The sequence below is a fragment of the Terrapene carolina genome, unplaced genomic scaffold, assembly GCF_002925995.2.
Source record: "Terrapene carolina triunguis isolate 2854851 unplaced genomic scaffold, T_m_triunguis-2.0 Scaffold68, whole genome shotgun sequence".
NCBI lineage: Eukaryota > Metazoa > Chordata > Testudines > Emydidae > Terrapene > Terrapene triunguis.
The window spans coordinates 64,226,525-64,290,513 of record NW_020664419.1 but is presented as its reverse complement, the minus strand read 5'-3'; the positions used below and the strand labels follow the sequence as shown (position 1 = coordinate 64,290,513).

General features: G+C 44.1%; 1 protein-coding gene across 1 annotated transcript; it reads left to right on the top strand.

Moving 5' to 3' along the window:
* Positions 1–33,205: 33,205 nt before the first annotated feature.
* On the top strand, positions 33,206–59,051 carry E2F7 (E2F transcription factor 7). The gene is made up of 13 exons (XM_024203610.2): positions 33,206–33,329; positions 33,994–34,086; positions 38,178–38,456; positions 41,959–42,127; positions 45,190–45,477; positions 46,335–46,493; positions 47,392–47,529; positions 49,222–49,416; positions 49,908–49,992; positions 51,952–52,492; positions 53,503–53,776; positions 56,335–56,759; positions 58,829–59,051. Exons 2-13 carry the CDS (start codon positions 33,994–33,996, stop codon positions 59,003–59,005), a joined length of 2,823 nt encoding a protein of 940 aa, XP_024059378.1. The 5' UTR covers positions 33,206–33,329; the 3' UTR covers positions 59,006–59,051.
* Positions 59,052–63,989: the final 4,938 nt, after the last annotated feature.

Sequence of the window (63,989 nt, the reverse complement as noted above, 5' to 3'; positions counted from 1 at the left end):
AAAAAAAAAAAAAAAAAGACTGCACTGCTCACAAGCCCTCTGTTCCCTCGCAGGATAACAGGTGGAAGTACAACTGAATATTTTCACACCTCAGACTCAAAGTATGAGCAATCGGCATCCCTCACAGTACTGCCTTGGCCATTTCTGTTTTCTAGTGGATGCCTTGCTGGCTGCCCAAACTGCTGAGCAAGTCTTCGTGCCTCAGCCTCACACCCATTGTTAAGGATTTCTCCATTATGCTCACAAATATTGGGCAGAATACAACATGTAGCTATAGCCTTAGGCAAGTTCCCCCCTCCCCCAGTAACTTCCAACCTATTCCATAGACAGCACCATCTTCATTTCAGATGGCCAAATGCGCACTCCACTGTCATTCTACCGCTACTGAGGTGATAGTTACATAATTCCTTCCTGCTGTGCAAGTGGCCTGTGAATGGCTTCCTTAACCAGAGAAGCCAAGGACAAGCTGGGTCTCCCAGGCTAACTGGACGAGTCTCTGCATATAACAAGGTCAGGATTTACCACTGCTGGTGCCTCCTGCTGGTTGCTCCAGGAATTAGCTCAGTCCAGCCCCCAAGCGCCCTCTCTGGGTGGTGTCTTGCCCCTTGTCTGCTCTACTCCGCTGTTTCAGACCCATGTTACTCCCCCGCTCAGCGGTGCCCACTACTTCTTTCTCACCCCCCCCCCCCCCGTCAGGGGGTCACGGCAGTCCTTTGGTCCCTGTGGCGGGTGCAAGCCAACCACAACCCAGAGTCTAGCCCCTCACTTCAGGAGCAAGTTGCAGTTGGTATTGGTCATGCTCCTCTGCAGCCAGGTGCGGTGCAACGAGGATGGGGGGGGAGGGACCCAGGCCTGCCTGCTACTCTAGGTCCTGACCCAGAGACCCTCTAACAGCAGCCTCTCTGCCCTCCTTGGGCCTATCTTCCTTGGGCCACTTCCCCTTTGGCCCCTTGCACCTTCTCAGCCCTTCTAGTCAGGGGCTGCAGCCTGGCAGGTCACAGGCAAGAGCCCTCTCCCTGCTCCCGAGCCTGCCCAGCACTGCTCTGGACAAGGTGTTACCTCCTTGCCTCAGGAGCCAGTCCTTCTCCCTGGCTAGCCAGTGAAAGACTATCCTCTGCTCTGCAGCTCCTTATATATGGCCTGACCCAGTAACTGCCTCCTGTCTGGCTCCTAACAAGCCTCGCCCTACTTAGGTGCAGGTTTCCACAGTCTCCCTGGCTGCTTCTGCCCCACCCCCTGCTGGAGTGGGCCACCTGCATCACTACACTGCATGAATTTCCATAGTGATCCTGGTGGCAAACTGCCCTTTATTCATTAAGACATATAGACCTGAGTTCCAAAAGATCCTAGCATTATGGACCTTTCCAGATCACCCTGCATTTATGTTTCTAAACCTGACATGGTGGTCAGCTGGCCCTTGGAGCACTGTGGAGAAATATTCCTTTCAATTTATAAACTCTGAGCTGTGGGGTAGGGGCAAATGATAGGCACATGGATTCCATCCGTTGCCCCATACAGTTAGGGAACCCCATGCATATAAAGCCATCAATAGTCTCTGAGATTTACCACATCTCATGCTTGAATGATAATGGGCCCAACTGTCAATCTCCCTAGGCCAAATTGGTTGGCTGGGGACCAGGAACATTCTGGGGAGGCCAGTTTCCATATGGCAATAGCAATCTGCTTCTCAATGGGTATGGTGCAGTGCTGGTGGAGGTAGTTCAGCACAGATCTTAAAAAATAAAAAAAAATAAAAGAAGGCTGCCTTTACCATACTGAAATTCTCTCACCACTGCTGGTCACCCCAGGTCTGCAGAATGATCCTTTCCCACCAGCTGACACCGGTTTCCCAAGACCAGAAATGGTGCTGCACCATGTAAAGCTGTTCCGGGAACAACTGCAATAGCAGCTGTTTTTCAGTGTCCTCCTCATCAGAAGCTGCTGCTGGCTAGAGGAGCCTCAGTCATAGTTTTGTAACACTTTTCTAACACCAATACACCAGGCTATTTGAAGCAGGAGTGTTTTATCTGTAGCGTGAAGAGCCTAGAACCACGCACACTTTGGAAATCTAGAGCATCTAATTAGTGACAAGATGCAGACTCTAGGTGAAACTACTGGATTCATATTTCCTGTAATGGTCCTAAAGCAACATGATGAACAAATGCAAATATTTCTCAAGACAATTCAGTCCGAACAATGTTCCCCTTATACATAAACACTCAGCCTGATGGGGCAGGGTCACAACCTGAGGGGAGGTTGCAAGGGGTCACAAACACTCCTTTTTTGTGGCTAGAAATAGCAGGAATGGTCCTGAAGCTTTTTTCTTCTGTAGCATGGGATCATGACATGGAAAAGGTGGAGAACTACTACCCTAACATTAATAGAGGGCTCCTAGGAAACTCCACAACATTGACCTTACACATAGCCCAGTATTGCTAATCCCATGCATTTTAAAAAAAATCAAGAGTCAGACCTTCAAGTCATGAGTATGGCTTACAAATATGTAGCTTCCGTTTCTTTTTATTTGCCTTCTGGTGTTGGTACTTTTTAGATTCATGATTTCAGAGAAAAGCCTGAAATAATGAAGGCTAGAAATTTACTAAAAAAAAAAAAAAAAACCCCAACCTGAAAGCAGACACACTCAGTCACGTGACTACAGAAAATGGGTCTTTAAATAAAGACACCAAATATTAATGAGACTCCCAATCACATTTTCTGGAGATGGCAACATTGGAGCCACCTCCTGGAGCACCCTAATGTCCAAGAATGGTAGAGCACATGTATGCCTCTCTCCAAAGGGGCTCTATGATCCCACCTTAGGACCAGCAAGCCCAGGGTCCTTGTGTTTATTTCCTCCTTCCATCAGAGCAACAGGGATGCTGCATCTCTTCCTCCTCCAAGTGCAAGGTATCTTGAGCCTGTAGCTGGTTGGCCTTGCATGTGAGCCAGATTCTTGGACCAGCAACAGCTCCTTCTCCTCCATGGCCCAACCTCCTCAGGCTCCATGTTTCAGATCACCCAGGTGAAGCAGGCCTTTGGGGTCCTTGTCCTTTCTGTAGCCTCCTGCTGGACTCTCTGCTTAGTGGCAGCAAGCAAACATTTTGTTTTGTCCTTTATTCTTCACAGCTGTCACCTCTGAGCTGGTGACTGTGCAAGCTGCTTCTCACAACATGAAGTAGCAGGGAGGCTACACATTTGCCTTGAAAAACTTTCTTCTCAGGGGATTCATTGCCAGGAGTGAAGACTACACCAATGTAATATTCTTTGAGGGGGAAGTTGTTCCTTTTCCACAGAAGTTGAACAAAGAACAAAATGGCAAATGAAATTTAAGGTGGATAAATGTAAAGTAACGCACATTAGAAAAAATAACTCCAACTATACATACAATATGATGGGGGCTAATTTAGCTACAACTAATCAGGAAAGAGATCTTGGAGTCATTGTGGATAGTTCTCTGAAGACATCCACGCAGTGTGCAGCGGCAGTCAAAAAAGCAAACAGGATGTTAGGAATCATTCAAAAAGGGATAGAGAATAAGACGGAGAGTATCTTATTGCCCTTATATAAATCCATGGTACGTCCACATCTTGAATACTGCATACAGATGTGGTCTCCTCATCTCAAAAAAGATATACTGGCATTGGAAAAGGTTCAGAGAAGGGCAACTAAAATGATTAGGGGTTTGGAACGGGTCCCATATGAGGAGATATTAAAGAGACTAGGACTTTTCAGCTTGGAAAAGAGGAGACTAAGTGGGGAATATGACAGAGGTATATAAAATCATGAGTGGTGTGGAGAAAGTGAATAAGGAAAAGTTATTTACTTGTTCCCAGAATATAAGAACTAGGGGCCACCAAATGAAATTAATGGGCAGCAGGTTTAAAACAAATAAAAGGAAGTTTTTCTTCACACAGTGCACAGTCAACCTGTGGAACTCCTTGCCTGAGGAGGTTGTGAAGGACTATAGCAGGGTTTAAAAGAGAACTGGATAAATTCATGGAGGTTAAGTCCATTAATGGCTATTAGCCAGGATGGGTAAGAAATGGTGTCCCTAACCTCTGTTTGTCAGAGGGTGGAGATGGATGGCAGGAGAGAGATCACTTGATCATTACCTGTTAGGTTCACTCCCTCTGGGGCACCTGGCATTGGCCACTGTCGGCAGACAGGATACTGGGCTGGATGGACCTTTGGTCTGACCCAGTACGGCCATTCTTATGTTCTTAAGTTTGGTACTGGTAATATGGCTCCTGGCAGCCACTGATTAGACAGCTCAAACCCTTTGGAGGAGTGCCAGACAGGATGCCTACTAATGATGCTTCAAGCAGCATTAAGTTACTCGTAGCTGAGCAGACAGATGCCTAGGGAGGAGAAAATGCCATGAAGATTCTCTTTTGCCCCTGGTCCCAAAATCTTGTGGAGAGCCTGAGGTGGAAAAGAGAAAGACATGTCAGAGGCCTCCCTTTCGCTTGCTTATTTGCAGGATCCCTCTGGACTATGAACCCAAGCAACAACCCCTTAGCACAGGGAAGCAGAAAGATCAGCTGGCCTGAGAGCTGGTCCAATTAAATGGTTATTACTCAGGGGTAAAACTGGATTTAAGTTACTGGGCTGATTTTCATTTACACTCTAAGGTGCTTTACCCCACTCTGGCACTGTAAGAGGTCCTTACATGCAATTTACACCCTCTCTAAGGCCTCTTTACACTGCCAGAGTGGTGTAAAGTGAGAATCGATCCCACTGTGTCATGACAATATCTTGGTCAAGATTTTCAAAGTCAGTAATGATGTGAACCCAGATTTTTAAAGGTAATTAGGCACTTGGGATCCTAAATCCCTCTTGAAAACAATAGTTCGGCTCCTAAATCAGTTCAGCAATGCAACGCTGAATTCAGCAATGCCTCATGACCTTTCAATATCTGGACCTGAGTATCTCAATTTTTGAGACTCCAACCTGAGATACCTTAAAAGTGGCCTCATTTTCCAGAAGTGCTGAGCATCCACCCTTGGATACATAGTCCCTTTTAAAAGGGGTTTCACATGGGACACCCAAAAATTGAGGTACTCAAAGTCACTAGTCACCTAAGAAAATCTCAGCCAAGAGGTTTTAATTTTAGCTCTCTTATTCTTTCCTAATAGCCTCATGCACCTTACCCTCATTATAGCCAATAGTTCCTTGTTAGCTAAATTACGTTGCTAAGAAATAAGCTAGAAGGAAAAAAAAGTTCCATTTAATGAACTTGGAGACTGGCCTCTAGTTGTTTGAAGAAAGCTGCATTTTCTCTCTTTGAAGTACTCTTAAGTGCCTTGGTATATTGATCCCCACAGATAACAATAGCAAAAACTGGAGGTTGATATTTTGAAATTAACACTTTTCCTTCCACCTTTACATCACTGTGCAGCAGACTAGGTGCATTATTTAGTTCTGAAATCTAGGGCTTTCTGTGAAACAGCAGATATGGGCAGTCACAGAAGGCAGGAAAAGAGATTAGATACAGACCAATGCTCTGATCATATATAGCAACTGCTATGAGTAAAGGGTGAATTTTAAGCACCAGAGAAAAATGGTTCACAACCTTTTTAAACGAATCCTTCCTGGGGACAGATCAGGAAGGGTTCCCCTTTGTGTCCCTCTGCATCATACCCTCCTATGCTTGCCATTAAGTATAAGCTCTTTGGAGGCACGGTAGGACTGCGTTCGTGTCATGTACAACACAGAGAACTTGGTGTTGACAAACTTGCTCCTGTCTTTTCTGGATCCCTTGGTTTTTCTTTCCTTCCTGTTTCTTTTTTTCTGCCCCCTTTTAATACTTTCTATTTTGCTGTGTTCATTGTTTATTCCTCCTTCCCCTCCCCCCGCAGTTTAGCAGACTGCTACATACTGTTCATGCTGGGGGGGGCCGCTACTAGCGCCACTCCCTGAGCGAGAAGGCAAGTTTGGGCTTGCAGGCTGCTGGCTGAACTTACAGCTGCTCTGTCACACGTGGCTGCACCACAAGCCCTAAAGGAACTTTAAGGAAGCACAGAAGAAAGTCAAGCAGGTTTCACATTGGTAAACTGACACACACCTAAGGAACAGCATATTTGCTACAGGAGGCAGGATGTGTCTGTGGTCAAGCTGTTCCTCCTGCCCCACAGCTCTTCTGCACTGACCCTCCCCTGAATTAGTCTCCTCCTGCCCCTGCGCTGGAAACACTGCACTGCGTTAGAATCTCTGAGGCGATATCCACTCTTGGAGCTAGGGGTGTGAGCCCCGGCTTGTGCAGACACACTCGCACTAGCTCTCCTCACGCCAGCACGCTAAAGGTAGTGGCCTTATAGTAGCATGGGCAGCAGTTGACGGTGATACAGGCTAGCTGCCCGGAGTACAAACCCGCCCAGACCCCATGGGTACATACTTGGGGCAGCTAGTCCATGCAGCCACTTGTTGCTGCCCATGCTACTGCAGCTACACTACTAGGTTTAGCACACTAGCTTGATGAGAGCTAGTGCGAATATGTCTGCTTGAACTGGAAATCACAGTCCCAGCTCCAAGTGTCGATTTCAGGCTATGTCTACAAGGACATGTAGTAAAAATAGGGCATTGTATACAAAAATAAAAGTAATAATACCTAGCTGTTTTGATCAGCAGATCTCAAAGCCCTTTACAATGGATTTCAGTGTCATTATCCCTGTTTTACAGATGGGGAAACTCACGCAGAGAGGGGAAGTGACTTGCCCAGCATCACACAGTGAACCAATAACCAGGAAATAGAACTCAGGGCTCCTGCGTCCCGGTCTAGTGCTCTGTCCATTTGCCCATAGTGCTTCCCTACGATTCATATACTGAATTTGTTTTCAAACCTTATTGTACAATGGCACTCTCCAGCTAGTGCAGTTAACTAGATATTACATTAACATAACAAAAGATGGAGTGAACACAATGGTCACTCCACCCGTCGGTAAATAGTCATATTACATTCTCATTTGAAAGCTGTCAGGCCTGATGCTTATGACTTCCCGTTTATTTGGTGTTCTTTTGTTGTTGGGATAATTAAAATCAAAGTGCGTTGGTTCTTTACAAAAAGAAAAGGCTACAGCAATGACTTCAAATGCATTGGCAAGATGTGAATTTCATTGCAGCTACCATTAATAAGTGCTGTTTCGACATACCTGACTAAAATGATTACATGTGTTTATTTTTAAATAGCTATCCAGGGAATCTGGAGAACTTATTCTATTAGCACTCTGATTGATTAGAATTTTTTATAGGCAATAAAACTGCCAACACTTTAGAGAGATATTTTTTGGCTTGAAAATATATGCATATAATTATTTGTTGGTCCAATAAGTGGTGTAATATTATTTACCTTGTCTAAATTTATGTTAATATGGAATTGCTTAAAGTGCTGCATTAATTTGTAAGTTGGGAGGCAGCTAACAATTAACAGGAAAACACAAGAGTACATGAGACACACACACAATTCCCCTTTTTAATGAAGTGAGCAATTGCATACTTTAGCCTTCCAACTACAACGCTGAGCGTGAACAAGACTGAGTACTTCATAGATTCAGAGGCCAGCCAGAAGGGACCATTATGATCATCTAATCTGGCCTCCCGCATAAAACAGGCCATAGATTTCCACCCAGTAATTTCTAAATCAAACCCACAACTGTCACAAGAGACCCATACTAGTGTCAAAGTAAAAATAATAGGCACTGCCAAGTTTCACCAATCATATAGAGTTCATTTGGGGGCTTTAAAAAAAAAAATCTGTCTACATACATAGGCACTGACTTCTGCTCCTGCCGGTGGGTGCTCATCCCCTCTGTGTCCCCGGCCCCACCCCGACTCCACCCCTTCCATGAGGCCCCACCCCACCCCCATTCGAACCCCTTCCCCAAAGTCCCCGTCCCAACTCTGGCCCCTCCCTGCCCCTATTCCAACTCCTTGCCCAAATCCCCACCCTGGCCCCGCCTCTTCCCCACTTCCTCCCCTGAGCACGCCATGTTCCTGGTCCTCCCCCTCCCTCCCAGCGCTTGCTATGCTGCCAAACAGCTGTTTGGTGGCGGCCTGGCGGGAAGTGCTGGGAGGTAGGTGGAGGAGTGGGGACGTGGCATGCTCAGGAGGAGGCAGCTAGGGTGACCAGATGTCCCGATTTTATAGGGACAGTCCCGATTTTTGGGTCTTTTTCTTATATAGGATCCTATTACCCCCCACCCCCCATCCTGATTTTTCACACTTGTTGTCTGGTCACCCTAGAGGCAGCAGAGGAGGTGGGGCAAAGGGGAGCTTGGCTGCCGGTGAGTGCAAAGCACCCACTAATTTTTCCTTGTGTGTGCTCCAGCCCCAGAGCACCCACAGAGTCAGTGCCTATGTCTACACAATGCCTACCACTCTGTCAGCCAAAGGATCACAAAAGCACAAAGTCTTCTAGCCCTGTCCCCTTCCACATTTACCATGGCTTATCTTCCTGCCCTGACACGCAGGGGAGAGCAGTGGATAAGGGGCAAGTATATCAGCTTTACACCACCCAGCTATTCCCTTCATGGGAATCCCCAGTGTTACACTAGAGGGCTGCTTTGTACGGTCTGTGCAGTGCAAGAAGCTGCATGAAGAGGCAAGGATCTGATCCAAACTCATTTGGAATCATAAAGCCCTTGGATATGCCAAGACCTCCACTACAATGGCAATAAAGATTTCCCTTAATAAAGGCAAGTGACAGTTAAAAGCTGCTTGCTGAAGGAGGAAATTCAGGCCTATGCATAACAGCTGCACCATAACAGAGAGGTTAGAGGATGGTCTTGTATACATCAGGAAAACTCAGACTTTAATTCACTGCTAGTGCTACCACCAGTGGAGCTGCCGTGGTGAAAGTTCTAGTCTAGATTCGTCTCAGCTGTGTTTACCACCACATGGTCTACCACCACCCAAAGTAGGGTTAGATATAGGGTGACCAGATGTCCCGATTTTATAGGGACAGCCCCGATATTTGAGGCTTTTTCTTATATAGGTGCCAATTGCCCCCCACCCCCTGTCCCAATTTTTCACACTTGCTATCTGGTCACTCTAGTTAGACAACACAATTGTAAGAGTACCCGAGTCCTGTCTACATTGCCACATATGCTGTAAAGACTGGTGAAAAGCTATTAGTCCCAATTTTGTCATTGGAGATGAAGTCAGTTTGAGAAGGATGTCCTTCAGCAAAATGGGTGAAAGCAAGGAACCTGGGTACATCAACACTGTATACTTAGCCTGGGCTCTGCCTCAGGTTTGAACTCCAGCCCTTCTTCCATCCACACAAATCAGTCTGACTCAGGTTAGCAAGCACTGAGGACCAAGCTCCTAGAACCCTGCCAGGGGGTTGAGTCAGAGTCCAAGCTCTGCAATAATTTGAGGCCAAGCCCTGCCATTTTGCAGCATAGACTCTGGTCAGGCTGCAGACCTGAATCAGAAGGTCTGAGTAATGCAGTATACATGTGCTAGCATGGCTGAAAGACCCAAATCCAGCAACTGTAAACCTGGGTTTACAATGCAGTTTGGATGCTCAAGTACAGGCTTGACATCACCAAGTCCACAAGCCCTGGTCCCACAGATCTGGGTTTACAACACAGTGTAGACATACCCATTAAGACCAGGAGGAATTTCCTCTCCAGCATCAGTTTGGGAGAGATGATCTAAGGGATGTGTTCATGCTGCTGAGTGACAGGACTTCTCAGCCACCCTGACTGACTGCTATCCGACTTACTGAGTGGGATTCAAGGCAACTAATGTTTCAAAATTCAAAGCACCAGGTTTATGCAGCTGTTTTCAGGGCAGAAGGGGAGAGAGAAATTTCCCCCTCTTTGTGTGGTCACCATATTATATTGGCTATAAAATGAAAGGAGGTCATTCCAGAATATGGTTGCCAGGCCTCCTTCATACTAATACCCCCACTTCCCCATCCCATGATAATTATACTTCACATTCAAAAATTACTCCAGATCCCTTGGATTCTCCCACTTCGTTTCTTGTAAAACGAAAGAATTAGCCAAAAAAAAAAAAAATCTTTGAAGACTTTACATCTGTGGTTATTAAATATTTTTAAACCAAGTCCAATTTCTCATACAATTTGATAATACTCATTTTATTCTGACTAGACAGTCTAGAAACATCTCTCTACAACTACTCTACTCAAGCTTATTTTGTACCTGCTCTTTCATAAAGTACAAGATACCTTCTTTCAATTAAAAACGATGTAAAAGTTACTCCCCCCAGTAACTGACTTGAGGGTTGAAGGGACATGAACAGCAGAATGGTTTCAGGGCACAAATCTTCATTCTAGATGATGTATGAGTTACATCAGGCTAAATCCATAGAGAGACTTGAGTATTGCAATGCCCAGTGTTTAGCCCCCCCATGGAACCCTCAGCCTCAAGTTAAGCACCCAGGCTCCCTATACAATGCATGGGGAGAGTTAGGTGCTTAAGAGTAGGATCCACAGAAACCAGCAAGATGAGCAGGGAGCCACCTAGGCCAACCAATAGTAAACGCCAAGAAGTGGTGCAAGGCCAAAACCCTGCCCCTCAGAGGTAGTTAGGCACCTCCCTCTGGCCTGAGGCACCTATCTCCATTTAGATTTCTCAGCCATGAACCCTTTCCTGGAATTGGGCACCTAAGCCATGTCATCCCTCACATGAAAAAATGAGACACCCCCTATTACAGCCAATAGCCCCCTAGTTAGATGTTCTGTGTGCAAGGTGAGTGCCCTAGTCACTGGGCTACAGCCTGCCCCTCTGGCCCAATACACATCCATGGTTTGTATGAAGTGGAACAGTTTTAAGAGGAGCTTTAGAGAGCCCCACCCTGCAATGGCCTGGGGAGTACAGCACTCCCCTAGGAAGTGGGAGACCTGGGCTCAAGTCTATGCTCTAAATCAGGCAGAGTGGGGAGTCATCTCTCGGTCTCCCACCTCTTGGGTGAGTGCTTTAACCACTAGGCCACAGGTTCTCAAACTGCAGTCAACAGACCACCAGTGCTCTGTTGGCAGGTGGCTAAGTCCCTTTGTGGATCTCACCCTTAGTTCTGCCCAGCTTCCATTCTGCTGTTACTTATCCTCTGCCTTCTTGGACTCCATGAAGTTCGTTGTGGAGGCAATGTTATTCCTATCAGCTGAAGCTATTAGTGTAATCTTGTTGAAATTACTTAGAATACAGAAGGTTACTTACTATACTTTCTCTTCCACATCTCATGCATGTATCATTTCTGAACTATAGCATCATGGTTTGTCATTTGAGATGCCAACATGGACAGATACCATACTTGTTAAAAAAAAGTCTATAAGGACCAACAAGTAGTGAGTGACAGACCCATTTAAATTTTATCCTATCAAATTTTCTAGCACTAGTTGCTTTCCAGAATCAATATCTGCTGACAGACAGCCATTTCATATATTAGCACATTCATGAATCAAGTCAAATTCTACTCAAAATTTGACACTACCTACACGATCTTGAACACTTCAATTCAACACATCCATGATTGATATGGCTCAATGCATTTTTCTATGTATATATTTGCACTTATTGTGCTTTACAATTTTCAAAGCACTGTATAAACAGTGATCTACCTACCTACATGTATGAGATGCAACAAACCTCTTTACCTACAAAGCAGCGTTCCTCCTCCCCAGTGAAAGGAATTGTCAATAGAAGTAGGTGGCATTTTTTCAGCTAATAGTAAATTTGCCAAAAATGCATTTCTGAAATGATTTAAGTCAACACTGAAAATGTTTTGTTCAACCCAAACAAGATCCCCCCCCCCCCCCCCCCCGTTGTTTGATTTGATGAGAAAAACCTGGAAAAAAAATTCAGTTGCAGTTCAAAACAAACTGAATGTTGGGAGTTTGGCCATCAACCTTGGGGGTGGGGGGGGAGAGGAGATCTATTACTCATTCAGCTCTAGTTATCAACAAAGATCCCACAAGGGAAAAACACTGGGTGCCTGCAGAGACACTTGGGGCTAATACCAAGTGTAGTACCAGAGTGACATCGTTCTTCAACTATGAGAAAGGGACCAAGAGACCTTCTCCGTTGGATCATATGAACTGGAACCAGAAACTCCCTGAACATTAAATCTCACCAAATGAGGGTCAATCCATCCTCATCATCATATCCACTCATTATACTCCACACCCGAACATAGCCACTCTATGAACTTTATACCCTCATATCTCAATGCCTGTACTTTGACCCATCAACCTTTTACCCCCAATCCGGGATATTGCAGATTATGCCACCCCATTTTAAACCAAACTTTGCACCCTCGATAATCTGTACGTTTTTCCTGATAACCAGAAACTTCTATGCTCAAACTCTGTTCACTTTTTTTTTATATCATCTTAATAAAAATTTTAAACAAGGCCATTGCCATTGGGGGGGAGGAGAGAGGCAGGTCAGCATTCAGGGTAGATGGACCAGTGCCAACCTCAAGTGAAGGTAAGGAAAGGAGTGATTTGCACCAGCTGAACTCCTGTAAATTGCAGCTTTCTTTGTCTCTGTTAGCATAGTTGCACCAGTGCAAATTTCTATCTGTAAAACTGGGTAATCCTCAGTGCAAACAAGACCTGAGTGTACCTGTTAAGTTAGAATTTTTGTTATTGCCATTTGCTTACATCTTTGATGTCCCTATATCGCTAAGCTACAATCTTTAAAAAAAAAAAAAAAAAAAGTGTGTGAAATACCACTTGCAAATTTCTCCTTTTTGTGCACATTTATTTTGGGCCTTAACAGGCTTAAAGATTGGATTCACTGCAAAACAAGTTTTGAATTTTGCTGGTGGAGATCTGCTTGAAGGAAATTAGAAGAGAAGAAAGTTTGGCTGGGGGGAGTCTGCATGTGAGGATTAGGGATGAGAGGTTAAAATTAGTGAAGAATTTTTTGGTGAGAAATGCTGATTTTTCAAAACAAATGTTTCATGGGAACATACCCATTTCATTGAAACTTTGGCCCGGAAAGGTCTCTCAAGCCCAGGATGGAATTGCTAATCAAAACCAGTGCAAATCCCACCTCTGTGTGTAACTTCAAAAGGTCTCACCTGGGGGGGGGGGGGGGGGGAGTGTAATTTAAAAAGGTCTCAGGTTTCACACCAGGACAAAACTGAACATTTGAGATCAGGAAAAGTTTCACAAGATGGGAAAACCATTTCCCACCCTACACTAATAAGGGTTGGGTTGATGAGGGGAAAGTCTTGTCTAGAATGGGGGGGGGGGGGGCAGCTTTACCTGGGCACCAGGGAGCTTCAGTTCCAACTCACTCTTGTTTCAAGGCTTCACGTTCCCCATTCCCACTAAGCCAGGAAGCTCTGCAGTCCCTAGCCTTTCTAGAGTCCTTCACTCAGGACTCCTCCTACCCTGGTTCTTTGATTCAACTCCTTCCTGTAGAATCTCTTTTCCAACTTCCTTCCTTGGACTTGTGCCACAATTTGAGTAGTAGGCTTCCACAGTGCACTCTATCCAGGTACCAGCCCCATTCCACGTAGCCTCCCTTTGTCAGGAATGAGGGCTCACAGCTGCCCCTGCCCACTCTAAAGGCAGTCTAGAAGCACAGTTGAGCTATAGCAGGTTAGGCCACTTGCTTGACAACTCCACCTGACTGCTTAACAGCAAGATTTAATATCTGACTATCCAATACACATGTCCACAGCTATGATCTCTCTTGTGCTAGCCTTGTTCCCAGCTGTGCTCCAGTCCTGATTCCAGCTCCAACCCCTATGCCTGACCACCCCTGCTGCAACCAGTAGGCCTGACCATCCATATTCCAGTTCATGACAACCTTAATCCTTAGATGCTCACACTTCAACACCTTGGTTCAGGCCCCCCCTCCCCTCAACCCTCCTTCTTGAGGATGTGCTGTGATTCAGTCAGGCTTTTACAGTCCCCAATCTCTTCAGATTCTGGTGCCTAGTCCAGAGAGCCTCTCTCCTGACCCAATACTTCCCTGTAATTCTTCTCTAGGATATCTGCCTTCTTTCCTTACATCAGTCACCTTGCAGCTGGGTTTTATCATGTTAAGAAGGAAGCTGAGTAACACCTGGCCCCATTACCCAGCTAGTTTGCTGCTCATTTGAATACTTACTTCCTTAAAGGGGCTATTTCAAGGAACAGAGATTGGCTGGTCCCAGGCTCCATGCCTTCTTAAAGGGGACAAATCACATTGTTACAGTGTATTGCAGGGGTCGGCAACGTTTGGCACGCGACTCGCCAGGGTAAGCACCCTGGCGGGCCAGGCCAGTTTATTTACCTGCTGACGCGGCAGGTTCGGCCGATCGCGGCTCCCACTGGCCGCGGATGGCCGTCCCGGGCCAATGGGGGCGGCGAGAAGCGGCGTGGGATGTGCTGGCCGCGGCTTCCTGCCAAACGTTGCCGACCCCTGGTGTATTGCTTCCATCAAGCTCACACACCACATCTGAGGAATCTCTAGCCTACATGAGTGGTTCTCAACCATGGGTATGCAGAGGTCTTCCAGGGGGTACATCAACTCATCTAGATATTTTCCTAGTTTTACAACAGGCTACATAAAAAGCATCAGCAAAGTCAGTACAAACTAAAATTTCATACAGACAATAACTTGTTTATACTGCTCTGTATACTATACACTGAAATGTAAGTCCAATATTTATACTCCATTTATTTTATAATATGGTAAAATGAAAGTAAACAATTTTTCAGTAATCGTGTGCTGTGACATTTGTATTTTTATGTCTGATTCTGTAAGCAAGTCGTTTTTAAGTGAGGTGAAACTTGGGGGTACACAAATCTGACTCCTGGTACAGAAATAGTTTGTTCTTGCTTGTCTGTATATAATTTATTTAAAAAAAAATCAAAGTGTTGACTTGTTATTAACAACTGCTCTGTACAACTACTTTGAGAGTGAGAAGAGTTAAAGGTAGACCATAGTCCTCATAAAAAGCAAAGGAAGAGGAAATGAAGTCATTCTTAACCATACTAGCCCCAGTTAAACATGACATGTGTTCAGTTCAGTTGTAACTTGCTAGGTTACAGGCAGCATTTTAAAAGGATCATGCACTGAGAACATGAGGGGCTTTTTAAAGTTGTGTGATTGACTAGCTGGCCTTTGCAGCCATTCAAGAAGAAAATGGTCCTGCCCTTTATTTTAAACACTGTCATTTCAGTGAATTACAAGCTATGCTAGAGACCTATGGCACAGGCATATTCAGAGGTTTCATACAACTATCAGCAGCCACGGAGCTTTGATAATTCTTTTCACTTTTCACCTGCTCTACCAAAGCAGCTATAAGAGATTAATTTCATGCCAAGACTGAATTCCCCAAGGTAGCGGAAGCAGCTGATAGCACACCCTGCAGCTCATTCACACAATCTAGAAGACTGTAGAAAAATCGCACACTGCTGCAGCATAATTATGCAGTTTATAGCTGCAATGGCAATGGTAGTAATAGATAAGATCCTGTATTCCAAAATACAAGCCCTTCCTTTTTACATTTTACTTTAAAAAAATTAAAATCTGATTGAGATGATCATAGCAACAGTGACAGGGTGACACCTGATGATTCTGGGTTGTTGCAAGATTCAGCTGAAGCTGTACTCCCATGATTTACGGTGCACCTGGCTATACGTCCGTTATGAAAATTGTAAGTAAATTTAAGTGCCTTTATAAATGGCAGAGTAAACTGCGGGCCTTGGTTTAGACCAAGATAAATGATTTCCATTTCTGCTTTTCTCCCCCAATCAGAGAGTACTCTAGGGTTGGATGGAATTGCTGATGGAAAAAGGTCTTATCTGAAGCAGAGTTAAGTCCAGCATGTGAAATTAAAACCAATACTTTTATCAAGTAATATGACTAAGAAATTATTTTTAATGGCTTTCTAAACCATCCATTTTTTGAGAAATATAATGGAACATGGTACTGGTCTTACCAGCTTCAGTCAGAAGGAACTCAATCATCACCTCTACTGGGCAACTGACCCAGATGTAAATCCTCCAGCAGCAATTATTGAGGGAAGGGTCTTTACTCTTCTCCTGAAATAAAGAGTCCAATGGTTAGAACAGACAAGACTCCTGTTGCCTATTCCTATTGCTGTCACCAGCAGATTCTGGGCATGTCACTTCGCTTCTTTGTGTCTCAGTTAAACCATCTGTAAAATAGGTGTAAATACTTCACAGGGATGTTCTTCATGAAACTCACTGCACTGTATCATGCTTACATGAAGTACTACTTTACTCATTAACACTTAGCATAATTTGCAAATTTTTGCTCCATAAGGTACAATAAACTGTCAGGAATTATTTTATATTCTTTTCACTACATCCTCTTATTGGCATCTCTGAACATCTGAGTGAAGCGTTATACTGCCCTTAAGGGCACCTGAGTTGCATCTAAAAGACAGACAACGTTAGGCAAGTGTATCCGCCTTTCAAAACACTTGGGCATTAGGATTATACCAGGGAGTTTTATTTCCTAAGGTGTAAATATTGGTTGCCCCTTTTCAACTTGAATGGCTAATCAAAATTTGGGTCCAGGGGGATGTTCTAGTTGAAAAGTAGAAATGGATAGTGTCCTATTTTCTTTGATGCAATCCTGTTTATTTACAGGAGATGGACAAAGTCCTGTTTCTCTGAACACAGGCAGTACCAAAACCAAAAGGAACAGTTTCTTAGCTTTCAGCCCCAAGCTTTTGTAGCCCACATCAGACCCAAAAGCTCTAGAGCTTTTTCCAGGGCCACCCCTATTTACAGGCTGCTGCCTGGCTTTCTTGTTTTTTGCCTCTACCTTTCTCTCTATTCTTGTCTGTTCTCAGGCCATGTCTACACTACAAAACTACGTAGACCTAAGTTATGTCAGCATACAGCTGTTGCAGTTATTACATCGCTTGTACATGTGCATGCTACACTCCTTGTGTTGGCAGTGCATATACTCATCAAGATTGCTTGTATCAATGTGCAGTGCAGTGAACTGTGCAACTCACCACCGTTCAACACAGGGTGTTTTGGAAAACTTTTGCAATGCTGAGTGGGGCCAAAACAAGTCGCATGGGGCATAATGCAGTGTTCTCCATCCAATAATTTCATCTTGCACCCCATAATATTTCATGCCTCTTTTAAAAAACCCACAAACTTGTGTGTCCCTCCCTGCTGTCCACCATCTCTGACAGAAGCATAGATCCTGCACAGCTCTGCACTATGGTCATGAACATTGCGAGCATAGGGTGCCTGATCCTGCAATATTTGCAGAGCCGCAAGAGGAGCTGCAGGGAACATGAGCTGCAGATGGTAGAACACCAATTCTGGGCCCGAGAAACAATCACTGATTGCTGGGATTGCATCAGAATGCAAGTTTGGGATGATGAGCAGTGACTGCAGAACTCTTTGATGTGCAAGGCCACATTCATAGAATATGAGGGTTGGAAGGGACCTCATGAGGTCATCTAGTCCAACCCCTGCTCAAAGCAGGACCTAATCCCAACTAAATCATCCCAGCCAGGGCTTTGTCAAGCTTGACCTTAAGAACCTCTAAGGAAGGAGATTCCACAACCTCCCTAGGTAACCCATTCCAGTGCTTCACCACCCTCCTAGTGAAAACGTTTTTCCTAATATCCAACCTAAACCTCCCCCACTGCAACTTGAGACCATTACTCCTTGTTCTGTCATCTGGTACCACTAAGAACAGTCTAGATCCATCCTCTTTGGAACCCCCCTTTCAGGTAGTTGAAAGCAGCTATCAAATCCCCCCTCATTCTTCTCTTCTGCAGACTAAATAATCCCAGTTCCCTCATCCTCTCCTCATAACTCATGTGCTCCAGCCCCCTAATCATTTTTGTTGCCCTCCGCTGGACTCTTTCCAATTTTTCCACATCCTTCTTGTAGTGTGGGTCCCAAAACCGGACACAGTACTCCAGAGGAGGCCTCACCAATGTCGACTAGAGGGGGAACGATCACGTCCCTCGATCTGCTGGCTTCCTGGATCTGTGTACCAAACTCACCCTCAGCCCTCCGGCAACACCAAAATGAGAGCCGTGCTGACACTGTGGAAACTTGCAACACCAGATTGCTACTGGTCAGTCGGGAATCAGTTTGGAGCTGGGAAATCCACCAAAGGGGCTGTTGTGATGCCAAGCCATTAATCACCTCCTGCTACGCAGGACTGTGATTCTGGCCAATGTGCAGGACATAGTGGATGGTTTTGAAGCAATCGACTCTGAACTGCGGTGGGGCGATAGATGGCACACGTAGCCCAATTTTAGCATCAGGCCACAGAGCCCTTTCTGTTGATGTACTCACTGGCAACTTTTCTATGGTAATGCAAGCACTGCTGGATCACCAACATCGGTGTGGGCTGGTCAGGGAAGGTGCATGATGAGGTGCATCTTTAAGAACCCAGCGCTATTCAGAAAGCTGCAAGCTTTCCCACACCGGCAGATTAGCACTGGAAATATTGAAATGCCAGTAGTGATCCTGGGAGAGTGAGCCTATCCCTGGTTCCCATGGCTCATGAAGCTGTACACCAGCCACCTCAATAGCACCAAGAAGCGCTCCAACGACAGGCTCACTAGGTGCAGAATGACAGTTGAATGTGTCTTTGGTTGTTTAAAGGCTCACTGGTGTTTAGGGTTGCCAACTGTCTAATCACACAAACCCAAACACCCTTGCCCTGCCCCAAGGCCATACCCCTTCTCTGAGACCCCACCTCACTCCATTCTCCCTCCCTCCATCGCTCAATCTCCCCCACCTTCACTCACTTTCACCAGGCTGGGGCAGGGGGTTGGGGTGTGGGAGGGGCTCCAAGCTGAGCCTGGGCAGGTGGTTGTAGGGGGTGCAGGGTGCAAGCTCTGGGAGGGAGTTTGGGTGCTGGAGGGGGCTCAGGGCTGGGGCAGGGGGTTGGGGCACAGGAGGGGGTGCAGACATCTTCCTGTTGGTGGTGCAATGGGGCTAAGGCAGGCTCCCTGCCTGCCCTGGCCCTGAGCCACTCCCGGAAGCAGCTGCCCAGCATGTCCCTGTTGGGGGAAGGGGCAGGGGCCTCCGGACGCTGCCTGTGCCCACAAGCACCGTCCCCTTAGCTCCCATTGGCTGCAGTTCCCAGCCAATGGGAGCTGTGGAGGTAGAGCTTAGGGCGGGGGCAGCACCCAGAGCCCCCTACCTCCACCCCCAGGGGCCTCAGGGATGCCAGCCACTTCCAGGATTGGCATGGGGTGAGGGCAGGCAGGGAGCTTGCCATAGCCCTGCTGTGCTGTCAGACTTTTATCGCCTAAGATTTCCCAGTTTGGCTTCAGTAGCCTCCGGGAGATAGGGCCTGATTCAGGGTGACTCCCAGCAAAACTGGGACGGTTGGCAACCCTACTGGTGTTGTCTACTCACGAGACTGGACAGGATCTCAGTGGAAAAAAATATCCCAATGGTTGTAGCTGCCTGCTGGGTTCTGCATAATATCTGTGAAGGAAAGGGAGAAAGTTTGTACCGGGGTGGAGAGGCTGTCTGCTGAATTTGAACAGCCACCTACAAGAGCGATAAAAAGAGCTCAGTGCTGAGCTATGCAGCTCTGGAAGGCTTTGAAAGACCATTTTAATAGTGAGCCAGAGTAGTGTGTGTTGCTGCAGTGTGCTCTATTTGGCCTTGCTCTTTTGCAGCCTAGTATGAACCTTGCAGTGAGTGCTGTGTGTGTAGGAATATAACATTGCCAATGCACCTATTAATATTGTTTGTGAATGATGTTAAGGGTTCTGTGACAAAATGAAACAACAGGAAATTGGTGCGTGTCAGGTCTGCTCAGCACATATTGTGAGCTAATAAAGATTAATTATGTTCCCAAAAAAATAGAATTTTATTCTGTAACCCAGCAAATAAATAAACATTTAGAATTTAATAAAACTTCATAAATTAAGGGAACAGAACTTATGGAGGGGAAAGAATGGTTATTCCCATTTCAGATACACATACACCCACCGTGTCTTTCACCGGTCAGTGTATGTGCAGTTGTGATTGTCATTAATGTCCCCTAGCGTGGATTGGTAGAGCAGTGACCCCTGATGCAACATGGAATGTTAAGAGGGAGTGTAGGGAGGTCCTGACATTAAGGCTATTGGCAAACATGAGATTCTTGAACCTGCAGATCTACCAGAATCCATGGCATTTCTGTTTGCTGCATGAGAAGCCCCACTGTGTCCTGGTGCAGCTCCCTCTCCTTTTCCTGCTTGGACTTCCAGACCTCTCCCCTCTTTCCTTCTCCATGCTGTCTGCAAGGGTCATCCTCCAGGCTCTGGTCTCATTCTCTGATGCAGCACAGGCTTGCAGCATCTCCTGGGACATGTCATCCCAAATCCACTTCTTTCACACCTCCCAGCTGCTGTGTAGACATACTGTTTTAGGTGTGGCCTTTTAAGTGTTTCTTACAACTGTCTTAAGTGAAGGGTGCACTCACACCCAATCTCAAAGAGGTTTGTGATCTAAGCAGGCACCAGTATCTCTCAGCATAACTATTTAAAGCCTCTAAGCTCAGACACAACCGGGTGAACATACACCTGCTATAATTTATTCTCTCAGAATTAAAATGAATGAGAACATACACTCAATATTTGAAGTATTTTACCAGCCAAATACTGCTCAGAAAACCTCTATCTAAGGCCATGTGTATACATACAGCGCTGCAGTGGCACAGCTGTACCAGTACGGCTGCAGTGCGGGTGGTGAAGATGCTCAATGCCAATGGGAGAGAGCTCTCCTGTCGGCATAAAAAATCCCACCTCCACAAGCGGCATAACTTATGTTGGCAGGAGAGCTTCTGTAGTGTAGACAGGGCGGGTGCAAGGATGTTTCGCACCCTAGGCGAAACTTCCACCTTGCGCCCCCCCACCCCCGAGCCCTGTGGTAGCTCTCCACCCCTCCCGCCCTAAGGTGCCCCCCCACAGCAGCTTCCCACCCCCCGTGAAAGCTCCCCCTGGCCCGGGGAGCCATGCAGCAGCTCCCCACCCCAGCTCACCTCTGCTCCGCCTCCTCCCCAAGCACGCCGTCACCGCTTCACTTCTCCCACCTCCCAGGCTTGCGGCACCAATCAGCTGTTTGGCGCCGCAAGCCTGGGAGGGAAAGAAGCAGAGCGGGGCGGCGTGCTCAGGGGAGGAGGTGGAGCAGAGGCTAGCTGGGGCGGGGAGTTCCTCTGCGTGCCACACCCTCCCCGCGTCCCCCTGCCCCAGCTCCCTCCGCCTAAATGCCGACGACGACCTGGGCGGCCGAAGATCCGGCCGCCACGGTCGCCGCCGAAGGACCCGAAATGCCGCCCCCAGAATGCTAGTGCTCTAGGCAACCGCCTAGGTCGCCTAATGGGTTGCACCGGCCCTGAGTGTAGACATAGAAGTTATGGGACTTTACTACCAGTTCTTTTAGTTTGCTAAAGTCTGCTTTTTTTAAGTCCATTGTGTCCTTGTTCTGCTGCTCTCACTCCTTCCTTTCTGTAGAATAATGACATCTGTCATTGCATCATCACTTTCACCCAAATTGCCTTCCACCTTCAGATTCACTACCAATTCCTCTCTGTTAGTCAGAATAAAGTTTAAAATGGCTGTTTCCCGGTTACTTCCTTCACCTTCTGAAACAAAAAAGTTGTCCCCAGTACATTCCAAAAATGTGTGTGATATTGTTTTGCGCTGTATTACTTTTCCAACCGACTTCTCGGTGGTCATTAAAGTTCCCCCTTACTACCACCAGGTCTTGTGTTTTTAATATTTCTGTTCTTAAATCTCACTAAAACCAATAAATTAAGGGTCTGCTATTGCAATGTGCCGAACACCTTCCTATTGTAGGTTTCGGCCCAAAGAAAGGAACTGCTCTTCACATAGGAAATGTATAAGGTATTGCTCTTTCAATACCATTGCTTAACAGCTTTGTTTAAAAGGCTAATTGCAATTGTTTTTTGGCTATAGGTCCATTTTTATCCAGGTACCTCAAATTTAGTGGGGAAGAGGGAGTGTTAAGTTCAGATAGCTGGTTGTAGACCTTTTAATTCAAGGTACGACTGACAAAAATATACTTCAATGTGCAGCATAACCATAACATACTTGTTCTAGAAAGTGGAATTCATAAAACATCAGAGCTACCAGAATCCTACAGGTAAGCTGGATTCAATTGTGGCATTTTTGCAGATGGAGAACTTATTCAACTCATTTTGTTGTGTTTTGTCCCTGTACACAACAAAGAACTAATCAGTACCCCTCCCCTTAAGAGCTTACAGTAATCCTGCATAGGCCTTCAAGTAGGCATAGTAGTGTGCCCGTGTGGATTGGACTGCAGGATCAGAGCCTAAAGAGACAAAGAAAAAGCACAGGAGACCATCTTGGAACTGCTTTCACCATTTTATTTTAAATAGATGGGTAGGCAGTGTCCGTTCTATTGGTGTGGGCTAGTTTGTGGAAGCAGTGAGTTTTGGGGACAGATTTCAAATAAGTGGTGGGCACCTGGTATTTTGGGACACAGTGGATGTTCTGCAAGTAAATAAAATCATTGCTGATAAAATTTGCAGATGGCAAAGATTGGTGGAGTGGTAAATAATGAGGAGGACAGGACAGAGTAAAATTTATTTTGAGATTAAAAAGATCAAAATCAAAACAAAATGTTTCCATTGATCCAACCCAAAATTTTCAGTTTTTGAAAATTTAAGATTGCATTTTCACCGCAATTTTTTGAAAGTTCAAAATTTTTCAGGATGGTAAAACCATTTCCCACCCTACCTCTACAGGGGAGTAGTAAGTAGGAGTAGGTAGGTGATTTTACCTCTGTATATGGCACTGGTGAGACTGATAATGGAACACCTTGTACAGTTCTGGTGTCTGTGTTTTTAAAAACTGGTGTTGCAAATTGGTGATGGTACAAGAAAGAGCCACAAAAATGATGTGAGGACTGGAAAAAATGCCTTACAATGAGAGACTTAAAGAGCTCAATCTCTTTAGCTATCAAAAGAGCCTGAGGGCAAGTCTTCACTACGGTGTTACATTGGTGCAGCTGCCCCAGTGCAGCTGTGCCACTGTAGCACATCAGCATAATTACTCCACCTCCACAAAAGGCAGAAGCGTCAGTGTGGACAGTGATTAAGTCACTGTAACTTGTGTCGCTCAGGGGTGTGGGGGTTTTTTCACACCACTGAGCATCGTAAATTACATTGACTTAAGCTGTAGTGTAGACCAGCTCTGAGAAGTTATTGAATTAGTGTAATAAGTACCTTCATAGGGAGAAAATACCTGGTATCAAAAGGCTCTTCCTCCACTAGATCTAAGATGTAACCAAGATCTAATGGCTGGAAGCTGAAGCCAGACAAATTTAAATTAGAAATAAGGCACAACTTTTTAACAGTGAGGGTGATTAACCATTGGAACAAACAACCAAGGAAAGTGGTGAATTCTCTCTCTTGCCATCTTCAAATCATGACAGAATGCCTGTCTGAAAGTTGCATTCAATTAAAGCATAAATTACTGGGCTCAATACAGGGGTAACAGAGTGAAATATAATGCCTGTATAATACAGGAGGTCAGACTATGATCCAATGACTTCTGGCCTGAAAATCTAGGAACTTTTCCAAGAATAGAGGGCAGAAAGGCAAAACTACAATGCAGTGGTATTCGTTGTCAGAGCGAAATAGAAATGGGCCAGAGACAAAGGTGGTACAAAACTGAGGGGTACCTGTAAGTACCCATAGCTCTGTTTTCATTCTTGCCCAGATTTATCTTGATTGAGGAATACAAATAGGATATTTGTGGTTATTGAAGAGTTAGATGGTTTCACTATAGCTATTTTGTTGTGTGATCCTTATAGATTTCTCTTGATAGCACATGCTTTCTTTAGGGTTACATTGGGACTAACGGTATAACCTCTTTTTATGCTTCTAACTTTCAGGAAAAAATCCTCCTTTTCAGATGAAGTTTTCTACACTTGGTCTCAAAGGATTGAAAATGTGGGGGGAAATACTCTGCTGTAAAAAAAAAGTTGTTTTTTTTCCTGAACCCACAATTAAAAAGCTGAACTTTCCAAGTGGCTGGGCCATAGAGAACTAGCCTCCAGGCCATTTTGCACAATGAAAAATGTAGCACTTAAGCAACAAAGAGCAGTTTTGAATATTTGTAGTACAAAATGTTCACTACATTTAGAGTTATTAAACTATTAATGTTATACAGGAATGTATGCATTTTTTTTAAGTGGAGTTTCATAGCTGAGTATGCAAAACTTACAACCCTTGAATTAAAGTCAAAGCAGCGGAGACTGTATGCCCTTTGGGACAGAGATGATCTTATGTTATGTCTCAGCAGCAATTAGTATAATGGGGTACCAACTGTTATTGGGATGTAGAGATCTAATCAGGGGTGAAAATAACTTCAGGGACTTACCGGTACGCAGGGCCGGGGTCCTGAGCAGGCTGGGGAAGGGGGTCCCTTGGGCGGAAGGGGCGGGGCCTTTAAATCCCTGGGTCCTTTAAATCACTGCCGCTACCCCAGGGCTCCGGCTTTGGTAGCCACAGCCAGGAGACCCGGGCCCTTTAAATCACTGCCGGAGCCCCATGGTAGCAGTAGCTGCGGCAGCGGCGGCCGGGAGCCCCAGGGCTCCAGTGGCAATTTAAAGGGCCCAGGGCTCCCGGCTGCTGCCGCTACCCCGGGGCTCTGGCAGTGGGGCTCCAGCGGTGATTTAAAGGGCCTGGGGCTCTGGCTGTGGTAGCAGCGGCCAGGAGCCCTGTGACCTTTAAATCGCCGCCAGAGCCCCATGGTAGCTGTAGTCGCGGCAGCTGCCGGGAGCCCTGGGTCTCTGGCAGAGATTTAAATGGCCTGGGGCTCCGGCTGCAGCAGTGGCTGCTGGGAGCCCCAGGCCCTTTAAATCGCTGCCAGAGCCTCGGGGCTCCCAGCCGCTGCCACTACCCCAGGGCTCCAGCAGCAGGGCTCTGGCGGCGATTTAAAGGGCATGGGCCCTTTTAAATTGCCCATCTAGGGAAGCTGCCCCCTGCTGGTATGGTCGGCTGTGTACCGGCTCTTGCCAGTATGCTGTACCGTACCGGCTTACTTTCACCTCTGGATCTAATGCAATATGAAACAAAAGAAATAAATTAAAATAAGTGTCTCTTTTCCATAACAGGAACCTGTAATGGAAGGGGGCGGGGGTTGTGTTCCCCTGTGTCTTTATGATTTATAAAAGGAACTCTGAAAGGCTTCCCAAAAAAATTTTGGATTGTAAACTGTCCAGGGCAGAGCTTGTCTCCATAGTTCTACAGTATCCAGTACAGTAAGGCTTCAGTCCTGATTGAATCCTTTAGATGCCATAATATAAATAATCATTTTGATTTACTTTATATTAGATCTGAGTCTTTGTCCTTCCCTTATTCATGAAAGAGCATAACCAGATGAAGAACTAGTACAGTCGGTTTATGACTGACACCAAGCAAGTGAAATCTGAATCAGAGGGAAGAGATTTTTATTCAGAGAGCTTAGAAATATTTATTTTGTTAATACATTTAACACAAATGAATGAGAAACAATTGTGTAAGATTGTCATTGTTAAAGATTCAAGACCCTGTGAAAGCAGCAAGTTCGAAGAGTCTCATGATGAAGTACAAGTCTGATTCTGGATATTAGAGTTCTATTTCAGCCAAAGACTTCCTGTGTATCCTGGCAAGTCACTTGATCTACGTCTCAGTTTCAATCTTTAACAAAAACAATAACGCTTACCTCCCTCAAAATAATCTTATGAGATTTAAATGCATTAATGTTTACAAAGTTATTTGTACTCTTCAGATGGAAGGCACTATAGAAATATTAATAAATTAATATAAAATTGTGTATTTAAGTTTTTCACTTGTAACAGAATGCTTTCTGTCGCCTCTGCCAGAGTACAGCATTTGTATTGTGCTACCTATATATTGTATAGCACTGGCATATTTAGCCCTATCCTGCATAAAAGAGAATATATTTTCAGGGTCTGCAACAGGAAAGATAAAATTGAATTGCATTAAATTAACATATTTTGGTTTTATTTTTCAGTAATCTACATGGCACAGCTCTAAAGAGCGAGTGTAATATAGGTTACATAGTAAAAATAGAAAAATTACATATGCTCTGTGTGCTTTCCAGTCACCAAGAAATTTAAATAATCTTACAGAATGTTGCTTCTTTACGAGAGACTCAATACAGTGGAGGAGTCAGAAATGAGTCAGTGTTGCTTAAATTTAGCATTTGACTTTTATAAGCCTATCCTGTGTGATGTACTGGAATATTTGACATACATTGTAGATATGTATGGCGACGCATATCAAAAAATGCTTCTCCTAATTATTTACATGTTCACAGATACAATAGTTAATCTCTTGAGAGCAGCAAGATCGATTCAGTTGGAATATCTAGAAAACAAAATGTCGTTCCACCCGGTCCTTGCTCTTGTTAATTTACATGTTAAGCAATAGTGCAAAACATGACTTCCTGGAGATGATCTGAGTTACTTTCAGTAAAGTAATAACTATCCCAAGTAATTAGTTCGTTAAGAAATTACTACAATAGTGCATATTAGCCAATACAAACCTTTTCTATAGGCAAACAAACTTAGAAGCAAACTTACTACAACTTGAAAATTACTTGAGGCCTTCTGATCTTGGAAGCTAGCTTGTTTTGAGATTTTTAATTTCTGTATACCAGAAGAGAGAGTTACATGATACTGCTGCCACCAATATTTCCTGCTTAGGTTAGGGACTCCATCCAGACAAAATGGACACTTTTATGGGACTGGAATAGCAGCCATTGTTCCTCCATAAGCACTACCATTCCCAGTAATTGAAACACATAATTGCATATCAAAGGCCATGCCACCGTTCTTCCTCCCTCTCCAGCCAACATACACACAACACTCTCCCATGCTCCCCACTGCATGCACCAGCCTATCCAAGACCTATGGAGACCACTTCCACAGAACACAGGATTGCAGAGTGTGGCTACTTTGACTGCACCTCTTCCCAATGTAGGGCTTCTGTGACAGAGGGCCTTTCACTGACCACCCACAACCACAAGGGGCTGAATTTCACCCTGAAAGTAGGTTCCATTCTTTGGGTCCAATTCCACACTGGCTAATGGTTCATAAAAATCCAGTCCAGAGAGCTTATGTCAGCGGATATTTGCTCACGTACCTCATTTCTGAATCACGCCATCTTCACTCAAGAGTTTTCCTTAGCTTACCAGAACACATTTAAGGATGGTCAGACTAAATAAAACTGTTTACTTGCACTAGATGTTATCCACCAGAAAGCATTCTTGAGATTATTTTTAAAAATGCTTTTTGTGAATCAAGGAAGACACGGATGAGTTCTCTAGTCTGTATTTGTGGAACACTACAGGTATCTTGATATTCTGTCCTACTACCAGCACAAGAGATTTCATCTAGGGGTTAGTCAGTAGCATTGTACCTGTCCAGTGCATGAAGTTCAGTTGCCAAGGTTAGTATGAGTGTAAAATGTTAAATAAAAATAAGTGATGGTACCAACTCTGATTTGAATTAGCCCTCCAAAAAATATTCCCAGTGAGCTTTAATATTAAGCAATTTATATTCAGAGACATCTTTAACTTAGAGCAGGGGTCGGCAACCTATGGCACGCGTGCCAAAGACGGCACACGAGCTGATTTTTAATGGCACGCTGCTGCCTGCTGGGGTCCCGCTCAGCCCACTGCCAAACCCCGGCAGCGGGCTGAGCCGGACCCCGGTAGGCAGCAGCATGCCATTAAAAATCCTGCCCGACCCAGCCTGCTCTTCTCCGCCCCCCCCCTCACCTACTGCTCTCTCTGGCGGGGGCAGGAGGCAGAAACAAGCTTGGTCCTGCCGGCTGCTGCTGTACGGCAGGCTCCGCCGGCAGCCAAGCTTCCCCCTCCCCCGCCTCTTCCCCCAGCATGCTGTGTCGAGCCCAGCCTCTTCTCCCTCTCTGTCGCCGATGGCCCTTGCGAGGGAGGGGAGAAGAGCAGCCCCAGCGCCCTCGCTGCTCAGACCGGTAAGGAGGCAGAGAAGAGGCAGCGGGAAGGGGGGTAGGAACAGGGCGTATCCCTCCAGCCCCCTGCCGTGAGCCACTCAGGGGGCAGGGAGCACCCCCCTGATCCCAGCCCACCACCCCCCAGCCCTCTGCCCTGACCCCTGCACCCCCCTTGCACCCCGGCCCCCTGTATGCCCCCCCGACTCCATCCCTGATTCCTGCACCCTCCACACATACCCAGCCCCCCCCACACACACACCCTGCCCTGACTCCTGCACTCCCCACACATGCCAACCTGGTGCTCAGGGTGGGTGCTGGGTAGCGGGCTGAGCGGGGCCAGCGGCTGGGACCCCAGCTGGCAAGGGGCCGGCAGCCAGAACCCCAGACCAGCAGCGGGCTGAGCGGGGCCGGCAGCTGGGACCCTGGCTGGCAGGAGCCAGCGGACAGAACCCCAGACCGGCAGTGGGCTGAGCCGCTCGGCCCGTTGCTGGTCTGGGGTGCCGGCCCTGCTCAGCCCGCCGCCAGTCTGGGGTCCCGGCTGCCGGCCCCTTGCCAGGTGGGGTTCCGGCCACAGGCCCCGCTCAGCCTGCTGCCGGCCTAGGTGGACGGAACCCCAGGCTGGCAGCGGACTGAGCAGGGCCGGTGGCTTAAGATCAGCATTTTAATTTAATTTTAAATGAAGCTTCTTAAACATTTTGAAAACCTTGTTTACTTTACATACAACAGTAGTTTAGTTATATTATAGAGAGACTTATAGAGAGAGACCTTCTAAAAAAACATTAAAATGTATTACCGGCACGCGAAACCTTAAATTAAAGTGAATAAATGAAGACTCAGCACACCACTTCTGAAAGGTTGCCGATCCCTGACTTAGAGCAAGAAGAGACAATGACCCAAGCGTCTATTAAAGACCCTGGTTCCATTGAAGATGTTAGAAAACAGAGTAGCATTTTAAATGAGATACACAGGGTAGCCTATCTGGCTCTGACTCCCTGGTCTCACACCAGCCTATAAATGCCGATGCCTCTGTTTAATCACTTATAGATTTTAAGGCCAGAAAGGACCATTATGATCTTCTAGTGTGACCTCCAGAATAACATAGGGCATAGAATTTCACCAAGCCATTCCTGCATCAAGCCCATAAACATCAACAAGCCCTTAAGCAACCAGAAGGTCATTGTTCTGGAACTATAGCCAATGCAGTTACACGCCAATTAGAAAGCCATTAATCTCAGTAAATTCACAGACTTTTGCCAGATTAGTAATTAATGTGCAGCTGTTTATGACTGATCAATAAAATCTATAGTTTGATATCTTATCTCTGTTCTTAATCAAGGTGAAAATTTACTATATCAGGGTAAATAATGGGTTTGTTAAATAGCACATTCATTTTTATCAGCCTTATAGGTAGGGTCCTACCAAATTCATAGCCAAGAAAAACACATCATGGACCATGAAATCTGGTCTTGTGTGCTTTTACCCTATACAATACAGATTTCATGGGGCGACCAGCATTTCTCAAACTGGGGGACCTGATCCAAAAGGGATTTGCAGGGAGGGTGCAAGGGGATCATGGTATTGTCACCCTTACTTCTGCACTGCCTTCAGAGTTGGGCAGCCAGAGAGAGGCGGCTGTTGGCCAGGCCCCCAGCTCTGAAGGCAGTGTCCCGCCAGCAGCAGCAGCAGCACAGAAGTAAGGGTAGCAGTACTGCAACCACCTCTACAATAACCTTGCGATATCCACCCACCCACCTCCTTTTTGGGTCAGGACCCCTACGGTTACAACACCATGAAATTTACGATTTTTAAAATCCTATGACTATGAAATTGACCAAAATGGACCCTGAATTTGGTAGGGCCCTACTTATAGGGGAGTGCAGCTCACTGCAAAGGGTCCTCAGATCTTGAGCTTGCTTTCCCCAACAGCCTGTCAGAACCAGCATCTGACTACAGTAAAGTGTGGTGCAAGATTCTTGTTTGGCCTGATTGTGGGTTCTTTCAGTTGGGTATGCTCTATGAGTCACTGCATAGACAGTGGCTCAGAGCTGTATTAGTTTACCTATTGGGTAGAATAAAGTTTTTCTTTTTTAAGTATTTAATTGCTGATATGAATGCAGAATTACTAATAATTTATCATTTTAATAAGATACTACCTTAGGTTGTGAATCACAAATTAGCATTCATTTTCCCATAAGGCACACAAAGAGCAATTAAAGAATTCCACGGTCTTTTTAAAGAAAGGAGTTTGTGTTTCATTCAGTTCAACAAACAATAGTGACCTGGGAACTCTCTCAGTAAGTAACCTTGAAAGGAGAATAGAATAGAGCAGGGTACCATTCTTGATAAGAATAAGTAAATTAAGGTACAATTCAATGCCACTCATAATCCTGTTTCCTAGTGATTAGACTTGTGAAATAAAGTTAAATTCAAAGCTCACTTCTGAGCAACAAATGCCATGTAATGACAAAAAAATAATATTTTACAAGTTATCAGAATTAGTGATTTTAATCAGATGTGAGAACTCCCACAAGAGAGTCACAAGTAACTCAAGAAGGGAATCCTTCTGGAAAAGAACCAAAAAAACCCAAAACAAACAAAACAAAAACCACAGGACAAGTGCATCATTATGCTTGTAGCTAAGGAAGCAAAAAGGCTAATTATCTTACATACAAACTAAACATAGAAAACAAAATCACTAACAAACTTGCATGCTGGAGACTTCTTCATGAATGCTCTAAATGATCTCAAGTTTAGGAGAAGTTTAGATTGAACATTTTAAAGTTTACTGTACATCAGACATCAGTTACGGTACTTTGTCATTTTCCCATCCTCTTTGAACTTGTAGTTGACACTGAGCCTCTACACTCTAGAAAAATAGGAACCACCCCATCATTAGTTACTGCAGCTCTCCCTAGTTTAATCTTTATGCATTTGGAGTGCCATCAGACTGAATTTTGGGCAATATACTGCCCTTGCCTTCTACTTATGTTAGAGACAAAGTTCTCATCTGTGCTTACTACTATATATAAACCATTGATTAAAATTTGCTGTTATCCCAGTTTCTTTCAATGCTCATAGTACACTCATGGAGGCATACTAACTGTTTGAAGTTGTGCTCTGGGAACAATCACATGCAAAGTGCAACATCTTGTTAGGGTGAATTTTTCCAGGGCAAATAATTCTTCTGGTCTTTGAGAGGACAATTGGACATTTACTTCTGTGTCTCTTGAATGGGGATGGTGGGAATCACTCCAGAGGGAATGACCCATTCTATGAAGAATTTATGTCAAGACCTTTGCCTTCATAGAAGCATACGCTTATTTTAGCATTTAACATTTCAAACAGACTGGGTGAGATTGTGAGGAATTACCTCATGTTTAAAGTTCTAAGTACTGTGTTGTAGATTCCCCTCTTCACTCACATGTATCTGTTGATTGGACTGCATGAGGGTTAGACTGGATGATCCTTGCGGTCTCTTCTAACCCTATGGTTCTATGACTATGTCAATCAGCTAACATTGATCCTGTTCATAAACACACAGTTATCACACGCAATAACCTGGCCTGTTTTTAGAGACTGGAGGCCGCTACACAATCTCGATCCTGACCCACATCCCCTCCAAGTTTGGGGGCGTTTGAATCCAGGCAGCTTTGGGTCCACCCCCCCCAACCCCAAGACTGCGCTCTCTTAGAATCATAAGGTTAGAAGGGACCACAAGGGTCTAGTCTAGCCCCCTGCCAAGATGCAGGATTTGTTGTGACTAACCATCCAATACAGATGCCTATCCAGCCTCCTTTTGAAAACCTCGGGTGAAGGAGCTACTATGACTTCCCCAGCCAGTTTGTTCCATTGTCCTAATGTTCTTACAGTTATGTTTTTCCTCTAATTTAATCTAAATCTGCTATACTGTAGTTTGAACCTACTGCCTCCTGTCCTGTTCTCTGTTGCAGGACAAAACAACGTTTCTCCATCTTTTTATGGCAGCCTTTCAAGTATCCTATCCTGTCCCCCCGCCCCCGTAATCTCCTCTTTTTCCCAACTAAACATATCCAGTTCCTTCAGCCTTTGCTTGTATGGCTTGCATTCCATCCCTTTGATCATCTTTGCTGCTCACTTCTGGATCCTTTCTAGTTTCTCTACATCCTTTCTATACATTGGCGACTAAAATAGGACACAGTCCTCCCGCCAAGGCCTAACCAGCGCGGAGTAGAGCAGTACTGTGTCACCTCCCATGACTTGCACACAATGCCTCTGATAATACAACCAAAATTGCATTTGCTTTTTTTTTTGCAACAGCATCGCATTGCTGACTCATGTTGAGGTTGTGATCCACCTCAACTCCCAGATCCTTCTCAGCAGCGCTGCTGCCAAGCCAGTTATCCCCCATTCTGTATTTGTGCATTTGGTTTTTCTTCCCCAAGTATAGCACCTTACATGTTGAATTTCATTTTGTTGTCTATAGCCCCGTTCTCCAATTTATCACCATACCTCTGCCTTTTAGCTCTATCCTCCAAAGTGTTTGCAACCCTCCCGCCAGCTTTGTCTCATCTGCAAGCCTGATCTTATCAAACTCCGCTATACAGTTGTACAGTAAACTTTTGATAAGATCAACTCCTAACAGTGAAGCGTCCAGTTTTGTTTCGGAAAGTAGGCGGATTTGAACGGCCTCCCAGCTCAGAAATGCAGAGGTGCCCCGACGGGTCAGGCGGATGGCAGCAGGGAGCGCGTCCCTAGTGACTTGAATTCCAGTGGCCGGGGAAGCGGCTGAACAATCCTCCACAGCAGGCAGCTGGGCAGGAGGAAAGCGAAGTGGCTCCGCGCCCCCCACCCCACCCCACCCCCGTGATCTCCGCGGCGGCTCCATCTGTTCCCCGCCTGGGCTCCCACAAGCAGCGCTCGAGCGGCCCATTCATGCCTAACAAAGGGCCGCCTCCCCCCACGGCCCAGCCCTCTGCGCCGCCCCGCAGCATCCCAGGTACCAAGGTGGGCGGGGGAGGCGCAGGGGAGGAGGCGGGGAAGGGAGCGAAAAGCGGCCGCCGCCGGAGAGAGAACGCGCCGACTCTAGCGCCAACTCTCCGACTGCCGGGCGGCGCCGCTGATTGGCGGGGCCCGCCGCGGGAGCTCCCCGGCCGGCCGCCCCTGATTGGCCGGATTGTAAAAGTGTGTCTCAGGGCGCCAGAATAGAAGCTTTAGCGCCGAGTGGCATCTCCGGGCAGCAGCGGCGGCACGTTGGGGGGGCGGCAGCGGCTGGGCACAGGGCGCTCTCCTCTCCCGTCGCTGCCCCCATGCACCCCCCGCCTCCCGGCTGCTCCGGAGTGCGTGGCGCTGCTGCGGGGGAGGCCGCGAGCGAGAGCCGGGAAGGGCTGTATCCCCGAGGTAAGTGCTGACGAGCCGCGGGGGAGGGGGCTCGGCCCCCCACTCCAGCCACTTCTTGAGGCTTGCCCCGCACTCCCCCTGTCGCTCCAGGCTGCCGGACTTGGGGGGCTGCTCTGAATGGCGCATCCAACTGCATCAGCAGGTACGAGCCTCCCCTCCTCTCATGCCTGAGGACTTGGGGGTTCAGTGCCAGGGGCAGCCAGGCAACCCCCCTTCCTCCCGCCCGCTGCACTGGGGGAGCGGGGCTCCGCCGAGTTCTCCCCGCCGGGCCGGGGGCTGGCCGGCCGCTCTTCTGTCCCATTCATTCAAAGCCGCGATTCCTCCAGGTTCTTTGCGCCAAAACTAACTGCCCCGCAGGAGACCCTTGAGCGCTGCTGACTCAGTCGCCGCCCGCTCCCACCGAGCTGGGGTAGCTCGCTCAGCCGCCTTCCCTCCCCACCCGCTGCAGCCGTGTCCCACGGGGTGGATTTTACAGCATATCTGACGGAAAGGCTGATTCCCCGGGGCTAACGCTGAGAGTTTGTGACGGTCACAGGAGGGCAGCTGCAGGCTGCCAAGGTCACCTTTTGGGGATGGGAGGGAAACTATAGAAATCGCGGTGAGGTTTGTTTGTTTTTTAATGAAGTAATATCAAACTTAACCTGTGCAACTTTATAACTTACAGATGGAGGTAAGTTGCTTAACACTAAAAGACTTGATCAGCCCAAGACATACAAGCATCGATCTGGCAGATGAAGATGGGGAAAATGCACAAAAGGTGAGTAAATGGACACAGATAACACTTAACAGTGTTCTTGACTAAGATTTATGGCAAATACTGCAACACCAACACCTGAGGACTTCGAATTTTGTTGCAAAATGTGTTGTACCTTGAACTACCTTTGCTTTCCCCCCCCCCGGTGAATGGACTGTGGTAGGTTCTGAAAATGGTTTTAGCACATTACAGAAGTGTACTAGTACTTGTTAGAGATGAATATAACCTACTGGTCTGTGGCTATTTAAGAATACAAAACTATTCTTTACAGGACTATTTATGTCTAGTTCCCACTGACCTTTGAGATAAGGCCCAAGGTAGTAAGTTTGCCCTCTTAAAGACTAAAATATAACATCGTAATATTCTTCCCACTCTCTGCCATTTTAGTTTCCTTCCTTCCCAGCTCAGTTGCCCCAGCCAACATGTCAAGTTGATAATTTTGGGGTGGGAAATAGGAGACATCTTGGCTTTTAAATTTAATGAAAGGCCCATTTCCCCTCCACCCCCTTCCCCTTTCAAGGAAGTAGTCAAGAATTTAGTCAGGATTAATTAAAGAGGACATTAACAATACCTCCACCATCTGGGGAAAGGATTACAGAAAATCCTATGTATGAAGCCATATTGGGTAACTGTGTATGGAGCACACTGAGACACAGTCACATATGGTTGTGAAAGGATGCAGAAAGCATAGGCTTAGGCCCAGCCAAAATAGTTTTGAAACAGGTCTAAGGTGAGTAATGAGGCAGATGCATCTGAAGATGTGCTTCCCATTTAGTCAGGAGTACACATTTAAATATCCCCTCCTGAGGGCATTTCTGTAAGCTTCCTGCTGGCTTACTATAGAGCATAGAATACACATATGTGCACTGGGAACTGGTTGTGTGCATTAAGGTTAAAATCTTACAGGTCTGCATGTTTATAAAAAGCTTTCAGGATTGGCAAACAACAATATTGCCAATCCAGACTCAACAGCAGCATCACAGCTCTAGCTAGCCTTTAAATAGATTGTCAGCTAAGACACTGCATCAATGTGACCATTTCACCTTGGCACTCTACTCCTGATGGAACATTATATTATATGCACAAAGCTAGCAGACGTCCCACGTTTCAACAGAGATTTAATAACGGACAGTGTAGTGAGGTCTCCTACTACTGAGACTTAATTTTACAAAGGATACTCCAGTAAAACAAGTATAAAACTATGCTACAGTTGTCAAAATAAATGACCAAAACAGGAATAATGCCTCAGTATAACCACTTCATTTTACTTGCTAAAATGCAAAATTCAAAAATCTTCAGTGGATCCCCAGTTGGTGCAATTTAGTGAGGGTCTACCCAAATAAAGATTTTTTCATCTCCACATCAAAAAATGAATAATAACTATATGCTACAGTCTTCTTATGAACCTATACATTAACAACACACCCAGCACTGTGAGACTTGCCCATTTCCCATTCCTCTAAAGATTTTTTTATTCCTGTCTACATAACCAAAATTGTGTCTACCTGTGCTACATTCCCCTTGTGCTTTCAACCTACCTTCTCTCCTTGGAGCAAGAGGCACTCCAGAATCTCTTCTTTTCATCTCTTCTGTTCACCTCTTTACACATACTATGAATCCATATGGGTAACAGAAAATTTGGGATCTAAAGATCTCCCAAGGAGCATATGGGACTGGGAAAAAGAAACTGGGACAGGTGAGTCAGTGAGGAGGATAAAGATTTCAAGGGTAGGTAGTAGTATGTTTTGCACCCATTTACAGCTTCAGCCATTACTTATCGCTGCTCAGTGTAATGTTTGTACACCTGGGTGAATTAATGGGAGCTCAGTGGGATAACTTTCAAGTAACTTGATTGCTAGTTCTAGGTATCTGCTTTTGTTAGAACTACATTAGCACCAAGCATAATGAAAAACAGCTTTATATAAAGGTGGGGGGGGTTTCCATTTTAGATTAAGTGTCGAATCCTTGCCACATTTGAAACTGCGAGAATATATTAAGTGGATTAACTATACTGAACATGTATACCAGGAAGCACCATGGCCCCTACCTTGAACCCTTTTTGTCAGTGTATTAAGTGACAACACTTATCTGAAATAAAAATATCTCTCTTTATATTCTTGTGGATAATCCAATTGGGCATTAAATATTTTATGTAATCATTCTGAACATTCAGAGCACAGTGCCTTTTCCTACTCTTTGGATGTCTGTCCTCATCCCCAGATGGCAAACTATGGAAGGCTAACAGGAACATCTGGCTAATTTTTGAACTTTAAAATCCAGTTTCTGCATTCCAATTAAATTGAATAAACTAGTGCAGTAGTTTAAACAAAATTCCATGGTGTCTCCTTATCAATTAGCTATAATTCTCAAGCCACTGAGAATTGAACAGAGCAATAGTTTTAGCCGAAATTCATATAAAAACTTATGCCTTTTAGCTAGCTATTTCATCTTGTACACTTTTCTGTAAACTTAATGCCTTGCAGCACCAACAATGAAAAGGAGACTATTATTGTAACAATATATATCCCAAAAGTTCTATTGTGTATACTTGGTTATGTTTTTAAAATACATTTTGCAAATATTTTAAAACACCACTAGTCGGAGGTGCAGGAATTTATGATCAGTTCAGGACAAACACCAAGAACACTGCTTGACTGAGGGACCAGTAACTGTTTCAGGGTCTCATTTCTAGTCCTTATAGTTTAAGAACACTTTCCAGTGGTACAAAGGCTTGGCTTCTAAGAACAGCAAGTTGTGAAATCTGATATAAATTTCTGGTTATCATTTTACTTTCTTCATCTCTTACCTCTCACTTCATCTGAGATTTCTGCAACCAGTATTTCAAACTGCTGGATTGAGAAACTGAGTCATAGCATTTGAAAGCCAGAAACTGCCTTTTTTAATCCATGTAAAGCATCAGAGAGAAGTTATTAAATGGTAATCAGAATGATTTAATGTCTGATGTCTTGTGATCTCTCAGGGCTAGAAAAGTTTTGGTAGGGCTTTAGTACCAATGGCTTTCTCTAGGTACTGGTCAGTCCAGAATCAGTGATCAGAACAGTAACAAAGAAAAATCCAGTGGTAGCTGGCAGGTTCAGTAAACAGATTAGATCCATCAACTTTAGGTTAACTGTGTTTGATCTGTTGCCCACTGATAATACTCTGTTGCAGAAAAGGAAACCCAAGTAATATTGTCATTTTTCTCATGCTCTCCATCCTGTTAGTGCAGGGTGACAAACCTGTTCAACTAGTGGAGTGGGGAAGTACCTATTGCTCAAAAGCAGCTTTTCCCACTAATTAAGGAATGACATTGATGCCTACTTGAGTCAATCCATCTAAGTAAGTTGAAAGTTGGTCTGTAACACAACTTTTGTGGTAGGGGGAACGGACAAAAGGGTAGTCACAGCCTCATTCCTGTATACGAAAAATGAGCATCAGATCATGTAGCTGGGGGCAAGGAGAGAATTCTTGTTCTCAAAGTAAGGTAAGAACAAGTCATATGTAGATTTCACCTTCCCAGCAGCTTGCTTGACTATAGTTAACACTTCTTTAGTGATATATTTTCATTGTTTTGAGCAGCAGATACTTTATCAATTTGCTTCAATTAGGGAAGTGTTCCATCTGGGCTGAGTAAAGTGAAATCCCAAAAAAGAGCTTTCCATTATGGAGATTCCAAAATAGAATGCTATGTTTTTTCTAAGTGCAGTGTAACTAGTGAACTATTTAAGCTTCAGTCCAAATTCAGCCGGAAGACATATGGCTCCAGGGGATAAACTGGGTTCATAATTTGGACCAGTAGGTTTACAATTGTGGCACAGTTAGACTTCTATGTTCTGCCTTTTCATATAAGCCGACGGACAACAGGTTTGACTGATTGACTTCATCTTAAGCAATTCATGGTGGTATCTTATCTGCATTGTACACTGATGTATGGTATACACTATGCTGCATCTGATGCTAATAAGAGCTGTGCTAAATATAACCTTGGGACTGTCAGAGCATGATGGCACTCATTACCTTCATACGAACAATGGCATTGACTGGTGGATTGTGTTGCTTCTCTTCAACCCTAAACAATCCTCTCTTTTTAATAGGAAAACATATTTGATCAATCCAGAATGACCCCAAAGACTCCCATGAAAAATGAACCAATTGATTTATCAAAACAAAAAGTTTGCACCCCAGAAAGAAATCCAATTACACCTGTTAAGCTTGTCGACAGACCTTTGGCAGATCCATGGACCCCCACAGCTAACCTGAAGATGCTGATTAGTGCTGCTAGCCCTGACATGAGGGACAGGGAAAAGAAGAAAGAGCTCTTTAGACCAATTGAGAACAGTGAGCAGAACGATGCTTTTTCTGATTCTGTACAGGTAAGAGACTTGACCTAATAAGCTTGGACATAACTGACACACAATGCTCTCTGCTTGCTGCAGGCTGACTAGTTAATTGATATTTTATTACTTGATTAAAAAAAAAAAACACTATTATTTCCTCAGTCTTTCTGCCACTCTCCTTTACTAGGAGTAGAGAGCAGCACTATTTGAAAGCATCCTCAAAGATGACCATTTATATAGCAACACCAGTGTGCAAGCCATTTTAGACAAAGATCACCATCTTTGTCTAAGTATTTCTTCAGATATTCAGAGACTGAATATGGTTACTTCCCCTCCCTCGCTAATTATATCATTTTCAAACTAAGGCCTAGCCACAATGAGAGGAAAACTGCCAAGTCAGTTAAACAGATTCAGCATAATAGCTCATTTGGCTACTGTACAAGTGTTTTAAAGACAGGCTAACCAAGTCTTGGGCATTTTTATAAATATGGTTTTAGAAGCTGTATACCTTAGCCACACTGGATTGGCAAACCATATTTATACCTCATTCAGCAAAACACAGCTCCACATCTAACAGTCAGGATGAGGGTAGTCAAAAATTACACCTGAATGGTTTCCTGATTAAGCAGGATTTTACATTGTGTTGTTTTTTTGCTAGGGGATTCTGCTCCCCATCCTTCCTGTTTTTTTTAAAAAAAAAAACCCTCTAAGCATCTTAGAGCAGGAGGAGAGCAATTTCAGCTTTTATCCAACAGCAGTGAGCGCCTTCCTCTCCTGCTTTTGTTTCTTGCTCCAGGAACCACGAGCACCCCATTCCAAGTTATTGCTCATAAGATGCCCCTTTTGCCAGTGGTTCCAACATCAGCAACATGAAACTAGAATCTAATCACTAGGCCCTCGTTCTAAGGAAATGCTATTTTATAGGCATAAAGGCTCACATAATTCTTAGGATAGAGTATGGCACTGAACCTGTTTGAACAGTGGTGGGGGAAAGACAGAGCTGGGGTAAGCAGACTAACAAAAAGTTATTTGAAAGATCACTCAGAACTTAGCTTTCAACAAGCAGTGTGTACAGAAATACGCTGCATTAAATTTTAGTTGTTTCCTTCTCCAAAAGGAGAACTGAAATAATTGCTAGGTTTGGTGAAGCAGTGTGGCCTAGTGGATAGAGCACTGGACTGGGACTGAGGATCTTAGGTTCAATTCTAAACTCTACCATTGCCTGCTGGGTGATCTGGGCAAATCACTTCACCTCTGCCTCAGTCTGCCCGTCTGTAAAATGGGGATAATAATATTGACCATCTTTATAAATAGGGCCCTACCAATTTCACATCCATAAAAAAAAACATGTCACAGACCGTGAAATCAGCCTTTCCCCACGAAATCTGATCTCCCCTGCTGCTGGTAGCCTGGGGCTCCTAGCTGCTAGTCTGGCCATGCTGGAGAGGGGCAGGAGTTGTCCTTCCCGTGCCTGGCTGCTCTTAGTGGGGAGATCAGACCTACCTCCAGAGGCAGCACAGAAATGAGGGTGGTACATCCTCACTTCTGCACTGCAGCAGTCCAGGAGCTGGGCTGGGGGCTTCTCCCCACTCCCCCCCCCCCGCCCACCCCCCCCCCCCCCCAGTGGCTCCTGCTATGGCTCCAGGCTTCCTCCCCCAGCAGCTCTGGCCAGGGCTGGAGGCATCCGCTCCTGCCAACTGCAGCTAGGGCAGCCTGGGTTTGGGGCTTCCACACCCTTCCCCTCCCCAGGCTTCTGCCCCCCTGCTGCTCCAGCCAGGGCTTGGGGCAGCCCGGGCTCGGGGCTTCCTCACCACCACCCCAGCCGCGGTAATCCAGGCTTGGGGCTTCCGCCCCCTCCCAAGCTCGGGGCAGTCAGGACTCGAGGCTTCTTCCCCCAGGGCTCCTACTGGGGCTCAGAGTGAACCAGTCAGGGTTTCCACCCTTGGGCTTCTTCTGGGGCTGGGGCATCCATTTTTCCAGGAGGCCCCCAAATTGGCCAGGGGCCCCTGCATTAATCTGTCACTGGCCTGGACTAGCACCTAGGAGCCACAGCTGGGGCACTCCTAGCAGCATGGGGGAGATCCTACCTACCACCACCTCCTGGAACCTCCTCTAACTGCAGGAAGCTCAGAGGCTGCTGCCTAGGCAGCACAGAAGTGAGGGTGGTAATCTTGGGATGCCCCCCACCCCCACAACAACTTTGCAACCCCCCCATAGTCACATTTTGGGTCAGGACCCCCACAGTTACAACACAGTAAAATTTCAGATGTAAACATGTGAAATCATGAAATTGACCAATTTAAAAACCCTCTGGCCATGAAATTGACCAGTATGGACCCTGAATGTGGTAGGGCCTTATTTATAAAGCACTTTGACAGCTACTGCTGAAAAGCCATATAAATATTATTATTACGCATTTTAAAATGTAGTTATTGACTAAATAGTAAAGTTGGTTTAAAATGGAGTTTAATTCAGCTATTGTGCACATGACTGCTTCAAGTATTCTGAACTTCTTCAGTATGTTACTTGGAGCAAGTTGATAGACCATATGTCAGCTTTTGTTAAATTTATCCTCATGAACAAAACCTTGTCTGTGGAAAATAGATTACAAAAACATTAGGTGAAAACTGCAGTTTTCAAACCATTTAAAAACCAAGGACATTTATTCCCAAGCATAGTATGTTGCAAGGGGATTCATTACTCATGTTGCAGTAAGAGGTAGTTGAGATACTGCAAGTCTTAAGAGTAAAAAAGTTCACAGGCAATTGACATACACAACTTCACTCCAACAAGAGAATCAATACTTCAGAATTACTAGTCCAAATAAAAATTACAGTCAGTTCATTGTTTAGGGGCTATTGTAACAAACATACCTTCTTAGATATACCTGAAGTCTCCAGCTTTCAGGAATACTACAAGGGCCTACTCATTCTTTTCCATAGGATTTTATTCAGTTAACAGCCTGCCAAAATGTTAAACAGCCCAAAATGCTGAGACAGCTGAATTTTATCCCCCAGAACTAGGGTCACATGCCTCTGAGCTCTTAAAGTGATATACCCACAAATAGAGGGATGGTGGAATTTCTGTGCAGAGGTTTTTCAGGAGCCCTCTGGTGGTTGGTAGACATCTCTGGTGAGTGACACTCCAAGGTATTTGCAGAAATCCTCCTTTTTATGGTCTCAAAAGGGAATGTTACTTCCAAATAGGGTCTTATCATCTACGGGTGGTGGGAACATAGTTACACCTTTTGTGTACTCCAACGCCTGGCCACCATGGGATGTCCTTGTAAATGCTTTCATAATGATCTCCACTGTATCTGGATTTTGGATAAAACAAGTTCATGAGTCAAAACATGTGACCCAGGTGCTTAGAGAGACAATCACATTCTAAGCCTGTATGAAGGCCCTTGGGCATGTGTATTTTATCTTTTGTAACAGTAGTCTGAGTTTGAATGTTAGAATCTGAAATGTTCCCTGTTTTGCTATTGTCATGCCTGTTGAAGCTCTACAATAAAGGAATAACATTTATTTTTCAACAGTATGATATGGTAGATGATGGCACAGTGGATGAATTTGAAAAGCAGAGACCCAGCAGAAAACAGAAGAGCTTAGGACTCTTATGCCAAAAGTTTCTAGCTCGCTACCCAAGTTACCCTTTGTCAGCAGAAAAATCTACCATTTCTTTGGATGAAGTGGCTTCTAGTCTTGGTATGTATGCCTGAAATAAATGCTGCAAGAACTGGACAACTTCAGTCTTTTAAGATATGTCTACCACATAAAGGCACTTAAAGTAAAATAGATCCCATTTAAAAGAACTGACCAATTCACAGAATACATTTAAGGTCTGATTTTTCTTATCATTATTTATTTATTTATTTATTTATTTTGGGAGGTGCTGGATGTGCCCTTCTAGTTAAATTAAGCAAGAGCTGCAGATGCCTAATACTTAAGAAGATCTCTACCACTATATTATTATATAACCCTATCATTTAAAAAAAAATTGCAAATCACTCTGAGTGCTCTCATGGTGAACTAATCCTGCTGCTAAATATGTATGCCTAGATTTTTATTTTCCAGCTAATTGATGTCTGAGGAATAAGCAGCAGGGTTTATAAAGAACAAATCATACAAAAGAACTGTGGCGAATTTTTGGATAGAACTACAAATTGGTGGATGAGGGAAATCAGTAGGTTTTATATCTTGATTTCAATAAATCATCCAATACAGTAGCTTCCAGAATCTAAATAGCCAAATTGTCTTGGACATGAACAATGTCTTGCACACTGAAAACTGGCAGAAGGATTGCAAAAAGGGGAATGATAAAAAGCAATGTGTTGAACTGGGGGGAGGCATCTAGTGGTGTGGTTCAGGGACCACACCAATGTTAGCTTTGGTCGTCTTTAACATCCTCTTTAGTTATCTGCAAGTAGTAAACTGCATGTTAACTAAACTTACAAGTCAGACTTAATTGGGAGCTGTTGTGAACCTCATCCAGGACAAAAAAATAATACAAAGGGACCCAGAGAGACTATAGATAATAGAGATAGCAAAAATAACTCAGCCTGAATAAATGCAAAGTATTGCATCTGAGAAAAATAATTCAGATTTATTTCATAGGAAAGAGATAGCAAATTAGATAAGAACTTGCAGAAAATTCAGTGCAGTTTTTTATATTTTGAAAAGGAGGATGGAGAGGGAACAGAGATGGGATTTCCTCCCTATGTGGCTCTGGTGAGACAGCTCCTAAAGTACTTTCTGAGGTGCCCAAAATTGACTTAGCAAAACAGAAAAGAATGCAGAAAAGAATAAATAATAGATAAGGACTGATTTCTATGGTAATGATTTTTTAAGAATTTTTTTTAAATGAATTGTTGTTTTAAGTATTAGAGTTATCCCCATTTAATATGAAATCCCAGTGCTCTGCCCTCATGAAGCTGAACACATTTAGTCCTTCATTGCTAACTGGAAATGAAATTACTTGGTTTTTTTTTCCTTTTGAGGAATATTTCATTGGTGACTTAAAAGAAAGGAGTTTGTTCAAATGTACTAGTAGAGTTTGTGTCTTATTTAAAAATAGTGGTTTGTTTTCCCCTTTGGTTTTCATTTCCTATACCACTGCTGATCTTTGTGTAGCAAATAATAGCTTGAATGTAGATTTTGCCATCAATAGATAAGGCTGTATTCACACAGCTCCTGGCTAGGAAAAATCCATTTACGAGTCACAGCAGTACACAGTGCTTCCCAGGCTCTGCTCAGGGCCTATGGTACCTGGGCAGCCTTCATTAATAGGGTTCCCAATAGTTCTCTGGCCACAGATTAAAGCTGCACTTCTCTGGTTGCACCCATGAGAGAAGACAGAGGTTTTAGCTTAGATGTCTGTCCCCTCCCTTCTTGTTCATCTACAAATTCTTCCGCTAATATCTAATATCACTGCAACTCTCCTGCTAAATAAATCTTATTATGGGGGATCTGATCCTGCATTCCTTGTTCACCCAAAATTCCCACTGAAGTCCATAGGAATTTTAAGAAATGCAGGATCAGACTGCAGATGGAGACTAAAATTATCTCAATACATTACAGGGTACATAGATTCTCACTGACTCTAGCAACTTAATCTTGTTTCTTCTGAACAGCTTCTTAACCTATTGGCAGAATACTGAGGATTGGGATGGGAGGGAGGGTGACAATGGTGCACTTTGCTAAAAATATATATCTTGATCTTATTTGTTTTTGGGCTCCAGTGCCTGTGTTTGGGGGCAATGTGGGGCTGGGAATAATTGTACAAATATCTTGACAATGTGCCATCATCTCCTTTCCCATCAACATACCACCAGTATGCTGGCAAGCACTGGAGTTTTATGCAGCGAATCTTGTAGGAGAGGGTTTATGATGCTGGTGCTCAAAGGAACTAGTCTTGTAAAATATGTCTATGTATGTATAGCACTCAGTACTTTAGTAGCACATTTCACTCAAAAAATCTCCATGCACTTTAAAACACTAACAAATTGGAAAGTCCCAGTACCCACATTATTATCTATATTTTACAGATGGGTAAACATTAGAGAAATCTTTCAAAACTTCTCACCATACTAGTGCTTGTATGTGCTCCACTGCTGGTAGCAATACTGTGAGCCCTAAGGCAGACAGCTGTTGCCAGCACTTTGTCATTTAGACCAGTTCTTAGTGGGGTTAGATGACTGTTTAAAATGGTGACTGCAGGCATTGGCCTGGTTGTGTTCAGGCTCCAAACATTGCTAACACTAGTAGAGCTGAACTAGAGTTGGTACCTATGGGGAATTTTTGAAAATTTTCCTTTGTGTAGATAGGGTGACCAGATAGCAAATGTGAAAAATCAGGACATGGGGTGGGGAGTAATAGGAGCCTATATAAGAAAAAGACCCAAAAATCGGGACTGTCCCTATAAAATCAGGACATCTGGTCACCCTATGTGTAGATGAGGTCAGAGATTAAAGTCCAGCTCTTGCTCCCATTGAAGACTGTAGGTCCAGTTCTCCATTGCTGTACACATTGTGATGTATTTGTTGGTGCCTGTAATTTACACAGTACTACACAAGTGCAAGGCAATGGAAAATCAGGCCCAGTGGCTATACTCCCATTGATTTTAGTAGGAGCAAACTCTGTGACTTACCCAGGGAAATGATGAAAGAGGGAACTTGCTTGTTCAGTGCGTGATTATACAAAAAGGAGGAGAGAGTAGAAGCATGTTTTAAAATGGGCATGCTTTTAAGTCTCTTTCTTCCTTAAAACAGGAGTTGAGCGTAGGCGCATCTATGACATAGTGAATGTTCTGGAATCGTTGCACCTCGTTAGCCGTGTGGCCAAGAATCAGTACTGTTGGCACGGACGACACAGCCTGAGTCAAACTCTGAAAAATCTTCAGGAAATAGGAGAGCTCCAGAAGTACGAAGAACAGATGGCTTACTTCCAGCATAAAGAGCAGGACCTTGAGTATAAATTTGGAGACTGTAAAAAGGAGACCTTTCCGGATTCCCAAGAGAGACAGTTACTTGACTTTTCGGAGGCAGATTGCCCCTCTGGTAAGCTGACTAATGGTCGAAGTGTACAGATGCAGTCATAGTGTTCAACATACAGTGTGGCTTTTTTCTTATTTAATTGATTTATTTTTTTAAAATGTAAAATGCACGATATTGCTTGTGAAAGGTGCTGAATTCACCACTTTAGAGATAAGGCTCTTCTTTTTATTCACAGTGCAGGTACAGCACAGATGGCAGCAATTCCAGTCTTTTCCCTCTCACTCAGTGGCCTGTCCATGACAGGTCCCTTGAAACACGTATTAACTAGTTATGCTAAACAATCTGTTCCACCTTGTTTGTAGCCGTGACGCTCTGAGTAAGTTTCCAAGACCTGAAGAAGAGTTCTGTGTAAGCTTGAAAGCTTGTTTCTCTCACCAACAGAAGTTGGTCCAATAAAAGATATTACCTCACCCACCTTGTCTCTCTAGTTTCCATAACAGCCTTTTGTGAAGGACTTTGTCAAACATTTTGTTTCTCTCTTTCCCCCCCTCCCCTTCTGATTGGTAAATGGTGCTTTGTCCTCACCTATAACAGAGGGCCAGAACTTCCACTCTGTTACACTGGTCAAATGTTGGTATAAACTCCATGGCACTCAACAGTTATACTGTAATGGAGCAGGGAATCAGGCCCAGACTCCGTAACATTTAAAACCAATTTTTTACACTTTAATTTTTATTACCTTTTGAAGACGACTAAAATGCTGTTGTCCATCTGCCTTACATAATTATTTGCTACCTATAAAAAGATTTATGTTTTCCAACAAGGAAACACTTTACCCTTGTGCATGAGAAACCTTCTTCATGCTTTCTTGTCTTTGATAGATGACATGCTAAAAGACTCTCATTTTGTTTGTAATGCAGCATCTGCAAACAGCAGAAAGGACAAGTCATTACGGATTATGAGCCAAAAGTTCGTCATGCTGTTCCTTGTCTCCAAAACCAAGATAGTCACTCTTGACATAGCAGCAAAAATACTGATAGAAGAAAGCCAGGATGCAGCAGATCACAGCAAGTTTAAAAGTGAGTATCATTGTTAAGAAATGGATTAATCATCCAGTCAGCAGGGAAAATGGAGGCACATTCAGATTGACATCTGAGATTTTTTTCAATCTCAGACAGCATGGATAGAATCATCTGTGATTAAGGGTTTTTTAACTATAATCATAAAAAATACCCCTGCCCTAAATATTCAGATATACTAGTGGGGGGGAGAAGAAGCATTCAGCTGCACAACTTGTATTTTATGGGTGTTGTCATCCAGCTACATCATCATTCAATTCATCGGAGTTGTAGGGATTATAAAAACAAAAAATGGATTGATATGAGTTTTCTCCTATGCTGCTGCTGAGTTCAGGATGGGATGAAATATTTTTATCAAGCAATTCTGCTCCTGCTGGGGAATGCATTCATTGGACAGAAGGAAGAGAGGATGCTTTTCCAAAGTGACTTGTGCATAAACTGACATACTTCCTTTTAACCTATTCCCAAAAGTTACTGTGGCATTATGGCAGAAATTCATTAGCTTGTACAGCAGCAGTCCCCAAACTTTTTCTGTTGTGCCCCCTCCTTACCCATAATTGAACCTACCTGCCCCTCTCCCCCCGGGAGCGAGGGGCCAGAGGCCATGGCCGGGAATGGAGCTGTGGCCGGGAGCGGATCCGTGGAGAGGGCTGGGGCTGGAAGCCACGGCCGGGAGAGGAGCCTGGGAGCTGGGGGCCAGAGCTGTGGCTGAGGACAGAGTGGGGCTGGGTGACGTTCCCTCCCTGCCTCCCGTGGGGGCTGACTTGGGCCCCACTCGTCCCCCCCCCAAAAAATGTTCCTCCAGGCCCCCCTAGGGGCATGTGCCCCGCAGTTTTGGAACCACTGTTGTACAGGCATAATTACAGTATATTTCTTTACACTTTTGTTTACCTTTCAGCAAAGGTACGAAGACTGTATGATATCGCCAACGTTCTGACCAGCTTAGGGCTCATAAAGAAAGTGCATGTCACAGAAGAAAGGGGTCGCAAACCAGCCTTCAAATGGATTGGGCCTGTGGAATTCAGTGGAAATAGTGGTAATTTGTGGTGTTTGGCGGTTGGGAGGGTTGTCTGTTTGTGTATTTTACTGGAACTTTCTTCCAGGGTGGATTGATTTAAACTGAGGCTTTCCACTTAGTGATTTAAATCATCAGTTTTAATAACTCTTCCTTTGTACTTCAGCTATTTTCTAAAGAAAGGTACATTCTCACTGGTTAATATAACCATTAAAATATGTTGATTTACAACTAAATAGAGCCTTTACATTCGATTTTGAACTTTTTTTTTTTTTTTTTTCTACCTAGGAGGGTACACAATAACTATATACATTTATATAAACAATTATATAGCTTAATGTTGTCAGATTCTTATTAATTAATTGTACATTTTTAGTATGTTAGAAAATGGTGAATGATATATTGCTTATTTACTACATAATTAACTTTGTGCTCATGATTTGTGTCAAGCTGCATTATGATGGTAACTGGAATTTAATTAAACACACAACCGCATATAACATTTATTTTTATTAAACAAAATAAGCCCTTAATACAGTACATGACTTAGTGTGCCAAATTTATAAAGCCAGACCTCAAAAGTTAATCAGGGAAAAACAAGTTATTTCTTTATATAGAAAAGCCGCCTTTCATGGGGTTTTTTTGATAGAGGCTCATGGATTCAGCATATTTTATTTTTTTATTTAAGAGATTATAAGTTTAGGCCTTAACATATTTTGTATTAATAGCAGATTTCTTTTTAAACTGGTTTTCTTTTTAAAAATAAAACTTATAATTTAAATAACAAAATCCAATTTAAATAAAAAATTGTATTTTTTTTATTTAAATCCATCTTTTTTTCTTCAAAACGATCACAAAAAAAATTTTTTTTTAAACTACCCTGCTCTTTCCCAAATTTTCAACTAGAAAACAACCATGTAAGAGTAAGTCAGAATTCATTACCTTCTGTACCCATAAACGTGTAGTGTCTGAATTTCCTAATGTAGGTCACCTATCTAGACAGCCTTTAAAATCGCTGCCAGAATGTAAGGGAAAGGGGAGAGATTGGAAATATTTATGGATACGTTTGGGTTTTTTGTTTGTTTGTTTTGTTTTTGCATGTTACACTAGTTTAAGGTGCAAGGCAATGGAAAATCAGTTCCTTGGGGCCACATTCTGGCCCATCCAGTGGCCTCCTTTGTGCTGCAAAGGGTCAATAAATCTGCCTGAAACAGGCAGCTGACTATTCCCCCTACATGGGGAATCCCCTGGGTGGTGCAGAGCTGCTCCTCTGCCTCCTGTCCCCCGACATGGGGAATTTGTTTCAGGAGATAAAGGGCATGGCCATGGTGTGCCTACATCCTGGCGATCCTTGGCTCCCAAAGTAGAGCCCTTATGCTGCTTTATTTTAGGACTGGCCAATCCTAGGATAAAGGAGAAGTAAGGGTTAATGTTAATGATACTTTGCCCCATCTTCCCATTTTTCTCCCCACAGCTGCTCTAAGTGGAGCTTAGATGTAGCCCAGGATCTTGAGCTATATACAGTCCTGGAGTGGGTAGGGGGGACCTTATCTTGTCCACTAGTTCTGACATAGTTTTGTGGTGTTAGAATAGTGTAGGGTTTAAAGGGGTTTTCTTCTGCTGTGTCCGTAGCAAAGCTCCACGACGTGGCAGAAGCTACCATGACAACAGGTGTCCTTCAGGTGATAACTTTACAAAAACCAATTCCTTTAGATGATCCAAGAACTGATGTTCCAACATCTGCTGCTTTACCAGAACTGAAACGAGGGGCGTGTGTCCAACATCAAACCTGTGCTAATGGAAAACAGAGGCTCGCACGGCATGCTTCATTTAACACTGTTCATCCTTCTGAAGGGATCAAAAGGAAGGTCAGCTCTGAACCCAACAGCCCACATAGGGAGAGGCAAGGTAACTACCAAGAATTGTTGCTCTTTCCTAACCCATTGTGTCTGCCACTAGCAGTCACTTTCAGCCTTGGAGCAGTACTCTTATTTTTCAGTAAATTTTCTGTTCTCTACACACTGGAAGTATGGCACAGACAGATTAAGATTCTTTAAATAGAAAGAGAACAGATTTTTATTGTCTGGTTCCTGGTAAAATGGAGTTTACTGTAACAATCCAGTTTATAGCACTTTCACACTTTAGAATTGTAAAGTTATAAAGCAATTACAGGTCCTTCCAGAATTCCCTGTCAATCATCTGAAGCCTGCACGGTGCTGAGTGCTTCTTGCGTGGAATTGAGGGTGCTCAGCTCCTCGGCGGTGCTGCTCAAACTGAATAGTGAATGTTATAAAAACATGCCGTGGTAGGAAAAACTGCATTCCACTCTTTGTATTACCAATATGAAAATGTGCTTAGTAAATCTATGTAATTAATTCAGTGTCCCATTGTTCTTTCAGCTTGCATTGTAGGTTCAGATGAATACTGCTCCAAAATGATAAATCTAGCAGCTGTCTGCAGACAGAAGATGGAAAAGGATACAAAGTAAGTTGGGTCTTAAAACTTGCAGTCTGCTCAGTTCCCTGCCCTGTGCATTTTAATTTAAGGTCAAATTCTGTACTTGGGATGGAGATCTATAATTTCCAGTGACTTCCATTAGAGGATAGAAATTGGCTCTCAGGGTGACTTTTGTTCTCCCATGTGCATGTAAAAGATTCACACCAACATGCATCACATTTTAACAGAGAAATAAAACAGCTATTGAGATTTTCAAAGCAGTCTAGGGGATTTAGGCAAATCTTCCTATACAATTAATGGACTATATATGTATAAATTCCCTGGAGTGTTTTGAAATTTTCATACGATATATTTATTGGAAGCTTAGGGCTACAAGCTCCCCTACCATGAGTAGGGCTCTGTGTCTTTCACGGAGATTGCAGAAGTCACAGAATCTGTGACTTTCCGCGACATCTGTGACTTCTGCAGCAGCCAGTGTGGCTGACCCCAGGGCCAGCCGCTCGGGTGGCCCCGCAGCCAACCGCAACAGTCATTACTCGGGCAGCCCCGGGCATCTGGCCCCGGGGACTGCCCAAGCCAGCAGCCAGTGTGGCTGGCCCTGGGGACCGCCTGAGCAGCGGTGCTGGGGGCGGCCAGAGCAGCCGCTGCTCGGTGGCCCCCAGCAACGGTCCCAGGGCAGCCCCCAGCAGCTGTTGCTGCTGGCCCCGCCCCCCCACCAACCAGCGCCCCCCCCCCCCCCTTGAGCAGCGGCTCCCTGGCCCTCCCGCAGCAACGGTCCCAGGGGCAGCCGGAGCAGCCGCTGCTTGGCAGCCCCCGGTAGCTGGTGGGCTGGCCCTGGAGTGCCCCCATCCCTGCAGCAGCCCCCTCCCCCCAAACCAAGATTTATAGTATAAGTCATGGATAGGTCACGGATTGTGACTAAATCATAGCCTTAACCATGAGCTTTTTCCACCCCAATGGGGCAAGAAAACCGAATTCTACTCATTCTTCATTCTTTTGTCAGGGTTGTGAGGGTTCAGTTCCCTTAGCCAGTCTCAGATGAGCTGCCAATAGACCTGGGTCATCCACTGGCAGGCCCAGGCCCAGAGTCACAAAGGTATTTAGCCACCTAACTTCTACTGTGACTTTGGGCCCCAGTACCTCTGGGCTGGTTCCCAGCCCTATGGCAGCCTGGTTCTTAAAAATAGCCCATGCACACACTGGCTGCTGAATCCAGAACCTTTACGGGGGTTTTGGACTTGTGGAAGTGCAGCCTGAGCTGGTTGAAATTTTTGATAAAAAATGTTTCAATCAAAATTTTGAAGCAAAAAATAGAATTTCCATCTTGCAATTGTGAAGAAATAATTCTTCCTCTCCCCTTTAAAAAAAAAAAAATCATTTTTTCCAATGGAAAAAGGGGGAAAGTTTTTAATAGCTAAGAAATAGTGGGATTCTTCCCACTAAAATGAAACAAAATATTTCTAACAAAATGATGAATCTTTTAGGGTTTTTAACCAACTCTCCACACAAGTTAATACTGACTTTACTCATTAATTTGGAGCCAGAATATGCTAATGAGAGCAACTGTTTTCTCCCCATCTAAAAGGGTGGGGGTTAAACCCCATGGAGAAGCTTCTGTGGAAGAAAGGGGTAAGCATGCTGCAGAGCTGTTCTGCTCCCCTGCCAAATTCCAAACACCCTCTGCTAACGTAGGTGAGAATAACATGGAGCCCTTAATGTGTGGGCGCATGTTGTATCTCCCTGCTAGCACTCAGTGAAAGAACTGAATGGTAGTACAGCAAAAGAATCTGTGAGTCAGCTTCTCTGTGGTTTGACATGATATGTAAGTGACTGATAAAGTGTTTGATAATTACTGCACTCTGTCAGATAGTCTCCACACATAACCCCAGAGATCCTCACTGTTTTATTTTAAGGGTGGTTTATGGGGATGTCATTCTGAACTAAACACTTATTTTTTTTCCCCTCTCTTTTCCTTACCTCTTTTAGGAATAAAATTTGTGCCACTGAAACAATCTTAAATTCATCGAGGAGCCCAGCTATAATCTCTCCTTTCTCTGTTCTTCCGGATCCTGGGGACTCTGATTTTTGCCTTAACCCCTTACCTCACCAAGTGTTTCCTGTTGCTCACTCAGACATGTCGCACCTCTCCCTGCCAAATGGTATGAATGGCCAAGTTTTGCAGACTCCCACTTTGGTCTCTTCCAAAACAGAGAATGGGAAAACTGCTCTGCTCCCCAACCAGCCTTTTGTTTACCTCCCCTCTGCGTCTCTCTTCATGCTGTGTGGCAGTCCTCAGGAAAGTCTGTCGAGGGAGAACCTTCCAACTACAGGAGAAAAGTGCAACAGAAGCCCTGAGGGGCAGGCCTCACCCCTAAAGCCACAAGCTGCTGTATTTGCTGTTAACTATCACAAGCGTAGTTCCCAGAAGTGTGCATCTCTCTCCACGCCTGCAGCCAGCATAGAGCCAGCTGCTAAAAGGAAGACTATGGAGCAGAGTGATGTCCCCCTCTCATTGGTGCTACCCAAGGTAGGGAAGTGCATTTAATTGATACCCAGCTTTGTTGCTAAGGCTGAGAGCAGGGGAAAGATACTTACATTACTTGAAATAGTCTTTTCTGCAGATGAATATTCACTGCAGATACCTATTTAGAGAAACAAATGCCACCTTCTCGCACAAGTATATTCTGGGGGAAGAAATACATTTGGTGAAGCATTAATTGGAAGAGGTGTGCTGTGCCTCTGGTGGAAAAATGACTGCCTCACAATGAGGCACAGATCACCTGTTCCACAGAGCCATGGCCCAGATCAGTCCCTGCCACAGAAAAACCTGCGAGAGGGGAAGAAATCTGTGAGGATTCCTCTCCACATTGTCCTGTCACTGGAGCTGCCTCCAAACCTGGCAGTTCCACAGGAGACATTGTTCCTTCACACCAGCTCTTGTCCCAGCAGGGTTCACCCTGGCAGCATGGCTCATTCTACATGGCCACAGGAGAGGTGATCTGCATCTTCCCCTCTTCCCTGTCTCGCTTCCCGCTCTGTCCTTCTAGTCCAACTTCTCCTCTCAGCAGGATGAGTGGGTGGGGAGAGGATGGGGCCTTGGAGGCCAATGAGCCACTTTTTGCAAAGGGAGGAGGATCACATCCAGAGTCCACTCCAGGTGCTGAAGTAGGGGGCATGTCCTGGCCCCACGTCAGTGTTTGTATCTGAGTTGTCTGGGGCATCTACAAGGGATCTACAATCCTTGTTGAGTTTTTCCTTCAAATTAAAAAAAAAAAAAAGCCCTCTCCAGGGGTATTTTTGCAAGAGAACTACATCTATTTAATAAGTCTAAGCATTTAAGGTGAAATTCAGCCCTGTGCAGATGGCCCGTGCACCGTGCAGCCCTCAAACCATGACTTCAGTGGTGCACAGGCCTTGTGCTGGCCCTCTGCACCAGGGTGAATTTCACTCTTCAGTCAAGGAAGGCATGTGAGAGATGGTAGCTCATATACTATTTTTTAATTTGGACTCTTCCTTCCTAATTCTGTTTTTGCTCAGAAACCTTTTGAGCCACCTGATGTAGAATATCCCCTGGGAAGCAGCTGTGCCTCTAATGTGCATCTAGGAGCTTTTCATCTTGACTTAGGAACTCCTGCTGCTGCTGACGAGGCTGCAGAAGAGGATACAACTAAACCTTTAGATTCTCAGGAGCAGGAAAAGCAATCTCGGAACAGAGACCTTGAAGATCCCTCACAGGGAAAAGAGCACATCTCTCAAGAAAATACCAAACAGCCCTTCTTTCCACAGTATCTCTATGTGCAGCCAGCTGCAGGTAAGGACTATAGATACACAGGGATACATTATGACTAAATGATGAGGCCTAAATTTGAACATTTAGGCATCTTAAGTGAGGTTCTTAAATCCAGGCACCTGAATTTAACCTGACCTGAATTTCAGAAAACCTGATCACCCACAAATCCCACTGAAGTCAATGGGAGCTGCTTGTACTCATCAACTCTCAGAACCAGTACACTTTTTTTATTTAGGTACCTAAATATGGATTACAATGAATAACCAGGGCTTCCTGTATTACCATAGTAACACACGTTACCCATCACAATAGTCCTGTTCTTCTGAACCAATATTGCCTTTTTTGTTGTTGTTTTAGCCCTTATGATTGTAGCGGGAACCTTGAAAAGGAGAATGTATGTCTGGTCTACACCTAAAACTTAGGTTGACCCAGCTACATTGCTAAGGGCTGTGAAAACTTTCCCTGTGTGATGTAGTTAGGGCAACCTAACCCCCACTGCAGACACAGCTAGGTCAACCTAGCTACCACCTCTCTAGCGAGTGGATTTATTACAGTGACAGAAAACCTTTTGTCACTGTAGCGTCTACACTACAGCAGTGTAGCTGCAGCTATACCACTGTAGCGCTTGTAGTGTAGACGTAGCCTTAGCGTTTGGTGAAATAATAGCTCTAGCAAGTGTGAACTGCCTCACTCATCTCAAGCAGGGCTTTGTGGATTCCACAGTCCTGGAATCTATTTTTCCAGGATGTCATATACTTCAGCACTGCTGCTGAAGAATTTGTCCTATTGCTGTTGCCAGGCATGTGAATTCTTGTTTTCTGGCTCCCTGCCCTGCCAGGATCAGTTTGCAGGTGGCACAAGGGGTAGTTACTTGCATTACAATGTATGCTTTGGTCCATGGAGCTAGGCATCAGGGAGCCAGAGTTGAAGTCCAGCTTATAGCCAAGAGTGTGGAGAACTAGAAGACTAGGCTGGTGAGTTAAGCAGCCTGGAGAACACTGCAGCAGCTGAAGTCCAGGGACTTGAGTTGCTCTCCTAAAGACAGTTACAAGCTTTCCCCTTTCCAGGCACCTGAGTGGGGTGTAGAGAAGAGGATTTTATGGCAAGAGAATAAGCTGCTGTGGAATGGAGAGGTTGCTCCCTTGGAATTTGGTCCCATTGTGACACTGAGTCAAAGACACTAGAGCTCCACATGGATACAGGAGTTCACCTGTGTGGAGCAACTTACAGGCTGGGGGCCTTACTTTGAAATGTTGATCAAGGTGTTCAGAAGATCCGATAAATTGCGGGCCAGTTCAGATCCTATTGAAGACAATGAAAGTCTTTCCATTGACTGCAGTTAGTTTGATTGGGCCCTTAACAAGTGGATTTTTATAAATTTGTTATTTCTTTAAAGTAGGGCTGTCAAACGATTACAAAAATTAATCATGAGATTTTTTTTAAATCACAATAAATCGCAGTTTTATAATACTGTTAAACAATAATAGAATACCATTTATTTAAATATTTTTGGATATTTTCTACATTTTCAAATACATTGATTTCAGTTACTACACAGAATACAAAGTGTACAATGCTCACTTTATATTTTTATTACAAATATTTGCACTGTAAAAACGATAAACAAAAGAAATAGTATATTTCAATTCACCTCATACAAGTACTGTAGTTCAATCTCTTTATTGTGAAAGTGCCTTACAAGGTGGGGAATTACAGGTAGCACCCCATAAATGTAAACAAACTTGTTTGTCTGAGCGATTGGCTGAACAAGAAGTAGGACTGAGTGGACTTGCAGGCTCTAAAGTTTTTACATTGTTTTATTTTTGAATGCAGTTATATAACAAAAATAAATCTACATTTGTAAGTTGCACTTTCACAATAAAGATATTGCACTAAAGAACTTGTATGAGGTAAATTGAAAAATACTGTTTCTTTTGTTTATCATTTTTACAGTGCAAATATTTGTAATCAAAAATAAAATAAAGTGAGCACTGTACACTTTGTATTCTGTGCTGTAACTGAAATCAATATATTTGAAAACAGAAAAACATCCAAAATATTTATAATAAATTTAAATTGGTATTCTATTATTGTTTAACAATGATATTAAAACAGCTAATTTTTGTAATCGAGTTAATTTATTTTGAGTTAATCACTTGAGTTAACTGCAATTAATTGACAGCCCTACTTTAAAGTTGTGTATAAGTTTGGTTTTTTTTTAAGTAGTTCAGCAAATTATTTCTATTAGTGGGGAAACAAGTACTAAGCTTGTGTATACAGGGTGCAGCTTATGGTTCTTTTGTTATTTATACAATAGCAAATGGTGCTTGGTGCATTACAGATGCTTGCAATCTAAAGAGAGAAAAAATTGAAAGGAAGATGAGGAAAGGTGGGGGTATAACAAATGTAGAGAGATTGAGCAGCTTTCTCAGGCATGTCGTTTGTTACCTTCATGTTTTGCTTTTTCCTAAACAACTTCACTTTCTGCTTCTCCCTTTTACTGAATAAAAGTTTAGTATGGTTAATGTCAATTAGCAAACTGCATTCATTCCTTAATCTTCTCTCTCTTTTTGGTTTAGGATTAAGTGGTTTTAACTTCCTGTTTTCTGCAAACCAAACCCCTGGTGCTGTTGGTCTGTCTGCAAGCCAGTTACCATCTTTTAGTGTTCCCTGTGTGGTAGTGCCGTCTACAGCCTTGGCACCCTTCCCTCTTATCTGTTCTCCAGCAATCACCAATCCACTTTCTTCTGCTCCTGCTTGCTCTTTTCCAAATACTGCGTCCACGAATTTCAGCATGCCGGGCTTAACGTCAACACCACCCGTCTTTATTGGCACCACAGCAATGGTTACTCCAAAGACCTCCCAAATACCTTCAGTGGATCCACAGCAACCATTTCCTTCTGCTGTACATTTGAGCCCTGTGCTTGGAAGATCTTGCAACACGGTTAAACTGGAATCCCCAGTTTGTACGGGGCCTCCAGTCACCCTTCTGAAACTACAGCAGGTGAGGAATTAATTAAAGGGATGCTATACAAAAGTGCGATCCTGGGGTCAAGTGGCTGAGACTGAATGAAAGTGAATCGGTTTTGGAGTTATTTACTCAGCTTCAGAGGTGTGTGTTTGTCTGTCTGCCTCAGAGAGGGAGGATAACAAACTCTGGTGCAGTGGCTACCATTGCAGTTAAATATTTTTTTAAAAACCCTGACAGGCTGAAGTGTAACGTTAAACAGATAGGTGTATCTGCAAGTTTGCTAGCACCGTATATTGAAGTAGAACAAATTATTACTCTTTCTCAGAAATCAGAGTCTGTGCTTTTCCCCAGTGCTCTGATTGGTAAGGCTGTAAGAAAGTTGTGGGGCAGTTTTGGGGAGGGCAGGAAGGGTTTGGTTTAACACTTTGTTAAAGTTGTGGTTTAAGGCATGCAGCCTACCTTCCAGAGCAGGGCAGCAGCACAGAAGAGATGATGTGTGTCCTGCTTGGCTCTCAAAGACAAGCATGACAATGAGGCAGCCAGGTAAAATATGAGTGGTGTTGCAACCACATGTGCCAGGTTACAATACCATTCACTCAAATTTGGCCTGGTCTCCACCTCCGCCATGATGTCTGTGAGTGACATTGCAACCTAGTTTACAAGTTCACGTTAATTTGGGTCACTCAAATTTGTGGTAACTATAAAAATTTGCGGTATGTGTTAAAAGTTGTGCTTTCTGCAATAAAATTGCAGCCAGCAATTTTTTTTACAGCCTTACAGATAGGCACTACCACTAAAAATCTGCATTGTGTAAAGTAAATAAATAGGGCAGGGGCAGTGTGGTGCAGAAGGATTCTCGTTTTAACTCAGACTGAGCCTCTGGTTGAAAAGTTGTATGAAGTATAAATCCTCCAGGCTCCACCCCCAATCTTTTACTGTAACCACTAAATAATACAACCTCCTAGTGGTAGTGTCAGATTAGAGCGCTGAGCAAAAATATTGTATACAATGTATAGAGAAAAGATCTTAATTTAAAAAAAATTAGCACAGTGTTTGTGGTTTTTCTTGGGTAAAGAAATCACAAATACAAATTCAGAATGGGGAGGAAATCAGCTGTGTTTCATACTATAAATGAGATCAAACTGCATTCATTATAGTTAAGGCTACAATTTAGTCACAGGTATTTTTAGTAAAAGTCATGGACAGGTTATGGGCAATAAGCAATAAACGAACTATAAATACCCCTAACTAAATCTGTGGGGGGGTTGGGGGTGCTACTGGGGGAGGAGCTAGGGGCCACTGCTGGCGGGGGGGAGAGCGCCTGGAGGCCAGGGGCACCAAGTGCTGGGGGCTGCTGAGCAGCGGCTGCTCCGGCCGCCCAGGGACCGCTGCTCAGGTGGTCCCTGGGGCCAGCTGCCCAGGGCCGCCCAAGCAGTGGCTAGTGCGGCAGGCCCTGGGGCCACTCCAGCCACAGCAGGTGGGGCCACCTGAACCCCGGCTCCAGAGCCAGCTGCTTGGGCAGCCCTTTGGTCAGCCACACTGACCGCTGTAGAAGTCATGGAGGTCGCGGAAAGTCATGGAATCCTTGACTTCCGCAACCTCCATGACAGACATGGAGCCCTACTTATAGTACATCACTACCTGCTTCTCATATCCACTATGCTTGTTTTTGCTTTAGTCTTACTTGTTTAAAATTATTATTTCACTACTGGGGAATGGCCGAGCCATTAAAATAAGTTGTATTTTTGGATGTTTGCGAACTTATGAAAAATGTGGTAACAGAGAATTCAAAAATCAGTCACAATATAACCACTAAAAAGAGTGATAGGTTGCATATCCAAGGAAAGTGATTGTGTTATAAAGCTCTCGCTAAAGTTTTCAAACCGGATGACTAGCACTAGGCACCTAAAATCCATATTGGGCACCTGGTAGGGAGGCACTTTAAACTGAATTTGTCTGATTTTTCAGTTGTGTAAATATGGATTTAGGAGCCTAATTTTAGACACCTGGTTTGAAAACTATCCGTATGTCTAACGAATTGTGTGTGTTCTCACTTTTGGATAAGACATTTCTGAGTTGCTTTGTTTCATTTTTATAACTAGCCATCATCAACCCCACTTACTCCGAAGAGCATTCGTCCTACACATCACGAGGCATTTTTCAAAACTCCCGGCAGCCTTGGAGATCCTATTGCATGGAAGAAAAATGAAGGCAACCAGACCAGAAATGCCAGTTCTGTTCAGAGAAGACTAGAAATCTCAAGTAGTGGCAGTGACTAATCCAACTCATTGCAAAGGTGTGGTCATATTGTAATATGACTTCATAGCTGTTTCTTTTGTAACAACTATCGTATAACAAGAGGAGCATGTTAAAATGTCATCCCTATTGGCACACTTCCCTGTTGTGTATTTGCCCACTAGTTCTTTTAACTTTCTCTTTCATGAATCATCCCTATCACTGAAATATCTTTATTAATTGCTCATGTAATACTAGTTAGGATTCAAACTTTGTGTACGGTGCAGCAATGTGAGCATCAAATTGCATTTATGGTTTTAATTTGAAAAATATCATATTGCTGTGAGGAGATGCAAAGAGACTTACTGGAGTCTCATGGAGCTTTTTTGTTGGTTTGTTTGGGTGGTGGGGGGGTTTTTTTGTTTTTTTGTTTTTTTTAAATGAGCTGTCTAGCACTTATCTAGGGTGAGTGTTTTTTACATGTCCTTTACTTACCCTGAGTAAATCTGTGGTAAAATACGATAACCTCCTGCAGTTGTAAAAGCAGCTGCTTGCTGGGTTCCAATCTGTCAAGTTCTGCCTCAGCAATGCAGCCTCTTGTTATTTATTTTGTACATTGGAATGGGATTTAGTGCAAAATGTTTGCAGCCTCAAAATAACAGATTTTCTCAGGGTATGACTACTTGAATATTGATTGGTTGTTGTACAGTTTTCCCTGCACTTGTTTTACAAAAGCCTGATAAACTTACAGTATGGATGAATGTATACATATGAAAAATATTAAGACCAAAATAACTGTGAATCTTAACTTTTTTTGGTAGTTGTGTTAATGAACTGTATTAGTCTTTGTCTTGTGTCTTTTACTGGGCAAAAAGTACAAGTTAATTGACAAATAGTCCAGAAGCTGGTTCCTAAATAACACAATCTGACAAATTAATTTGGGAATAGTGAACCTCTGAAATGTTGGTCTAGAATCTCTCTCTAAAGCCAGATTACACTGATGAGCAGTTAATCACAAGATTAGATCCAGTTTCCAAAGGGAATACTCGTGTGCATAACTGTTCACCAATGACAGTAGGGGTTTTTGGTAATTCTCATTAGAAATAATAGTTATCCAACTACGTTTTAATAGGCCTGGAGATTAAGAACAAGGATGGTCCCCCATGAATGGCGTATTTGAATACAAGTGAAAAATGGGAGGCTTTGTATTTAGGCACTTACGTGGCTAAATTGTAGAAAGAGGATATCAATGAATGGGAGTCATGAATTTGGGAAGAGAGGGAGGTAGTTATCTTTATTCCTGGAGGGAAAGTAGGAATAAAGAAAGGGATATGTCACACTTAGCATTCAGAGTCTTCAAACAGTGGAAATAATGTAATGGTTAGTACTGATTTGAGATGTGTTTTCACAAACTTAATCTGCAATTGTATTTTTTCAGTCTTCTTTTTTAATATTATCATGTTATTTTGAGTTTTTATCAAAAATATGGGTAGCCACATCAGTTCTTCTTTCATGTAGTGAGAATGTGGTGTGTTTACTGGTATTGCTCTCTTGAGAGCAGACAGAGTCTAGTGTGCTACTTCTCTAGTCTTGGGAGTGAAGGATGTTTTTGTGGGGGGTTTTATAATGAAATGTGTCCTTACAATATGAAATTTAAGAATGAATTTTAGTGGAGCTGGAAGTGGGAGTACAGTGGCCTTATGTTAGAAGTAGACCAATAACAGCCTTATAAGGAGGGAGTATTTTAATCCCTCTTTTTAAAAAAAACAACTTGACAGGAAAATTACAACAGAAAATTTCAGGTGTGGGAAAGGGAAACTTCACCAATGTTAAAATTTAAGTTTTATTTTTTACACTACAGTTTTGCAAGTTTACATGATTGTATTTGAATCATTTTTTCTTACACTCCCAATTATAAATTGCTTTCCAAGGTGAAATGAAGTCTGTAGCTAACATTAATATTGCCAAGCATAAATTACAGCTACTTATGCTGTGACTCTTCCTCAGCTACTACGCGTCAGTACCTGTTCAGGCTTGAAACAGACTGCTATTGTTCCAGATTGTGTGACTGTATGGAGAGTCTACACTAATCTGTTTGCTCCTTTACTTGTGAGCAGCATGTTAGTGAAATGGCAGTCTGGAGGGAGGAGGAGTGATTTAAAATATTAAGCCTTTTTACTCCACAGTTAAATCATCATTGCAAAGCCCATCTCGTTTTGTCAGCAAGGCTGTTCTGTTTCATGACTGACCTAACTATACTTAAAAATACAGGGACAGAAAATCTTCAGTTTCCAATATCTACTTCCACATGTTGACTTTTCATTAAAACACTGGGCCTCATTCTGATCTTATTTTCACCAATGTCAATCAGGCATAACTCTACTGAAGTCAGTGGAGTTAGACCAATTATGGTGAGAGCAGAATCAGGCCTACTTAGCTTTTGTAACATACAGAGTGCAAGAGTTGCTATGGGGCTTGACACTGTCCCATTTATGTCAATGGCAAGACTCTCACCCAGGTAAACAGAAGCAGGAGCGAGACCACTGTGGAGTGTAAAATAACCCATCAAACCATGCTACCTGCAGAAAAATTTGCAGCATTTAGGCTGCTGCACTTGATTTGGAGTATTTCTGGTAGTCGAGGCAATGGCAGTCTACACTTCCTCTTCCATTGTGTTCAGTCAAACAAATCAGCAAAACTGCGACGGTGAAGCAGGATTTGAATTTGCACTGAGGAAAGTGCACATGCACGATGTTGTGCAGGGTTTGTGAAACCTTTATGTTCTGGTACAAGTGTTGGGGGGAGGTGGGGGGGATGTATAATTTATATACTTGAATTTACCTACCAGGTTTACATTTCTCAATTTCTTTTGTAAAAGGTGCTATTTCTGTATTTAAAAAGCTGTGTTTTTAATGTAAAGCTGCTTCCTCTTTGTATCATTGCACTGCTAGTTTTATATAGATATTAATTTTATTGCTGCTTGTAACTGTTCTTCACTGGTTAGACATTCCTCCTTTTCCTCCTATCTAGCGATGTTCTTTGTAGCTACCTGCATATAACTGTACTACAATCACACTGTTGTTGGGTTGCATTTTTTTTAATACCTTTTAGAAAAATCTTAAAAATAATAAAAAATGAACTTAAAAAAAAAAAGCAGAGATTGTGGAGGAGGTTTTTTTTTTTTTGCTTTTATCTATCTAAAATGTATCCAGGTTACCCATCACTTTAACATCTGAGCACCAAATACAGTAACTGAGATCCACCTAGAGCACCTCAGAGTGGCTTCCAGGTTCAGCAGCTTTCCTTACCATGGGTGAGATTTTCACCTCTTCTTTGACCCCTGTATTCTGGGTAAAAGCCCCAGAACAGTGCAAAGGGGCTCCAAAAGTCCCAGTACAGAAACTGAAGGAGACCACCACAGGCTGTCCTTCAAAAACTCCCTCATAAGGCGTGTATGTTAAGGGGCTATGGGCCGGAGAGGAGCGTCAGGGTAGGGCCACGGCACATGCAGAGATTCTGGGCAACGCTGGTGCCATAGTCAAACAACAAACTGCTTTCAGGGTCTGTCTAAATTATGCCAGAGGCTGTTCTGGCTTCCAGAGTAGCCCAGAATCAGCGGGGCACAAGAATGGCTTAAAGCCACCTTAGCTGCAAATTCTGGGCTGTGACTCTTAAAAACTTAGTCCCGAGTCTCACTCATGTGTTCTTTGCTGCTGTAATGCCTTGACTTAGCTATTACAAAAAGGATTTGCAAAGAGACAAGTTTTGTAATGTAACCTTTCTGCCAGGTGGAGCCAGCAGTAGTCAAGGCTGGGTTCAGTATCTAGGGATTCCTTTTCAACAATACAACACAAAACTGGCTCGAGCCCACACCCAGTGACCTGGGACAATTACACATCACCCCCTGGGCGCCTCTAAGAGGCAATACTTCCCCTCTCACAAGCACAGCATCTTAGTGTAGCAAAAACTTTTAATAAAAGGAGGGAATTAACTCAGCATTAATTTGGGAAAACACGGCAACTAGGGTTCATAAACACAAACCATGAGCAAAAGACCCACCCCCAAGTAAGTTGGGCAGTGTCCTTTTCCCCTCAGGGTCTTAAGTCCAGCAACCCAAAAGTCCCTTTAACGTGCCCATCCCTTCTCTGTACCCCACTCACAGTTGGGGTCCTTGGTCAGTGCAGCCCCAGAGTACAGAAGTTTATCCGCAGAGTTCACCTCCCATCCTGGGTGGAAGGCAGGAGAGGGGGGTAAGGAGGCACCTTACACGTTGCACTGCTCGGGCACTAGTTGCTCCAGCAGCCGATTGCCACGCCTCTGCGGGGCTCTGCTCTGGCCTTCTCCACCAGCTTCTCTGCTGACCGCTTGCCCTGCCTCTCTGCCAGCCGCCCTGCTGGTCGTGCCTCTGCCAGCCGCCCTGCTAGCTGCTTGCCACGCCTCTCTGCCAGCCGCCCTCAGTTCACACAACAAGGATAACAACCCTTTATTACTCCTGCCCCAATAACGAGACTGGGGATCAAACATCAGCCACAAGTGATCATTTGGGCAAGCAATCCAATCATGCTGAGCACCTAGGCAGGGTGGGTGTGTCCATGCAAATGAGATCAGCTTCTGAAGTCTTTTCCCACAGCTCACCACTAGAGGTCAGGGGAGAACTCATCCAGACTCTGCTTACACTAACATGCTCTGACGCATGGTCAGGTGTGGATTCAGCCTACTCTCCTGCTATGTCACTCCATAGACAAGGATGCTCTGTCCCCTGCTTTCAAGAGTGTCATCCTAGGTGCTGTTGTAAGCTCTCTATTATAGCAGCTCTAAGCTGATGGAAAAGAGCTCTCCTGTCTGCTTAATTACTCCAGCGCCTGCGAGTGGCGGTAGCCATGTTGGTGTCTCACACCAACATAGCACTGTCCACACCGGTGCCTAAGTCAGCGTAAGTATGTCACTCAGGGGCGTGGCTAATTCACACCTCTTAATGACATAATGTATATTGACTTAGGCTGTAGTGTAGCCATAGCCTTAAACTGC

Excerpts from the sequence above, each read along its gene's own strand:
- E2F7 (XM_024203610.2), top strand. The coding sequence starts at position 33,994 with ATGGAGGTAAGTTGCTTAACACTAAAAGACTTGATCAGCCCAAGACAT. Across the intron at positions 46,494-47,391 it reads AGATCACAGCAAGTTTAAAA|CAAAGGTACGAAGACTGTAT; the intron begins GTGAGTATCATT and ends TTTACCTTTCAG. Across the intron at positions 49,993-51,951 it reads AAGATGGAAAAGGATACAAA|GAATAAAATTTGTGCCACTG; the intron begins GTAAGTTGGGTC and ends TACCTCTTTTAG.